Source organism: Lissotriton helveticus, chromosome 3_1 (assembly GCF_964261635.1).
Source record: "Lissotriton helveticus chromosome 3_1, aLisHel1.1, whole genome shotgun sequence".
Lineage (NCBI taxonomy): Eukaryota > Metazoa > Chordata > Amphibia > Caudata > Salamandridae > Lissotriton > Lissotriton helveticus.
In genome coordinates this window covers 869,599,698-869,671,786 of record NC_136061.1, presented here as the reverse complement: position 1 = coordinate 869,671,786, position 72,089 = coordinate 869,599,698, and the positions used below count along the sequence as shown (strand labels likewise).

At 43.4% G+C, this 72,089-nt stretch overlaps 1 protein-coding gene across 1 annotated transcript; it reads right to left on the bottom strand.

Moving 5' to 3' along the window:
* Positions 1-35,933: 35,933 nt before the first annotated feature.
* On the bottom strand, positions 35,934-37,455 carry LOC144823051 (acidic leucine-rich nuclear phosphoprotein 32 family member D-like). The gene has a single exon (XM_078681210.1). The coding sequence runs from the start codon at positions 37,380-37,382 to the stop codon at positions 36,627-36,629; it is 756 nt and encodes a 251-aa protein (XP_078537336.1). The 5' UTR covers positions 37,383-37,455; the 3' UTR covers positions 35,934-36,626.
* Between the last annotated feature and the right edge of the window lie 34,634 nt (positions 37,456-72,089).

The following is a 72,089-nucleotide window of genomic DNA, read 5'->3' as shown; positions in this document are numbered from 1 at the left end:
GGGCATGGGCATAGGCCTGGACTTGGACAACAGAGGACAAGGAAGAGGTGGGTAGGAGTAGCAATCTTAAAACAGAAGGCAAGCAGGAGGGGCAGTGGCAGCACAAAAGACGATGCAGAACAGGAGGGAGGGTAAATGGCACAGGGTAGAGACTTGGAAAAAGGAGGGTAGGGAGGATATGAGTAAGGGCAGCAAGTTGGCCACAGATGACATATCCGCATGGGCAGGGACAGCATAATGGACCATGGAAGGGAGGAGGGAGGGGTCAGGGGCAAACACACAGAGAACAAAGTTCAGGAGGCAGGCAGGAGCAAGGTCAGGAAGTTGACCACATTGGGCAGGTCAGTATGGGCAGTAAGTTGACCACAGAGGGTTGGCAGGATTTGGCTGGGGCACACAGATGGTGAATAGAAGGCAAGCAGAAGGGGCCAAGTGCAGTGATATGACCACAGTGAACAGGCTGGCAGGAGCAGGATCAGTACAATGGATCAAAAAAAGGGCGAAAGAAGGGAGGGGCAGAGCCATGCACATGGAGAATAGAGGGCAGGGGTAGAAAGTTGACCACAGAGGGCAGGCTGGCTTGGGCAGGGGCAGCTAAGTCGACCACAGAGAGCAGACGAGAGGGGGCAGGGGCATGCACATGTAGAACAGAGCACAGGGTGCAGTGAGGCAGAAACAGCAAGCTGACCATAAAGGGTAAGCAGAAGGTGCCGGCGAACACAGACAGAGAACAGAGGGAAAGCAGGCGGGGCAATAGCAGCAAGCTGACCACACAGAGCAGGAAGTGAAAACGGAGAAACACTGATGTACTAAATACCTTACCGTGTGAATATCAAACTCTTGCAATCGTTGGATGATGTAGTCAGTGATGTAATCAGTGATGTCATCAATGTCATTTGAGATGTCATCAGTGACATCATTGAACATATAATGAGTGATGCAACATGTGAGTTCATAAGCAGTGTATGGTGCGGTCACAAATTATAGTTAGCCTGCAAAACTATAGTTGGGTAATTTCGTTTTTTTGTTTTAACAGCCCTACTGCAAAGGGAATTACACTAAATTTGGCAGAAAGCTAGATCTTGGTTCAGAAAGTTTGCTTTTTGTCATTTGGTTTAAATCTGTTCAGAAGGTTTAGAGAAAATAGGGTTCAAAATAGATAAGATCTAATTGGCTGCCACCACACCAACAGCAGCCATTTTAGGACTCAGAAACTCATGCTACTGTCCTTTAAAAAGGTTAAAAAAAAACAGATAGGAGGCAGGATTGGGATACCATGCCCAATAGGCCTAGTGGTTGTGTGGGCCAGGGTCTGGGGGTGCTTTTTTTTTACTATAGAGGGAGGCATGTGTCCCACTCATTGGGCCTTTTCTAGGCCCTGGGGACCCCATCTTAAGTGACCAATTCAATGTTTTAGGGGAAGGGGGTGATTGGCTCTCCCCTCCAAGGCATAGATGCATCAAGCTTAAAACCGGTCGCAAAGGGGCAGATTCTCAGATTCTGCCCCTTTGCGACCGGTATTTTTGCATTTGGGATGCATCATCCCAAATGCAAAAATCGCAATTTAAGAAATCGCAAAATTGCGATTCCTTAAATTGCGATTGCATTTAAGGAATCTTAAATTGAGATTCCTTAAATGCAATGCATTAAAGTAAAAACAATAGTGATTTCGCTAATAGAGGGAGCAAATTACCATGAAGTTGAACTTCATGGTAATTTGCAAAAACTTTGAAAAATGCACTAAAGTGCATTTTTCAAAGTTTCATTTTACACACAAACATGCCCTTAGGGCATGTGTGTGCAATATGTACCCATATGCAGATTTCAGGGGTGCAACAGGGTGTACTTTTAACACCCTGGCACCCTTGAAATTGCAATTTCAATTTGTGATTCTCTAATTGAGAATCGCAAATTAAGAAAGTCTTCCCATTCATTCCTATGGGCCTCTAGGCCCATAGGAATGAATGGGGATCTATTCCTTAGTTTGCGGGTCGCAATTAAGGAATTTTAAGAAATCGCTATTTTTTTAGCGAGTTCTTCATGCATAGCCTTTTTCTATTCCTTATTAGCGAATCCTTATTTTTTGCTAATAAGGAATCGCCAAATGGATGCTTGATGAATCTATAGGCAAGCCTTTTACAGGCCCTGGGGACCTCAGCCCATGGGGCTGCTTTCCTCCCTAAGGGGAGAGGGCACAAGGGCCAAAGCAACAGTTTCTGTCGATGCCCTGATGCTCACCAGGACCACCCACCACAATCGGCGGCCATGGGGCAGTGAGGGGGCCAGCTTACACCATTTGCAGGGCAGTGGGATCCAGCTCCATCTGTTTGCTACCTCCCAATGGGAGCAGCTTTTCTTTGCTCCCACTGGGCAGTAGCATACATTAATTCCCTGCCTGTAATAGCACTCTTGGAGATTGGGAAATGTAGTGTCCCAGGTCCTGGGGTCCCCAGGTCAGTGGTGCCATCAGTCCCAAGGAAATGGGTCCCAAGGACCAGTGGATGTCAAAGGCAGGGGCGCCTCATGCCCCAAAAAAAACATAGCCCATGAGTGATGGGGTCCTGGGGCCCTCACGTGGCTCAGGGAAGGAGCCCACACAGACCCTTCCCAAAAACATAAAAATGGTCCTGGGAGATGGTCCCCAAGAGGCTCAGAGAAGGAGACACACACCCCCTCACAAAAAAATACAAAACATAATAGAATACAGTATAATAGACAGCCATTCAACTCATTTGGCCAGACGAGGCACTACGTATAAGTGACTAACCTCTAACTACCTTCTCCTTACAGCCACATCAAAAAGTGCCTTTCACTTGGAAAGAGGAGGAACATCCACTATCCTATGAGGAGCAAGATACCTGTTCAGGTGTTGATGCTACTCACAGATTCCGAAATGCAACAAAATTGAGAAGGAGAATTTCTGTCGGAAAGCTCTAACCTTGCACTCTGAATCCAGTGGGATTAATGCACTCTCCCCCCACTCATCACAATCACAAGAGATAACACACAGCATGATATGTAAGACAAATAGAAAAAACTGTGAAAAAGGAATGGGGTAAGAGAGAAACCAGGGAAACTGGATATCAACCTTTTCCTTGTTACTCTTCGAGTATGAGCTATTGTAGACTGGAATGGATATAAACATGTAAATAAGGAAGTGATTAGTAATTTGTCACACATGGAGCATCTAACTTCAACGGTTAAACGATATAGCTTTATAAGTTCTATGAGTAAGTAACTCTTTGTCTCGGAATGGATCAGACATTTGTTCCTGATATTGAAATACAAGGTACAAGTAACCAAGGAAATGTTCAATCAATTTCTATGTTAGGAAAATAGCTACTTCTTATTTCATACAAATGCACTTCTGGAATTAATTGATTCTTTTTAGCGTTTGTTAGTGCTATTATTTCTGTCCTAATGACACCCACTTAGCTTTCTTAACATCTCATATACTTCAGTGTAGCTTATATAAACATTGCAACATCAATGTTGCTTTCATGATAGAATGCCTCATTTACCTTCGCAAAAGAACTCAGGTAACAAGACTGTAATAAATAGCCTTTGGCTTTTAATTTTTAATCAAGAACAGTGCAAATTCTGTTTTCCATAAACGCTGAGTTCCAAGTTTGTTTTATCTGTAAATGTCTTCAGTAAACACTTTAGAATGTAATGGTCTACAAGTCTCTGAAGAAAAAATGTTATCTGCAAGAACATAGCAACTCAATTGCCTAGCAAGGACACTTTTAAACACGAAGATGGTTATACATGGTTATCCAAGTTGGCTACTGCCATCTACAAACAACTTGTGATTTCAGGATTACTGTAATTTGTAGTTCATGGATGAGACACTATAATGTAGACAACATCAATGTTGCTTTCATAATAGAATGCCTCATTTACCTTTGCAAAATATCTCCGTTAACTAGACTGTTATAAATACTCAAAGCCTTAGGCTTTTAATTTTTAATCAAGAACAGTGCAAATTCTGTTTTCCATAAACACTGAGTTCCACATTTGTTTTATCTGTAAATGTCTTCAGTAAACACTTTAGAATGTAATGCTCCACAAGTCTCTGAAGAAAAAATGTTATCTGCAACAATATAGCAACTCAATTGCCTAGCAAGGACACTTTTAAACACGAAGATGGTTATACATGGTTATCCAAGTTGGCTACTGCCATCTACAAACAACTTGAGATTTCAGTATGACTGTAATTTGTAGTTCATGGATGAGACACTATAATGTAGTGCACTCTCCACAAACATGAAGCCTTCTGCCAAGCAGCAATATTCTGAAAATACTCCCAAACTTTCCTTATTTGCAATAAGCTTGGCGCAGGTGAGTTTTGAGCACTGTGCGCCAGTGCCTGCTAAAACATTAATGGCAAGTCCTGCATCCCAATCTGTATTCCTGACACTTTCCAGGACCATTCTGTGTTGCTGGACTGGAGGATCAAGAAGAAATGCAGGGGCATATTTACAATAGAAGTGACGGAGTGCGGCATCAGCCTCCTTGGCTTTACGTTGCATTCAGCCACTTCTGAAACGCAGGGCTGCACCATATTTACAACAGTATGGTGCAACCCTGCATTTCCCCCTTTGCTGGAGCTAAATTTAGCTGCCTAGAGTCAACACAGGCACCCTTGCACAATAGTGCAAGGGTGTCTGCATTGCAAGAGGAGATTGTTTATGTGCAGGAAGGTGCCCATTCCTGCAAAAAAACCATTTTTTAAATGGCGTTTTGTAACTGCTATGTGTGCTGCAAAACGCAACACATGCGGAAATAGCAAAAATGAGGAGAAATAGGCTATAGGTAAAGGTAAATGGAACAGAATTTCACCAGGGTACATCCGTTTAAAAAATAAGATTGAAAGTGACCATTTGCTAAAACAGCTGTTGAAGAAAAAAGCTTAAACACTACTAACTATTAAAAAAACCTCCCAAAATGATGGTACGTTTGGGAACCAACAACATAATGAAAGAAACAACTTATCTCTATTAAGAATTAGGTTCTGCATGGCTGTTTATGGCGGATTGTGTGCAGGGTTTAGTCAATCTCCAAGGCCTGAGCGTGAACTCCTGGCTACTGGGGACACTCAGACTACTTGTGTTGCTCCTAAGAACTGTTTCGTTTTGGCTAGGACTTAGCTCACCTGAGGCGGAAAGCCGGGTGATAGTTTGCTCGCTATTTTAAAAATGTATTTACACTTAGAAATTTCTTTGCGCCTGTTTTAATGTTTTTAATAATTTCACAAACCTTCTCTCCCATTGTCCGCACTATCCTCCCGTGTTGACACACCCGAATTGGGGTCTGTGGCCGGAGACGCCCCTTGTCTCTGCTGTTGCACGGTAACCGGACTCATTTTCTAAAAACTACAAGTCCCAGCGCCTGTGTGCTGCACACGGGACTACAAAGTGAGGGTGAGCGTCCGCTCGCGAGAACTCCTGGCTACTGGGGGCACTCAGTCTGCTTGTGTTGCTCCTAAGAACTGTTTCGTTTTGGCTAGGACTTAGATCACCTGAGGCGGAAAGCCGGGTGATAGTTTGCTCGTTATTTTAAACATTTATTTACACTTAGAAATTTCTTTGTGCCTGTTTTACTGTTTTTAATAATTTCACAAACCTTCTCTCCCATTGTCCGCACTATCCTCCCGTGTTGACACACCCGAATTGGGGTCTGTGGCCGGAGACGCCCCTTGTCTCTTCTGTTGCACAGTAACCGGACTCTTTTTCTAAAAACTACAAGTCCCAGTGCCTGTGCGCTGCACACGGGACTACAAAGTAAGATGGCCACTTCTCCGCGCAGCGGACGCGATCAGCGGGCGCGCCTCTGTCGCACCGAACTAGAGCCTAAGTCCTGCCCGTCTGCGCCCGTCTGCGCCCGTCCGTGCCAGGCTGGGCCAGGGGGCCACACACTCTGCTATTGCGGACATGTCTACTGCCCCTCCAGGTACGTCCATAATGTATATGGCTGGCGATCTGCTTTCCCATAGACATGTGCCTAATATGTATTGTTCTACCTGCACATTCCCCATTCAGGGATTTAACTGTAATAATTGCGGATTTACCCTGGGTAGGATGAGCAGATGTAAAAGGAGGAAACGCCCATATACACAGGGTAAACTGTCTGTAATCAATCCTCCCTCCACTCAATCCAAATTGCATTTTTGGAGCATCAATTGTAGATCCCTTCCTAAACATCAAAATCACATTTACGACTTTCTTGTTGATGAAAAACCAGATGCCATCTTCCTAACGGAAACATGGCTCCAGGCGAGCTCGGGACCGGATATTGCCTTTGCAATTCCCTCTGGATATGCCATGGTAAACAGAGACAGAGATATTGGTAGGGGTGGCGGCATTGCCATAATATTTAAATCCAACTACAATTGCAAATTTGAAGTGTTTCCGCTACAAGGATGTGAGGCTGCCCTTTTCAAATTAGCTATTACTGCCCAGACGACCTTATCCGGTCTACTGATATATCGCCCCCCCGGGAATTCCAACTCATGGGTGACGTGACGTCCTTTTCGGAAACCATTGCCCCATTGATCCTAAAAGCCGCAAATTTCACTATCTTATGGGACCTAAATTTACATCTGGAAGATCCCCTATGCTCAATCAGCAAAACATTTTTAGCGGACTTAGAAGCACTCAATATCTTACTATGCAATTCGGGATCTACACACTCGGCGGGGCACCTGTTGGGCCCTGTTCTGTCGAATCTTGCTTATGACTGTGAACCGGCCGCTGTTCCCTTGGATTGGTCGGATCATATGCCAGTTCAATTTTCTCTCCTGTGCACTACGAACATAGCAGTTGATGCTATTGACTCAGGTTAAAAATTACGCTGCTGGGGTAAACTTAACATCACTGAGTTCAACCGGTACCTACCTAGCACGTCACCAAATGCCACTTCGTCTCTTTTGGTATCGGAAGCAGCAGTCTCCGATTGGTTGACTACTGCTGTAAATAAACTCGTTCCTCTTACACCCTTACAAGTCTTGCCCCATCGTTATCCTGCAGCATGGTTTTCGGAAAATTTAAAAACTACGAAATCCAAATGTAAGGTACTTGAGAGACTATGGAGGCGCTCATATTCCTCCTCCTGTAAGATGGCATACAAGGTAGCTCTTAGAGATTATCACAAACAATATAAGACCGCAAGAGCCACTCACATTGCCAATACATCACACATGCCCAGAATTGCCCGCGCACACTATTTTCTGTGGTGAAAAAACTTACAAGAGCAGACTCCATCCCTGCCCCCCCAGTTTTGAATGCAGTACAGTGCAACTCAATCGCTGAGTTTTTCATTGCCAAGGTAGAACGGATCTACGACTCATTAGGCCTCCAACCTTTGAGCGCAGATTTATCCTCTACTCCTGTGCCAGCTCATGACTGTCAACTCCCCACGATAACTAAACTCTCTGAGTGGTTACTCTTCGATGATGTCTCCTTCGCCGGCTACCTTAAAAGCATCAAATCTGGCTCTCCTTGTGATCCTGTTCCGGCAAAAAATTTAAAACAGCTTGATTTAAACTCCCGTCGCGTAGTGATGAAACTTCTTAATGCTTCACTGATGGGATCATGTGTTCCACAGAAGTGGAAGCACGCGATGGTGGTTCCCTTGCTTAAAAAGGCCGGAGCGGATGTGTTAAACTTATCTAATTATAGGCCCATCTCGTTGTTGCCTATCTTCTCTAAAATCTTGGAAAGGCACATAAACTCTCAACTATCTCATCTGGTAGAGAGTTCGGGCTTTCTGCATCCATCACAATCTGGATTCAGAGCTCATCACTCCACGGAAACTACTCTCTTGGGGGTCACTGAGAATTTACGGCACGGTATAGATCGCGGGGAGACATCGGCGCTTATCCTGCTGGATCTAAGCGCAGCGTTCGATACTGTGTCCCATTCCATTCTTCTCACATCCCTCCAATCCTTGGGAGTTGAAGGTGCAGCCCTAACTTGGATAGCCTCCTTTCTGAGTGAGCGCACCTTCCAGGTTTTTTCGGCCAAAGCATCTTCCATAATTTGTGCATCGGTGTACAGCGTTCCCCAGGGGTCTATTCTCAGTCCATTACTTTTTAACATCTACGTTAGACCCCTGGCCACTATTGTGGAGGAAGCTGGCTTAACCTTGTTTTTGTACGTCGATGAGACACAAATTATCTTCTCCCTGTCTAATAGGGAGGGTAATGATGTTTCGGCTCTTAAACAAGGATTGTCCCAAGTGGCAAAATGGATGCAGGTAAATTTCCTTAAATTAAATGGCGATAAGACCGAGATTGTGATCCTGGGCAAGGACAAAGATCTCTGGGGCCCCCAACATTGGCCCGAGAGCATGGGTCCTATCCCGAAGCCCATGACCCAGGTTCGCAATCTCGGAGTCTTAATCGATGAAAAGCTCACAATGCGACAACAGGTCGTCAAGGTGGCTTCCATTTGCTTTTCCACATTAAAATGGCTCCAAAAAATCTTGTGGATGCTTCCTATCTCCACACAAAGGACGGTGGTCCAGGCTTTGATAACATCTCGCCTGGACTACGGGAATGTCCTATATCTTGGTGCTGATTTGACAACTTTGAACAAACTTCAGGTTGTTCAAAATGCGGCCGCACGGCTGCTACGCAATGTTCCTCGGAAGATATCTGCCTCCCCAGCCCTCTATGATTTGCACTGGCTAAAAATTAAGAACAGAATTAAATTCAAGACCCTATGTTATATCTTTAAGATAAAACAGTGCTCTGCCCCTAGGTATCTTCATAACCTCATTCATGTTTACAGGCCTAGTCGCAGTCTGAGATTCGCAGGAAAAGGAGATTTTGTTGTTCCTAGATTTAGGCTGGTGAAGATGGGCGGCCGTCTTTTTCCCATTTAGGCGCCAAATCTTGGAATGCTCTGCCTGTGACGTTGAAGTTGGAAACTGATCTTTTTCGGTTTCGCAAGGGTTTGAAAACTTGGCTTTTCCAGCAAAAACTTTGAACAGTCTTTGGGTAGCTTCGCTTATTGATGCCCGGCAGTTCTTTCTTCTTCAGTCTATCCCTTGGCGCCGGGAAACCCACTGCGGGTAGCTGTGCGCCTTATAAGTTTAAATAAATAAATAAATAAATAAAATCCCTGCTGCATATGGCTAAAGGCCATATGGACTAGAGGTTGGTTGCCACGGCAGGTTGGGAGCCAATGGCCATACACAGTAGGAGTTGGCTATCTGCGGTGATCTGGGCACTGGGCATAGCCATAGGCAGAGCCTTGTGCCAGTCCCTGCTGTTAATGTATTTTGGTCAGGAGCAGCAGGAGATGGTTCTCTGCATCTGATATGGAGCAGGGCATGGCTACGTGCCAGGGCCTGCGATCAACCCCTGCTGCTCACATTCAAATGGCATGTGCAGCAGGGGCTGATAGCACAGGGTGAGTTAGGCACAAATAACTTTTACATGTGATAAATGATAAAAATATATTGAAAATATGAAAGGTTTGAGTGACAGCTGTCTTATTGGAGTGGTCAGGAGGGCAATTTGAAAAAATAAAAACGCCAATTGTAAACATATAGCAAGCATGGCTGGCCTGGTTAGCATTACGTCTCCACCACAAAAGGTAAAGTGCCAGATGTTTATATGCTTTCATTTGTTTACAAACTTTCTTGGGGAAGATTCAAATTATTGGGCACACCATGAACTTGTGCAAATATTGTATGACTCACCCCTTGGAGCTGCATGTAGAACCATTGATATTCAGCCAAGGTATTTGGCAGTTGTACCTCAAAATGAATACTTCGTATCAATGTTTTACTTTTCTCAGAGGGAGAATTCTGCACAACTTTCTTTTGGGAGGTCACACACTGGCTCTACAATGGTTCTCTTTGACACCTCATTGAAATATTGTCGACTTATATACGTACTATCACTGAAACTCATTTGCCACCACGTTTATACAAACGTGTTATTGATTTAAATTGAATATAAAGTAAGAAAATACAATTTTACTTTAATGATCAATCTTTTTAATTAAATTCTAGGTGCAATTTAAAGTCTCATCTAGCATCTTATCAAAATTCAAGCAAGGTTTACTGAGGTTCACGTATCTGTATCTCTCCATCCACAAGGAACTGACAAAATGTCAATATTACCATAAAACCATAAACCCCCGTCTCTCATCCAGTCTCCTACCCTACTGTCGTGATATAGATTGAGAATCATGTATGCCAACTCAATTACTTAATTTACATAACAGAATTTCCCTAATTGACAGTGATGTTTAGATAGCCAAACAGTGCAAACTGTATTGTATCAGGTGTGATAATAGGACCCTCAAGTACCTAGATCAGGACATTTCCCTGAATTATGAGTACATATACCTCAGAAAAGGCAACCACTCTGTATCAAAGGAATCAGGCTACCCTGCCAAACATTCTATAATATTTTCCATCTGAAGCAAACCTCACAATCTGCGTCTTCAAACACACAGGTCAGGAACCCTGGCTTTCCCACACTGGCATGATCAGTTGTTTTGCTGCTCATAGTGCAAGTGCGATCTGTTGCCCCTAAGTGAGTTCATGAGGAGACAGAGTAAGGTGTATATTGTAATATAAATATAACATTTTCAAACATGGAAACATTGTATCTAACATTTTGGACCAGACTGAGCATAATTTGGGTGCACCAGCAAAAGAGATTGATTAGCATCCCTGTTTTCACCACAACCTCATCAACATGTCATATCTGTGAGCATTCCGTTTATTAATTTTCAACAGTGTGTATCGTCAGTGCAACATAAGGGCCTTAGTGTATGATCTGGTATACCTAAATCTCAGTTTCAGGGAGGCAGTACATTGCTTTAAATATCTCAAAGGATCTGATGTCTTCATTATGAAATAGCTCCCAAGTATGATGCAACCTCAAAGTGTCTTAGTTTCTTAGCAGCTGAAAAGTTGAAGTTCCAAAGTATTGGGCAACAATGGCGATGAGAAATTGGATAATCAGTTTATTGAAACCCAATACCAAATCACCATAGTTGCACTAGGGATGGGAGAGGAGTATAGCCCAGCCGTCATGTGGCCGATGTGACTAACCAAAAAGTTTTCCAGATTAGTGGTCTACCTAACTTCCTGGTAAGAAAGGACCACTATTTCTCAGATTTTTTACTTTTCCCAAACCCTCATGCCTAGCCAGCATCCGTGAGTTTTCTTAAGATGCATGGACATTTAACAGCCCAAACACAGTTAGTGGCAACTGTTTAAGAAAGAAGCTTGGCTCAGAAAGTGGCATAATCTGAAAAAGCATGGAAGCTTGAGAAAACGTGAAAATGTTATCATGGCCAACTGACCAAGCCAAGAAAGTCCTTTTGTGATGCAGGTGTGGAGAACTCCTTAGGAGGATGGGGTAATGTGTTTCAATTATTTCTTCCACCTTTAGAGTTAGTGGAGAAGTGTGGCTCACCGGTTAGAGGAGGCAGTCCCTGATGCAGAGGCCAGACGCGGGACCAGGGTTCAATCCCCGATGCGGCAGGGTCTTGAGCTCAAAATGTCTATGGACATGAAAATTCTCGACTCGGTGCCTACTCGAATTGTGGGTTCACACTCTGAAACTCTGGGCAATAGCTTGCTTAATCTCCACTACAGCCCCACCGCGATGTGATGCCTGGTCTTCACCTTGGGGATGCCTAGTAGGGGTAATCTTGCAGGGAAAGGCCAGGACGGGTTCCCAAAGCAAGCGCCTTGAGACCTTAAGGTGAAAGGTGCTATGTAAGATTTACGATTTATTTATTTATTTTACAATCTACACACATTGGCACGGTGTCAAGTCTTTTGCCCATTTGAATTAGAAATGTTATGGAGACATAGATACATTCTGTGGCTGTGACTTACGTAAATGTACTTTAAATCCGAAGACCTCTCCAGATCTTTTCATCTCTCCCAGAAGTGTTGTGACAGAGTGTTGCGGGTCACTCAATTAAGAGGGATATTGCCCATATAGATTGTCAGTTTAAGAGCCTTTTATTTCCAAACACACCCCTTTCATGTTAATATTCCTGAAAAACCTTCCCACCAAAGGCCTTGTCACAAGATCAATGAAGAGTGGCAAGAGATTACAACTCTGTCTCTTTTCCCTCATCCTTTGGAATGGGTGACAGTCCTGGTTTGATCTTATACAGTGCTGTCAGAATTCAGTAACATATTAATAGCCACCTAGGACACAGATTGGTCTCTTTCACCTACCCCAGGGAGTTACAACCTCTGAATGGCCATGACTCTCAGCACATTAGTAAATATGTTCTCATTGTAGTTGAGGAGTGTGAGATGCCTATGCAAGTTACACAGTAAAGGATCGTTTACAGTTGGGGGATAACCAAGATCACCACCTCAGACATGGAGGTGGAAACCGAGCCTCCCTCCTAGAAAAGTTGAATAGTCATGTCAATATGGAGCCGGGATGCAGAGATGCTTTTATGAAATAGTGAGATGCAACCATCATAGTTAGGGACTTTGCCTGATGTCTGGCGAGCTTTACTAGAAATTGCCTGCCCCAGAAAGATAGTGTCTAAAACTGGCTCCCTGGTTTAGTGTAAGCTTCTGTACATGTAAGTGGGATTCTGTGAAATCCGCTCTGGATTTATATTGGTTACAAAGTGTGTGTATATCATGTAGAAGATGCTAACATCTGTATCCCATGCATTATTCTCCCCAGTGCACCCTTGACTCTTTCTCTCCCCTCACTCATTGTCTTCACTCTTAGCTTACAGGCTAGTATTTGACATGCACTCCTTCTCCCCCGCCCCACACAAACCTAATCTATTTTAGGAGCGTTGTATGATATGAAGCAGTGTGTATTTAGAGTCTAGACCTGTGCCTATTATGCAATTTCAAGTGCATATCCTGCATCTCTCTCTGTTGAGATGCAGGTGTGCGCAGAAATATGCCCTCACCTTATTTTGTCTGGGGAGGGTAAAATAGGGTTCAAAATGGCTATGTGCCCTAGTCCAACCCAAGTTGCTCACTGTATTAGGTGACCAATAGCTAGAAAATAGACTAAATTGGGTTTGGTTGAGTGAAAGGTTTAATAAATCTCCTCTAGGTGATGGTAATACAATGTGTCCACCAATCTCATCTTGGGGGAACATTTTTTGGTATCATCACTCACTGGTGCCTCCAGACCGTATCTTAATGATGACCGATTTTTCAAATGGACCATGACTAAAAACTCTCGGGATAATCACGCTCCCTCCTGCCATTAAGATGATAGCTCCTCTATTGGGTTTAAACCATTTGTTCTGACAGGATTTCAATCGTAGATGCTGGATATAGTTTGTGTGTCCAGGCTCACCTTGAGAACTAATGTGAGAGACCTCTGATTGTCATGAGCCACCACTTTCACTATTTAGTATTGACTTGATTTGACAATCGTAATGGCAAAAACCTTGATCCTAGCTGAGCCTTTATCAAATAAGTCGTGAGATAATTCCTTTGCTCTAAAACGAAACCAGTGCTTCTCAACAAACGAGTTTCCTCTGGACGTCAGATTTTAGTTCCTGATTCATATAACAGATTCAGAACTGCCTTGTGTTTCACCTTGGCATTTAGACCTTTCACATTAAGACTGGTGTAGTGCAGCATGCCAGAGATGGTGAAAGAGAGCAGCAGGTGAGCAGTATGGGATAGACATTCTCTGGGAAGTGCATGTATCTAATTATAGGCACTGAATCATGGGTTCTCTAACACTGAACAGGAAACATGTGAACCGCTGAACATAACAAAAACAATAACCATCCAAACTCTCACAAATCAAGCCCGACCCAAATTAGTGCAGACGAAAACAGAGCCAGGATTAATCAACTATAGAACCCCCAAACTCGCTGAGGTATTGAGTCTGATGTTAATACAGGTCCAAGTCACGGACCTCATGGATCCACCACTCCCTCTCCAGTACACCTCATTACTTGTGCCAGTGATGTAACAAATAACACCAGCCCTGAGAACTCAGTGCAAATCCATCTGAGTGAAATTTGAATGCCAGCCCCTCTGCTGCCATAGGGACCTTCTTTTGCGGCCTTGTCATATTATTGTTCTGCAGTAGGCTCAGGAGTTATGCCATCATCAACGAGTTATTTATCTTCCTATAGTGATTTAGTAATCATTTTCTTTCCCTTTTAGGAACACAGCAAGGGTAGTAGGTGACCCCACTTGATACGGCACCAAATGCGTAACCAACAAGTCTCAGACAGGCCTAAATTCTCTCATATGTTGCATTGTGGTAAAGCTGCAGATTATATCTATGGAAGACAACTTTGACCTTCTCCCTCACTTTGGAGATGATCTTTTCTTCCATGCCCTCTAGTAACATTAGAAGGGATGGCTTCCTGTCTACATTTCCCTACTTGTACTTATTGTGTAAAGTCTAATTGTATGATCTGTTTCTCAGGTGTGTTTGTGACATGGTGCAGCAGGTCTTGGATAAGGTCTCTAGGATTACAACCTCAGCTTGATGCAGCAGGCCCCAGGTGTGTATATTACATATTTGTAAACTCTTCTCTCGGTTTTGCAGCTTCCTATGGGTTTCAACATTCTGGTTCCGGAGATCATGTATGAACCCCACACATTGCTACTTAGATCACTCATCAACCATTTCCTCTAAATCATCTACTGTAGTACTCAAAAAGGTCAAGTCCCAATTCAGCACCATGAAACACTGTTCGAAGTCTGTTCACAGACTGCCCACTCAAAATTAATGTCTGCTAAGAAATGGTACAAGAGGTCCTTTGTAACAGCAGCTTCATCCGTTGGCTGCTGTGGTGTATTTGGTGAGAGCTGAGGATGGCTGGATTTTGGACATGTATATTTCACTCTTGGTCTTTGTCTGCTCACATTTCCTTCATCCAGGGTTTCAATATGTCCCTGCTGATCGCCATCTCAGCGCTCTGTACGGCAACGACATAGGGCTCCTCTCTCTCTGCTGGGGTGTCAACCATTTTTGGATGTAACAGTTGGGCAGGTTATCTAGCTTTCCTCGATCAATTCAGGCCTACTGCACTAGGGTTCACTCCAGCCCACTCTTACAGCCTTCCTGGAGTCCTAAGTCCACCCATACTAAATCTCAGAATCTGTCAAATGTGCTCAACTTCTACTGTCCAAGAGGGCCTCCAACTTAAGGGCCAATCAGAACCAGTGTTGGCAGCACCAAACTACCACCTAGGGTCTGGCAAGTGACAATTATTCCCATTCACTGCATTGCTGACTCCGATCAGCACTGGCTGAGCGGGCACTATTGGGTGCCACCAATTGAAGCCGGTCAGTTGATTCACCGGCTCTGTCTGTCCCCTCCTCAATGTAACTGTTGCCATGCACCTCTCCTTATTTGGATATCCTCAGACTAGTGACAGCACTTTGGACCTCAACTCTATCCTGGTGGTGTTTCTCACTTCCTCTTGGCTGTGTGTCGGTTGTGCAAGTCTTCCTTCTTGTGCGGTTACTCCTACCCGGTACTATAATGCATGTGCTTCTCCTTCCCCTCCTGTGTCTGCTGGCAGTATTCTGGTGCAGACCTTTCAGCCTGCATGGCTGGGTTTTTGCTTCCCCTCCCAGCTGATCACACATACAATTTCTGCCAAGTTCGCTGCCCCAGCATGCCTCACTGTGCATGCCAGGAGACCACCACAGACCATTCCCCAGCTCCACTGCCTGTTCAACCAACTCACTGAGACCCCCCTATGCCGTTCAGAAGCCCAGCTTTGCTATGAACCCAACTCAACCAGGTCACTTCACCGAACCAGGAGCCTCTGAGGCATTAGTAAGCACCTTAACAAGGGATTAGTGGAGAAGCGCCAACGAGACACACTTCCATGCCCTGGACGTCAAAACCCACAAATTAAGCTTTTGAATGTATGAAATGTTCAGGGGATCTCTAGTCTGATATAAAAATGCTTGATGGGAATCGTTTTTGGGCATCTAAGCATATATATAGTGAGCAGGACAATTAGGAGTCGACTGAGAAATCGATAATTTCCTTTTGTAGTCAGTTTACCCTTAGTGAAGATGAAAAAGATTCCATTTTAGAGCTGCTAGAGAAATAATGGACAGCCAAAATTATATCAAAAATTTTAAATTGTTTGAGCAGTTCTTAGTGGTCGACTACAATTTCAGATCACTATTTAGGAAAAAAATTTAGCTGCTGCTGTACACTGAAATTTCAAATGCGCTGTTTCCCCTTAAACAGTAGCACATACTGCAGATATTACAATACAGAATAAGAATAAACAACCACAGAATCGTGACCTAACGGAGCCCATAAATCCCGCACATGATACATTTTTACTTCAGAACAAGCCAATATATTTTTTTAGGCTGCGCATGCCTGGATGAGTGCTCTGGCATTGTAACCCTGCCGCCTGCGGGAGCGTTCAGCATGGTCAGTAGTGAAATGCAGCCATTCACAATTAATGGAGCTGGCTTAAAGACTATGGATTTTTCTGCTGGACGGGGCATGCCATTGATGAACAATGGAGCCTGATCTATATTGCTCCACTTCATGGATAATTCCAGGCTCCGTGAGACAAAATCAGGTTCATTGACGGGTCTATTATAAATTCAACACAATGAGAAGAATGCCTCCTCAGGACTAATGGTCCCTTTTCAAATTGCCTCTTATTTCGAGATTGGGCAGAGATGGTAAGATTACTTTTAAAGCAAAAGAAAAGTTGATTTGAAGAATATACCTCCCTCAGAACTTCCTTTGGTAACCCTTTCGTATCTGCTGACACAAATCTGAGCTTTATCCTAATAATGCTCGCACTTATGTTTTATATGGATTCTGACATGCATCTTTTACAGATGACTGCCAAGTTAAAATACTTCTTTCCGGAACATACGTATGTATGTTGCATTTCTATAGAACACACCTAGCCTTATGCAGCAGAGCACTTTATAGGGTCCAGGGCAGCCATAAAGTCAACGAGTGATAAAAAAAGGTAGCTAGTTTCGGGTCAATTAATGCATTGTGACATGGTGTTCTTAAAAAACTTGCTGTAATACAAAGGTGACTCTATTCATGTCCACGCTGACAGATTTAACAGGTATCAATCCATAATTGTTACGAATACACCGAGAATAAACTCAGTTTGGTCATGTGACTGTCATATTTATTGTCAATTCTAGACCAGTATTGGACAAAAACACCCATGCTCAATTGTTCTCTGGCCTATAGTTGGAGGTTATTGGACACAGGCCTTCTCAGGAAGCAGCCGAGTGGAAGAAATGGATTCCTTGTGAAGGACTTGTCTAACGAATGAGTGACAATCTGCGACTACCAAATCTTCCCTAAATGCCAAATGTGTTATTTGTATACCACATATATGGCCGTCACACACACGAAAACTAATGTTGTGTTAACAATGGCAACCGGAGATCTATGTTGTAGGTATAGTATGGCTTCCGAGAGGGGCTAGGCATGATGGAGCAATGTCTGAACCTACAGCAAGTATTCAGTCATCAAGCAGGGCTCCATCTGCGGATGTAGGACGTTACAATGCTCACTTTTACAACACATACCTTTACAACGCATTTTTTACAACGCAACATCCATTACAACGCATTCCCTTACAACGCATGCCATTACAACGAAATTTTAAAAACTACATTTACAACGCATTCCATTACAACGCATACTACCTTTACAACGCATACCATTACAACGCATTACATTACATTGCAAATTTGGTAAGTATTGGATAGTGTAGGGGTAAAATTTACTATTCTAACTCCAGGGGGTGCAACAGTAGGGTAAGTGTTGGATAGTGTAGGGGTCAAAATTACTATTCTAACTCCAGGGGGTGCAACAGTAGGGTAAGTGTTGGATAGTGTAGGGGTAAAAATTACTATTCTAACTCCAGGGGGTGCAACAGTAGGGTAAGTGTTGGATGGTAATGTTATGCGTTGTAATGGTATGCGTTGTCATGACTGAGTTGTAATGCCATGTGTTGTAGTGGTGTGCGTTGTAGTGTCATGCATTGTAATGGTTGCGTTGTAAATGCATGCGTTGTAATGGATGTTGCGTTGTAAAAGTTTCGTTGTAATGGTAGTGAGTTGTAAAAGTTGCGTTGTAAAGGTTGTTTCCCCCCTGATTGTATTCCTTCTATACATAATTGTTCTAGGCTCTGCCCTCACTAGGAAATCTTACTATTGTTGCCTGTGGATGATGCTGTTTCACTTACTAGAATATGCTTCAACACCTTGTTTCAGGGTTTTGTTCATTTTATGGGGCCACTTGGCCTTGCCACAAATCGGGTTAAACGTTTATTATGGTCTATGGTCGCAAACACCGTAGGGTGCTAAGGGAAAGATCTACAAGAAAGAGCCGCAGCTCTGCACCACAAGCCCGTTGGCTGCACCACGCTGCAGCACTTTCAGAGCACAGAAATGCAACATATTTACAATGATATGTTGCATTCTTGTGCTCTCCCCTGTGCTGGCACACAAACAGCTGCCATGCGCTGGCGCAGGCACCCTTGAACATTGGTGCAATGATGCCTGCGCCATGGGGAGATTGTTTTTGTGCAGGAAAGAGCAACTTCCTGCACAAAAACAATCACTATGGGCATTTTCCTCTTGCAAATCATGCTGTAGAGTGCAGCATGCATTGAAAGAGGAAAAAAATGAGGAGAAATGAAAACAGTTCTCCTCGTTGCACCTCGCTACGCCACCCCTAGGTTGGTGTAGCATACTGACACATTTCCAGGTTTACAATTTCTGATTAATCTGGAAATGTGTCTCGTTCCATGGGTGTTGCGTGGGAACACCCACTGTAACACTTGTGGAACGCCCCTTTCACTCAAAGTGTTGCATGTAAAGGGGCCATATTTACAAGGACAGGAAAAGCCACGCAGGGTGGCTTTTGTGTTTAGCTCAATATTGCTCTATTACTTACCGGTAATCTTCATTACTCCGGATCTGTTTGTCCTCGTCCCATTCATTACAAAGTGGAGATGACCATCTCCCGCCAGAAAAAAACAAGATGGATTCTGGGACACTAATACTGCCCCTCTCCCCGGGAGTACATAAGCAGTACTTACCTAGCAGCCCTCCTGTACTAACAAGCCCAGACAGGAAGGCCGGCCGTCCGGGAGGGAAGGAGGGGCGTATGAATGGGACGAGGACAACGGTACCCGGAGTAATGAAGATTACCGGTAAGTAATAGAGCATTACCCCCCGGTCCCTTATTTCCTCGTCCCATTCATTACAAAGTGGAGAAATACCAAAGCAGAAATCCGGCCTTCTGCGCGCACAAGCACACCCAGGAAACCACAACAAAAGCAGCAACGCAAGGGCGCACCGAGAAGGAGGAAAGGAAGACCGCAGGAAACAACCGGCCCGCAACCCAGCACAGGACAGCAGGGAAAGCACCGGAGACAAAGAAAAAGGCCAGGGCTCCAAAAGGAAAAGTAGGCCGCCAACCTGAGAAACCGGAAACCAGGACCAGGACCAGGACACAAAGGACCCGCCAAAACAACCCACCGGAGAAGGTCGCCAAGCCCAGAACCAGCAGAAAGGCCCCTAGGACCCGGCAGACTTACAAGGAAACCGAGACATCTCAGAAGAAAGCCAAAGAAAGGAACAGCCAACAGAGCGCAGGCAAAAGCACCCAGACCAAAAAGGAAAGAGAAAGCACAGGTCACAAAACCAGCCAACCCCCCAAAACCAAAGGACTCGACCCCAAGAGACCGGAGGTGGAAACCCGGCTGAGGCGGCCCAGGAAGCAACAAGAACCGAGGAGCCGAACAGGAACGAGAACCCGCCCGAAGGACAGGGAGGAGGAAAGAATCCCAAAAACCCCAGAATCCAGCCGAAAGCCCACCAAGCATGGAGAGGCCAACAAGACCGGAACAAACCTAAGAAACCACGACGGTCACAGAGACAACGACTACAACCCCAGAAAAACCCCATCCCCAAAGGGAGGGAACACAAGGCAGGAGGGGAGCACAGAGCAACCGGGAAACCCCAACAGCCGCCCAACGAGCAGAGAGGACAGCATAAAGAAGTCGCCCACATGGCACAGGACCGCCCAGGAACCCCAAACCCAGGCCAGACAAGCAGCAAGGGCAGGAGCAGCGGAAAAGAAAAGCCCAGGGAGCAGAGCACCCAGACCTCAACCACAAGGCCCGATCCCAGCAACACCGGAGAGGAGCCAAGCAAACAGCAAAAAAATAGGGCAACAACGCCAACAGAACCAGGAAGCCAGGACCAGAGCCAAGCAACCCGACCACACAGGCGGAACAGCAGGCCCAAGCAATCCACAGAAGAAGCCCACACAGCGCCCAGATGAAAACAAAGGGCTGGCGGAAACGGGACCCCCAGCAAAAAAAAACGCCAGACCTCACAGAAGGCCAAAGCGGAAACAGAAGGAGAAAAGCAGAGGACCAAGCAGCAGGAAACCACAGACAACCCGCAGGCAGGAGGGAGGGACCTGCACACGCCTGAGCACCACAGAACCGCACCCCAACCAGAGAGGGCGGGGGGCGGGGGGCGGGGAACCCAAACAGCCCCACACGGGAACAAAACCCAGGGAAGCAAGGGACGAAGAAGGGAGCCAGGACCCCAGAACCGGGAAAGAAACATGAGACGTCCGGCAACAAACTCCCGGAGCAGGCCAAAAGGCCAGCACAGCCCTAAAACCCAGGAGGCAGAGCCCGAGGCCACACAGAACCAGCAAGAAGGCCGTAGAGCCAGAGCCACAGAACCCCACATAGGCCCACAACACCGGGGAATCAAGTCCAGGAAGAAAACCAACAGCAGGAGAAGGCCCAGAAGGAACCACCAGGAAGCGGCCCCAACAGCAGAACACCTCGCCAGGACTCAAACAGAGACCAGCAAGGAAGCCGAGCACAAAAGGGAGCTCCACATGCAGGAGCGGCAAGCCCCAGCCGAAACTCAGACCGGCACCCACCAAGGGAACCAGACGAGACCAGAACAACCCAGGGAGCAAACACCCCCAACAGCAGACGGGCCAGGAAGCCAACAGCACCCAGCAGCCACAGAAGGCCAGGCAGGGACAACCCGTCCCGACCAAGCACAACACCGAGCAGACAGCAGAGCACGGGGACAACACACCAACCCAGCTGCAGCCTGGAGGCCCCAGCCAGGAACAAACCAGGCAGGCACCACGGCAGAAAAAGGAGAGGCGGACAGAAAACACCAGAAGCAAGCCAAAGTCCAGCACAGGGGGAGCCAGTGCAGAAGCAGCCAGGCCAAGCACACAGAAAGGCCCCCGGACAACACCAGAAGCCCCAGGCTGGAGCAAAGGAAAGCCCCCACCAACAGGATGAACCCCGGCAGGCACCCAAGCAGGCACCATGCAGGGAACAGCTGGGAACAGGTGCAGGCAGGGTTGAACAGAACAGAACAGCAGCACCCAAGCCAGCACAAGGCACCCAAGCGCAGGCAGAGGGGGCAGAGCACCCCAAAGAGCCCCTGGCATGACACTGGTAAGCACCCACGAGAGGAACCAGGTGCAGCCCAAGGGTCGGGAGGAACAGGGCCAGGAACCAGGAGCCCCAAACGGCGACCAACCATACAGAAGCCAGGAAGCGAACAACCAGGACATCCAAGCGGAGCAGAGGCCACAACAGCCAGCCCGCAGCGGAGGTAAGGCCACTGAGGGAGAACAGCACGGCAGTCCAACTGGAACCAGGGGAGCCCACAGGACCCCCTCCCACCCCCGCAGCGGCCTGAGGAGCAGGAAAACCGACCCACCACCAGGCGGGGCAGGGAGCCCGAAGGAGGAACAGAATGCACCCCCCACAGGCCGCCACCACAGAAGAGAGGAACGCCACCGAAACAAGAGCAGCAGAGGGCAAGGCGCAAGCAAGCACGCAGGAAAAACCCAACAACACAGGGAACCACAGGAGCAAGCAAAGGTAGAGCCAGCAAAAAAAAGGAACCAGCCACAACCAAAGGCGACCGGAACCTACGCCAACCCGAGGCAAGCCACAAACAGAAAGAGGGAACGCCCACAGAGCCAAGAGCAGGGGCACCCCCAGAAGAAGAGAACCAAAGGGAGCAGACCCTCGGAACGCCCACCATTCGAGAACAGCAAGATCCGGGGCGGACCGGCGGCAAGGCCGTAGACCAGGAACAAGCCAAACAGGAGGCAAGCAGCGTGGACTCCAGAGAAAGCAGCAGGACATCCCAAAAACAATAGGGACGTAGCACAGCGCGGAATGCAAGCCCCCTACAAACCCCAGCATCCCCAGGAGGCACCTACCCAGGGACAAGACACACACCAGAAGGCACGCCTGTCAACACCCCAGGACCGACACCAGCAGGCGAACAGAGGACCCGCCAACATCGGACCTCAGGACAGCAGCGGCCGGACTCGATCCCACGGTCCATGAGCGCCAGCGACACCAGAGGCACAAGAATGACCATGGAGCCCAGCGCCTCGCAGCACCTAGAATAAAAAAGGGGGGCGAAAACAGCCAGAGCGGGGGCCAACAACACAACAAGGCCCCCACCGCAAATGTGACAAAAACATATACACATGCAGCAAAGGAACAAGACACCCCAGCGCCCCATGCCACATAAGCACACCAGAAAACGAAGGCATCCCAGGGTCGCAAATCCCCGAATACCCTCCCCCCTGGCCGAGCGCAGAAAGCCCAGGGCACATACAAACGCTGGAGGCCACTGGAGAACTGTCTTTGCAACAAAACAGCATTTGTCCGAAAAATGGATGAGCCAGGCAAAGGCGGGGGCATGTGAGGAGACCAGAAGGCTCAGCTACACTGAAGGACAAGCCCACTGGAGTCTGGCGCCTTAGACAACTCGGCCCGCCAAGGACACCAAACCGAGCGAACAGAAATTAGTAGCACACGCCCAAACCCACTGAGCTACAGAGCAGTTTAAAACACAAGCACCTCAAAATCGAAACTGATACGTCTTAGGCTAAATACCCAGAATGACCAAGGCTGCAGACAGCGCGAGTACACAGAGACTGGAACGGCGGAGAAGAAGCACACATTCCAACATGGTCGAGCAACCCCTAGATGTCCACTGACAGGAAAAATTCAAGGCGGGGCAATGTGCAGTCAACAAAGGGCAGGGAACGGGAACAAAGGGATGTCCCACACACAGCGCCCTCAACTTCACATGTACAGGAGAAAACACAGCCCTGGACACCCCGGCACAAACCCCTGCGCAGGCTGCCATGCTCCGTAAGCTGTGCAAACGGAAAGAAAACGGGCAGGAACCACCCACAGGCCGACAGCAGCACCAAAACAGCCCTTCAAGTGCGCAAGTCAGAATAAAAAAGATCCCGAAATCGGGACTCACCCGGAGCGGGGGCCAACCCCAGGAACAAGGCCCCCACTCCACCGGCATTCCAAAATCCAGCAGGAGTCCATCCAGCAAGGCACGGCTCCCCAGCCAGGCTCGGGAAGGCGAGCCTGTGACCCGGAAGCAACCGGGAACTCCAGTACCAGCCAGAAAGGGCCGGGAGGTGCATGCAGCACACAGCAAAGCCGGGAACTCCTCAATTCCAACACCGGCTCCAAATAGAGATTGACTCCCAGCAAGCCCAGCAGGCCAGGAGGCAGTCCAGGGAACCCCGCGCCCTTACAGCCAGGCATCCGGCGGGGAAAGAAGAGAAGCACCGCCACTCAAGCCTGGCAGGAGCAGCACCAGCCCACCATCCATACTGTCGACAGACAGAAAAAAAGAACAGGAGGGCTGCTGGGTAAGTACTGCTTATGTACTCCCGGGAGGAGGGGCAGTATTAGTGTCCCAGCATTTCTCTTGTTTTTTTCTGTCAGGAGATGGTCATCTACACTTTGTAATGAATGGGACGAGGACATAAGGGACCTGGGGGTAATGATCCTGTGCACTCGCACTCGCATTAATCCTTTTTGAGTGTTGAGTTTGAGGATTATATGTCCGGAATTAAGGTCACCCTACATGATTTATGCATGTATTTTTACTGGAAATTAGATTTTAAAATATTTCTGATAATTTATATATTAGATGTATTGTTTTTTTTAAGATGCACATAAAAAATTTGACTGTTTTGTACATCGCTTTGATATTGTGTGGTATGCTTTTAGTTACTTCTGTAACAGAAATAAAGGTTTGATACGAAATGATCTATGGTTCCTTATTTCCATTGTTTTCTAAACCTGCAGGTTTATGTTTTGCAGCATTCTAGTGGGAAAGGGTTTGTTTAAAGAAAGAGCAGCCTCGGGGAACATTTATGCCAGTGTAAAGCCCGCTGCCATGAAGAACCACTCATGTCATTTACCAGCCATTCAAGCCATCACTTGCACAGTGCCCTTTGTCTAAAGATCCCCAAGAAGTCCTACCATTATGTACTCTGCTTCCTCTATCAATGATACTTGCTTACTTACCTGACCTTGCATGGACCAGGCTGCCCTCAACCCCTGCCGCATCCTCCTCTCACTGAGGATCACGGAAGGGTGCAGCTGCAATCCCACCATGAGCCACCTATATGTTGCTCAGTGAAATGAAAGGCTTAAATTTCCCGATTTTACCTATGTGGTATCAGTAAAAAATGACCGATCCCTAATGATAAGCTCTCTCATTTAAGACACATGCATTTTTATTGTTTAGATTTCTTTCATTAAAACGCATTAAAGAGAAGACTGTCTAATATAGACACATCCTACAGGCATACTTGGCTAACACTATGATCACAACAGTATACATCTCAAACCACATGGCATGCATCTTACACAAAGTATGCAACAGCATATTAGACAGATCAGTGCGTGCACACTCAATACAGCACAGAGATGACATACAGTTAGGTATCACTTTGCTCATAATATCACATCTTTAAGCACTTCCCACATACACACAACATTCATACCTCACCCAGAGCATTGTACATACATCTAACACAGCATAAAGATTACACAAAGCTCATTAGCACCAGGCTCAGAACACCACAGTCCTCCAAGACACACTATACACTACAGTAAAGCAGAACATTGTCACAGAGCGTTGATCACTAATATGCATTTCACTAGGTAAAGAGCACCATTTGGCAATGGACTTGCCTACTGTGCACCCAATTCACTAAAGTTATCGTAGACGTTTGGTCTAACCTTAAACAAAACGTCTAGGTTTATGACTTTGGAAATTCACAAAGGGCATTTAGGAATACTATCTTTATGTCTGCTCTCAGGGCAGTGAACGAGGTTTCACTCATGCATTGCTTATGACCTCACATATTACATCACTCATAACATGGCCAGTGACATCACTGATGACATCACTGATGATATCTCAAATGACATCACTGACACAAGACAACCATCCATCCCTCTGTGATGTACTGTTCCTAAATTGCATTTTTGTTGAGTTCCACTGTGCTCTCAGTGTGGACAGCTGCCCTCCTTGTCAGTGACAGAACCGGGACGCCCCTTGGCTGGGGCAGCTGAGCGCTATACAAAACCATTTAACATAACATAATATAACAAATGCCAGTGAGGGGGCCTTCGGCATTCCTTTAAAGAGATGTAGAAACTTTGGGCCTGATTTAGAGTTCAGCTGAAGTGATACTTTGTCGCAAACAAGACGGATATCCCGCCCGCCATACTACAAGTGCCATAGGATATAATGCACTTTCAGTACAGTGGACAAGATATCTGTCACTTTTGTGATGAAGTATTCTGTCTGCGAAAGTTTAAATCAGGGCCTTTATCTGTATTGTCTGCAATCTCATGTTAATAACTGTTTATTCTTTTAATTTGTATAACTACTATGTGTTATCAGCTATGTTTGTTTTATAATAGTGCTCCTATTCAAGGACTTATGACTTGTTATCAATTAAGTGACATTATACCTGCACTTACTGTGGATAATTCTACTAGTCTATCTGGCCTTTTCGACTATCCTGCATTTTAAGAACATGTTGGGCCAGGTTTTGATACCTGAGCACAACTGTCCAAAACATTAACATCGGCGCATACCAAATGAAAACACATACATTCTTTGTAAAAAGAATTCCCATAAAAAAACATAGTGAAAACTTTTCAAATGACATGTGGGGGTGGTGATTCCCTTGCACCCAAAATCCTCTTCTTCTTTAAAGTAAATGAAACTAAAACAAAAACGGCCCAAAATGTATTTAAAAAAAATAAAACAAATATTGAATCCTTCATAAAAGCTATACAAAATGCAACTCATCTCCCCATTTTGCAGTCCTCTAGTTCTCACAAAATTATTTTCTAACCCCAAACAGTTAAATTTTGAAAACAATCAATAACCGTAACCTTAGAAAAATACCCTGAATTGCTCTAACAACTCCATATACAATTACCAGTAAAGAGATAAACAATAAATAATATACTTTTATAACCATTACCTTATATTAAATATTCCAAAAAGTCTTCTCACCATCTTATCCTATTCCCATTACAGTTGCACTTTCAAAAACATTAACTTCATGAAGTTTAGTAAGTGTAAAGTCTTAACTTGCTCTGCAGACTGTTTCATCTACTTTCAGTGGTGACTGTGACCTGGAAAATGGATGCCACATAACGGCATGTGAGGTAAAGCTACTTCAAAAGAAAGAAGAACCTAAAATAAACAAAGGACTGTAAAAAATGGGTTATTACTTGAGAGGGGTGAGAAAACACCTCAAATAATAATCATATTGTTTGTCAGGGTGAACCACAAAAGTCACTATCTAAGCCTGTTCTTAATCCTCTGGTGGACTGGCACACAGTCAGGCTAAACTTAAAGGCAATGTGTAAAGTATTTATTCGGTACTCAAACAATAATACATTGATAACCCAACACATTGGCAATCCCGAACCAATTTAGAAAATAGAGTAAAGTTTAATAAATAAAATGACACCAAAAATTCCAATCAATAGAACAGCAGATAAGAGTTTTTAAAGTTGTAGGTAAAAATGGTGTGCAGTCATAATATCGAGTTTTTTATTTCGACTGGACAGAATATCGAGTAAAAAATATAGAATGGACATAATATCGACGAGACATAATATAGACAGCAAAAATATCGAAATTAAGGTAAGTTAATATTATTTTTTATTTTTTGTGTAATATAAATCTGTAGCGTGTTGTGGGTTTATAGGGGAATAGGTTGGGAAGTAATTTAATTATAAATAATTACATTTGTTAATTTATTTATTGATATTTATTTAGAATTAATTGTTAATTAATTATTAATTGGTAATTAATTAAAATATAATTGGTAATTAATTATAATTGATTAATTGATAAATATGTTAATTTTATTAAATTATTTTCTGTACCGGTTTGTGGATTTATAGGGGAATAGGGCAGGAAGTAATTTAATTATAATTAATTAAATATGTTAATTTATTTATTGTTAATTATTTTGAATTAACTGTTAATTAAATAACTACTAATTAATTAAAATATAATTGGTAAATAATTTTAATTGATTAATTGATAAATATGTTAATTTCATTAATTTATTTTCTGTAGCGGGTTGTGGGTTTATAGGGGAATAGGGTGGTAAGTAATATAATTATAATTAATTAAATATGTCATTTAATTTATTGGTATTTATTTAGAATTAATTGTTAATTTTTAAAAGGTAATTAATTAAAATATAATTGGTAATTAAAATTAATTGATTAATTTTTAAATTGTGAATTAATTTATTGTTAATAGGTAATTAATTAGTATTAGTAGGTAATTTTTATAATTAAATAATTTTAATTTGTATTTTTAAATAATTATTTAATATATTTTATACAATTGTAAAATATTTTTATTATTTTGTAATTGGTATTACTATTTATGTTATTTATATTTATATATGAAGTATTTACTTTCCCTAATATGGCACTCACTGGAGTTGGAATAGTAATTTTTACCCCTACTCTATCCAACAATTTCCCTACTGTTGCACTCTCTGGAGTTGGAATAGTAATTTTAACCCCTTCGCTATCCAACTCTTTCCCTACTGTTGCACTCTCTGGAGTTGAAATAGTAATTTTAACCCCTACGCTATCCAACTCTCTCTTTCCCTACTGTTGCACTCTCTGGAGTTGGAAGAGTAATTTTAACCCCTACGCTATCCAACGCTTTACCTACTGTTGCACTCTCTGGAGTGGGAATAGTAATTTTTACCCCTACGGTATCCAACGCTTTCCCTACTGTTGCACTCTCTGGAGTGGGAATAGTAATTTTTACCCCTACACTATTCAACGCTTTCCCTACTGTTGCACTCTCTGGAGTGGGAATAGTAATTTTTCCCCCTACGCTATCCAACGCTTTCCCTACTGCTGCACTCTCTGGAGTGGGAATAGTAATTTTTACCCCTACGCTATCCAATGCTTTCCCTAATGTTGCACTCTCTGGAGTCTGAGTAGTAACTTTAACACCTACGCTATCCAACGCTTTCCCTTCTGTTGCACTCTCTGGAGTGTGAATAGTAATTTTAACCCCTACGCTATCCAACGCTTTCCCTACTGTTGCACTCTCTGGAGTGGGAATAGTAATTTTTACCTCTACGCTATCCTAGGCTTCCCCTACTGTTGCACTCTCTCGAGTGGGAATAGTCATTTTTACCCCTACGCTATCCAACGTTTTCCCTACTGTTGCACTCTCTGGAGTGGGAATAGTCATTTTTACCCCTACACTATTCAACGCTTTCACTTCTGTTGCACTCACTGGAGTCGTTACAGTAAATTTAAACCTCTTGCTATCCTACGGTGAGAATATTGTATATGTTTTGTTAATAATATGTATATATATATATATATATATATATATATACGTATTAAAAATAAATAAGTTATATTAATATTTTTTTTATTTTGTCAGTGATCCGGTAAAAATAGCACTAAATGGCGAGAAGCCCCAACTGAGGGTATCTGATCACACCGGACCGGGACGAAGTCATCCGTTCAGGATGACCACGTTGGAGCGTGAGCTGTATACAGGACTCGATTTGGCCTGCTGGAAATTTTACGTTTTGAATTTGCTGGAATGGCTGTCCTGGGCAACCCTGCAGGCTTTGTGTCACTCTGCGATGGATCTTTAGAGTCTTTCCATGGGTAGCTGCTGGGCACTGCTGGGATCGGCATCACTTGCCACTGGATCTGGTGAAACCCTTGACAAGGAGCTGTGAGGCTTTGCATGGCATTGCACCATTCTGAATCGTTTCAGGTAACACCTTCTGTTCAGAGCTGCACAGCTTTGCGGGCTCTGAGTAAGATCTTGGTAAAACCTTCAGTTCAGACTTTAGGTTCCAGGACATTGGGAACAACACTTGGGGGTCAGGATGCACTCCTACATAGCACAGTAGAGGGGACCAGGTCAGGGACTGTCAGATCTGGTGAGCTGGAAAGGAGAAAAGGCCTCTGGAACCTTGTTGTGTCAATGCAGCTCAAACAGGAGGGCAGTCAACTGAGTCATTAGAGACACTTGGGTGTTCTGGGTTCAAGAGAAGCAGCTCCAAGCTTCCTTCTTCAGACATTAGGGCAGGTCTTCTTCTGAATCTTCTCAGGTCCAGAAGTTTTCTTATTACCAGTTCTGGGGATGCCGCTTTTATACCCAGGGTCAGTCTGTAAGGGGGGAGACCCTTTTGTCTAACCTTAAAACTGGTTCAGGTCAGTTCAATTGCCTCGGGGTTTGACTGCAATCTGTCTAGTGAACCAAGGGGCAGGTGGTTCCAGGTGTGAACTGTGTCTGCCAGTGTCAGAGGAGGCATCTTCTGAAGTAAGGAAGGTGCTGGGTACAGCCCTCAGGCTACCCTTTGAATCTTAGGAAGGGACTAGGTACAACCCTACTGGCCATCCTGCTCAGGAAAAGATCACCCTTCACCACAAGCAGGGCCCTTTGTCTACTGTCTGGAAGGAATCAACATCACACCGCAGGACAGCCATTATCAGTCAGGTGACTCTGGGCACCAGTTGAAAGGAACTTTTGTTTTGGGCAGGAAAATGGCACATTTCTAAATGTGACATTTTCAAAATAGTAATTTAAAATCTGATTTGACTATGAAATTAGATGATGTAACCCAGTGCTTCTCTAAGGGACAGCCAGCTTTGATAAAGTGAAAAGACTTTGGAGGTTTTTCACAGCCAGGGAATGTAAAACAATGTATAAATGTCCTACTTTTTAACTACCACGCACTATGCCCAAAAAAACATTTAGGGCCTTCGGGTGAGTTATAAGTATTAAAAAAGGAAAGTTTACACCTACCAATAGTTTTGTTTTTGCCATGTCAAAATGGCAGTTTTAAATGGCACAGTTAAGTTACAACGGTATGCCTGAGATATGTTTTTCAGTGCTACTTCAGTGGGTGGATAATTGATGCTGCAGCCTATTAGTAGTATCTAATTTACAGTTCCTGACTATTGGCTGTACAATTTAATAAGAACTTATAATTAAATTTAATAACAAATTAGGGTTATACCAATCTTACCATGTTTCGGAGGTAGAGTACAAACAATTTACCACTTGTACCAGGAGTAAAGTGGACAGAATCTTAATGCCAACAAAATGAGTACAGCTACAAAAGGCAAAAATCTGGAGGAATACCACTCATAAATTAAGTCATTTTCAACAAGGATAATCTAACCTATAGGAATGTTTTGAAAAATATGTAATTTTCTTTATTTAAAATGCCTTACTTTATTTTTTAATATTGTTCAAATACATGAAACAACTATAGTTTTTAATATATATTTAAAAAAATATATTCTTTAGTGAACCCAAACACTTTAAATTATATTTCAGCAGTTATCAAATTATGTTCTATATGGTTTGGTGCCTTTTTTAAATAAATGTATTATTAGTACTTACCAAAATCTGAAATAATCCCATCCAAAGTCATTGACCATATATTATCCCAAATTAATTTAATTCTGATGTGGTGGCGCCCAAAAGGAGATAATTCAAAATTAAGTATTGCAATAGTGGTGATATACCTTTCAGACTCATGTTTAATTATCTGCTGAGAATACCATGATGAAATTTCAGAAGATTCACTATTAGTGAGCTTTTTTTTTTTAGTTCAGAAAAAAGGTATTGGGAAAAAGAACGTTATAGGATACAATATATAAGAGCAATGAAAACAATAAAAAGTATACAATCTATATTAGTTGAAGTAAATTTTATACATTAGTAAAAATAAAAAAGCATTATAGTTTGGTAGAACGTTCAGAATGTCAATATCATAGATGGTATACAATAGAGAGAAAGATTCAAAAAAAGAAAGTACAAGTGTATGAAATATAATAACAATGAAGCATAGAAGTCTAACTGTATAATAACATATAGGAAGTCATGGAGGCCTAGCTACTTCTTTTTGCAGAGGAGTTAGAGAGGGGGCACGCCTAGCACTGATGTCAATGAATGATGTAACCGGTTCCCATAGATCTAAATGTTTGGATGCTAAATGTTGGGGATAAACAAATGTGGTATCTAATCTATGATTATACCAGCCTGCATACCACCATGCTTGATATGAAATTTTGGTAAAATCTTTCCAATTTTTGGTTATTTGCTGAAAAGCTACTGCAATTAGTAAATCAATTATGTTTATGCGTGTAGTAACAGATTTCCAAATTGGAGATAAACTGCATAAAAATATATGCAAAACGGAAAAGGGATGATTAGAGTGGAAAATTGAATTTATTTGGGACCATACCTTTATCCAAAAGTGGCAAACAAATTTGCAATTAAAAAGCATGTGTGGTAGATCAGCATGTGGTGACGAGCAGGACCAACAAGTGTGAGAAGTGGTGGAGCAATATGAATGCAGGACAGAAGGAGTAAATAAAAGACTATTATTTATAAAGAAGAGTGTCTGTGTCGTATTAGCAGCTCTAGAAGACTTGCGAAGATGAAGTCATATTTTGAACCACAACTCCACGTTCCAAGAAATATCCAAATCTGTCTCCCAAGACAGTTCCGTCTTAGTCTTGACTCTTGGGTACAAAGGAGAGTGCAAATATTTATACATCACAGAGGCTTTAGAGTTTCGAAGTAGCAGAGCATGCAAATTATCTGCATGAGTAGGGGAAGAGGAAGCATCAGAAGGAGAAGATATATAATGTGAAAAGGCCGATTCAATGGCACATATCAGAAGAGAGTATTTAGCACTGAAAGAATGAGGAAGATCAAAAGCAGCACTTGCTTGCGTAAAGGACATATTATCATCCTGACAATATAATTGGTGAACCCATATTAATCCCCGATGCCGCCAGGATTTCCAAAAGAAGGGTTTGTTATTGGTGAGACTATTTGTGTTGTGCCACATAGGGAAATCAAGAAAGGGTATGTTAGAGAGGGTGAGAAGAAGTTTAGAAGTGTGTCTGAGAAGAGGGGTAGAAATGGATTGTGGTTTACATGTGAAAGATAAATATTCATGAAAGGTAAAAGGCGAGATAAAAGATCGTTCCAGCGTAGTCCATAAAGGACATTTTGTAGAGGGATCTAGGAACCAACGTGAGGATTGGGTAAGGATAAAGGATTTGTGGTAAAGGGGAAAATCAGGGAAGTTGACTTCTCCTTCTAATTTTGGGCAAATTAGTTTAGAAATAGACATACGTGATTTCTTTTTCCCCCACAGAAAGGAAGATAAAATGGAGTTAATTCTCTTAAAATACTTGAGAAGTATTGCTAACGGTATGTTAGAAATGATATATAGGACAATGTGGGAGAGCATCATTTTGATGGTATCTAAGCGACCCCAACAAGACAAATATAGGGGATGCCACTTTCCTGTTAAGGAGGATAGTCTGTCAAAACATTTTTTCATGCATCATGATATTGTTCCCGCAATAATTGGAGTAAAATCTAAGCCTAGATATTTAATGGAGTGGTGGCTCCATGAAAAACCTGAAGCAGTAAAATCAGCACTAAAAGTATATTTTGTCAAGGGCAACATTTTACACTTGTCCTTATTTAATTTGTAGCCAGACACTGACACAAAAGCTTCCACCTCTTCCAGAAAAGCAGGTAGGGAAGTTTGGGGTTGTGATAAGAATAAGAGTACGTCATTGGCATATGCTGCCATTTTAATGTTGGTTTCTTGGAAGGTGAAGCCGTGTATATCTGCGTTTTGTCTAATTCTTAGCAAGAAGGGTTTCAGGGCAATATTAAAGAGGAATGGAGATAGTGGACAGCCTTGTCTAACTCCTCTTGCAAGATGAAAGTAAGAAGAGATCTGTCCATTTGCGGTAACAGCAGTTCTCGGTTTGGAATATAAGATGGAAATTAAAGCAATCATTTTGTGACCTAAACCAAACCATTTAAGTGTATGAAAAAGATAGGGCCATTCAACTCTATCGAATGCTTTCTCTGCATCCAAAGCTATGGAAGCCAGAGGGTGAGAAATGTAAGAAACTTTGGATGTCAAAAAATAAACGGGTGGTATCTGTAATAAGCCTTCCCTTGACAAAACCAGATTGCTCTGTCCCTAATAGTTGAGGCAAATGAGAGTCTAAACGTAGCGCCAAGGCTTTTTAATTTTTTTATAATCGGCGTTGACCAAGGAGATTGGTCTATAATTTTTACAATACTGAGAGTCTTTACCAGCGTTGGGAAAGAGGCAAATGAGAGCATTAGAAAAGGAACCAACGGAATTCCCAGATTGCAAGAAGGTCAATATAAGGGAATGTAATTTGGGAAGCAAAAGAGATGCAAAATGAAGAAAAAATTCCACCGTAAAACCATCTGGTCATGGGGCCTTATCCTTTTTAAGAGTGATTAGAGCATTATGGAGTTCTTGTGGGTAATATCAGATTCTAAAGAAGAAAAATAAGGATGAGAATCGGATGGAAGGTTAAGTTGGGATAGCAAATGAGACATAGTATTGTCAGATGCCGAAGTTTCGGAAGTGTATAGTGTCGTGTAAAACTGAAGGAATTCCTGTAGAATCTCCTCATCTTTGAATTTTAATGAATTATCGGAACTGAAGACAGATGCTATATTGAGTATATTTTGCTTGGCTTTCAAATAATTAGCCAACAGCTTCCCGGCTTTATTTTGACCGCCGTAAAATTTTGCACTCGACTTTAATAGGTAATTGGATGTATTATTAGTGGTATCTCGATTAAACTGAAATTTGATCTTTAAAAGTTCAGATAGGCAATATTTGGACTTAGAGGAGTAATAGGAATGCTCCAAGGTCTTGATTTTGGTGAGCAGAGCTTTAGTTTTTTGTCGTGCTGATTTGCGTTTGCTAGAGACAAAACTGATGATGAAGTCTCTGGCAGATGCTTTAAATGCATCCCAAACTGTGGAAAAAGATACATCATTCGTCTGATTATTTTCAAAATATTCTTTAAAGAAGGAAGTAAAAGAAGAAGTAAAAGCAGTATCCAAGAGGAGAGCATTATTGAAGCGCCATTTACGGGGCAAATTAGGCTACTGCAAAACTTATAGGCATATGGTGACAGGGGCATGATCTGAAATTAAAATAGAACCAATGTCAGCCTTCATTTGTGATTGAGTAATATTGTGGGTGAGAAATATATATTCTGTGTATGATGAGTGGGGGAGTAAAAGGAATATTCTCTTCACTCCGGGTTGCAAAGTCTCCAAGCGTCGATAAGTTTATGTTGTTTGATGGTATGAACAAATGACTTATGAGATTTATGAGGTATAAAGGGGGTTGAGGAGTTACGATCTAAAAAGGGGTCAAAAATGTCATTGCAATCACCTGTGAGAATGAAATTGTCCTCATAACAGTGAGTGATTTGTTTGGACGGTAAAGTCCAAAAGGAGGGGTCTCCGGTTGTAGGGGCGTAGATATTTAGTAAGGAAACTGGTATGTTATCCAACATAAAAGTAACAAAAACCCATCTTCCTACTTGATCATTAGAATGTGACAAAATTTTAATAGATAGAGATTTGCGAAAAAGGATAACAACCCCATTACGTTTACCTTCTCCAGGTGAATTTTTTTTTTCTCCAACCCAACCTTTTTTAAGTTTCAGAGATTCATTCTATGTAAGATGAGATTCTAGTCAGTGTCTAATCTAGCTAAGTGTGACAATACCCTCTGTCTTTTAATGGGAGAATGTAAGCCTCTGACATTCCATGAAACAATTTTTAAAGGCATAGAACATGTTTACAACAAATTGAATGAATCCAATAAAAAGAACAACTTGAGTCAAATTGGAAGCAATGTATAACCATCAATCTGAATAAAGTGTAAAGAAGGAGAACAAGATAGAAAGAGAGATAAGGAAAGGAAAAAAAGCAAGAAAATAGATTCTGAGTTGAGGTAAGAAGAAATGATGGATAAGATAGAAAAGAGGGTAAAACAATCAAGCAAGGAAAGCAGGAGGAGCGGAGAGGAGTGGCAGAGAGAAGAAAAAAAACAATTGAAAAGAGAAACTTACGTAAAATCTAAAACATACGGAAGGTGAAGGGGTGGAAGGCCACACAGAACAACGACAGAGCCGAGGACTACAAAGGAGGTCAGGAGGGAGCACAGGACGAACAAGCCGCATAATGGAGACGTGAACATAACCTGGTAGGAACAAAAAAGGGTAAACAGGATAAATATTGAGCATATTAAACAACCATTCCAAAGATATAAATACAGTTCTCAAAGGAGAAAAAGGATTGGAGAACAAACACTATCATTACACATTACACATGTCGCAGGTAACCATGGCAAAGAATATGGTGGAGCGGTTTACATGATCTCAGCGTGATAGGAGTTGAGAAAACCTTTCAGCTTAAAAGGATCCTTGTAAGTGGTGGTTCTATTCTTTTTTTTTTTTTTTTTTTTTTTTTTAAATTAGAAAGGTTTATTTACACATCATGGGTTGATTGGGGCATTCACCTGTATACCTAGAATTCTGAGGGAAGAAAAACTGATGCATGTGACAGGATCACCTCGTAATAAGATTGAAATAGCCAATTTTAAAACAGGATAAAAACTCCACTTAGATAGACAGCCCTAGTTTCATTTATCCCAGTGGGAAGCACCCATACATTTTAATTTTCATAAAAAGCACGGCGGCTTACAGCACTAGGTGTCCTTGTGGAACACAGGGTAGCTTACAAAATGGCACCGGCGTTTTCCCCCCTCCCAATGATGGCCATGTAAAACTACTGCTCACATGAGGTATTTTGGTATTAAAAGTAGTCACCGTCCCGGATTGTGCCCAGCGGGTGTCTGTTTGGTAACCAAATAATCCTTTCAGCAAATGAATGGCTTGCGCTTCAGCAGTTGCTTTGAGGGCACACCATCATGCTGCTGTAAACACTACCGCTGCTGGGAGCCAGCTGAAAGGGACTCCAAGGGATTGCACAAGTCCAAAGGGGATGCCCCACAAGGTCACAAGCATTTAGTTCTTGAAGTGAAGACTGGTGTTTAGATCTGCCAGCACAAGAGTCCCAGTTTAGCTATCCCAGGTGGAGAGAGATGGTGAAAACTACAGTGGCAAACTTTGGTCAGGATAAAAAATATAACGCATGGAAGGATATAGCCCATCCTTCTCCCCCAAACTAACTCTACATTCCAAATGAAAGGGGCCAAAAAAATAAACCATCTTTACATAGCAGTTACAAGGGGGTGGGGCACGGACACCCGCACACTCCGTTTGAGAAGCAAAGTCACAGTCTGGAAAATTCATAGACTTCTGGGGGGCGCATTATTCATCGTCCTCCTCGTCGTCGTCGTCATCCTCCTCGTCTTCGGGGTCATCTCCTTCGTCCGCAGGCTCCCGTTTCCTCTTCTCACCCTGGGGAGTATCTTCCTCATCATCATCTTCGTCTTCATCCTCGTCCTCTTCCTCCTCCCCGTCCAAGTCATCATCTTCGTCCTCCTCGTCAATAACTTCTTCATCCAACTCGTCTTCATCCTCTTCTTCCTCCTCTTCACCCTCTTCTCCATTCTCGTCCAGGTCATCATCCACGCCATCTCCTTCCGGGTCGGAATCGGGGGCTTCCTGGTCATCGGCATCAAAGCCGTCAAGGAATGTGAGCTCCGGGAGCAGGTCGAACACGCTCTCTCGGTAGCTGTTCAGCATGGTCACTTCACAGTTGAAGAGGTCCAAGCTGTCCAGTCCTGGCAGTTTTTTCAGAGGCTCCAATGTATTGATGTCCTTGATTTTGTTGCCGCTCAGGTTTAAGTGTGTGAGGCTTGGCGTCCGCTCTGCCAAGACTTCCAGACCCCCGGAGATCCTGTTATCGCTTAGCTCCAACTTCCGCAGCTTTGGGAGTTTGGGGAGGTTCGCCACCGACACCAGGTTAATGTTGATCATGCTGAGGAACTCCAAGTTCTCAAACTCCGGGGTGAGCCCTGTGATCTTCCCGTCATCTGACCGGCAGTTGTCCAACACCAACTCTTTAACCTCCCCGGGCTTCCTGTTCCTCAGCTCCAGGTTGAGCCTCTTCTTCATGTCCATCTCGTCTCGGGGCGAGGGCGCGGAGCGAGCCGGCGGTCCGCACGGGTCGAGGGGCGGGCGAAAAAGGGGCAGAAAGTGGTGGTTCTATTCTTGATGGTAACTTTAAACAAGCAGGGGTGAAAAAGACCGTATCGGGCACCAATTGAACGCAAATGTGGTCTCAAAGACAGGAACTCCTTGCGGCGATCAGCAGTTGATTTAGCATAGTCTTGTGAAATGTATAAGGAGTTACCTGACCATACAATGCGAGACATTGCTTTGGCAGCCATCAGAACCTTGAGCAGGTCGGTGTATTCAAGGAAATACAAAATGACTCCTTTCAGTTTGTGTGCCGGTAGAGAAGTGGTAGAACGTGGTGGTGGTCCCAACCGATGTGCTCTTTGAATGTTTAAATTAGTGTCCTCAGGTAACGTAAGCAGATTAAGAAGAAGCGTTTTGAAGAAAAGAGAGGCATCTGACCCTTCCGCAGCTTCAGGAAGGCCATAAATGCGCAGATTATTTCTTCTATTTCTATTTTCTATCTCTCGATCTGCTTATGGAGTACCGAAACTTGTGAAGAGATAGAATCCATTTTGGAGGTTGAAGAAGAAATAAAGTCAAAATGTTGTTCTAGTACAGTTACACTTTGGTCTATGGTGGACCATTTATCAGAAAGAAGTTGAAGTGTAGATTTAGTTTCTTCTATAAACGGTTTTAAGGCTCTGATCTCTTCAAGGATTAAGTCCATTGTCACTGAATTAGATTGCTTGGGAGGGGAGGGAGGATCCTTTTTCAGTCTCTTTGTGGAAGCCTTGGTGACCACTGAACTATAAGTATTGTGAGACGTTGAGGCATCTTTAGAAGAAATAGCATCTGAGTTCTCCATGCTTAAACACTCGCATCGAGAGCTAGTCCGTATCTGAAAACTGCGGTGCGCAGGCAGAGGTGCTGCAGAGGGTTTAGACAATCTGCCCATTGGCCTAAAATAGATATTCCAACAAAATATAACTTCGGGAATCAAGTATTAAAATACTCTAAATTTATATCATAAGCATATAGATATAATGAGTTAGGTATCTAAGTAAACAATACACCATGAAGATACACAATGAGTTAGCAAAATAGGAATAATCTGCGACCAATGACATGAGCAATGCATTCAAATATGAAAAAAAAACAGCTAAATGATGGATGATGAAAACCCCTACATTCATGAAGTCTAATAGCATGAGAGGAAAGTCCAGAGAAATCCAAGAGCAAAAGTCTCATGTGGCAAATAACAGCGTCAGGTAGGGGTTAAAGATGGTATATCAACCAAGGGCCACAGAAGAAAAATGCTGCGCAGTATTTGAAACATCAAGAGTTTATATTCCAGGAGAAAAACGAAATATGAAGGCTGCCATGAAGATAGAGAGTCTGTGGTAACCAGATCACAAAATGGCGGATGTGTGAGGAAACAGCATACCTCAAAATGCAGGCATAACATAAAAAAAACAACCATCCAGATAAAGAGCAAGTCGATACCTGCTGCGATGAGGGGGCCGCTGGGGGTCTTATTGTAAAGGAGCTGGGTGAGGCAAAGTAGCGTTGCTAGGAGAAAATCTCCGTCTGCGACTCAAATTGAAAACAAAATGGTGGCCGCAACTTGTCAGAGCTGAGCCGCGGGTGAAAAAGCCTCAAACGTCGTGGTCCAGCCAGGAGAATTCACCAAAAGGATACCAAGTGAGGCTCCATAAGTTTAAACAGCTTGTCCCTCTGTCTGGGATCCGAGTGAGGGCATGTGAGCAGCTTTCGTTGGCTCCCGGGTCCCGCCGCCACCGGATAGTCAGCAGGGAGCTGCCATCCCCGTTGGCGCAAGCCACGCCCTCTATTAGTGAGCTTTTTATGCGGAGCAGTTTTTATCTCTTTCAGTACATGTGATTGTGTATATCATGGCATAGCTTCATATGTTTTTATTCCATTTTCTGTAAAATCTGAAAGGCCGATTTATATGTTGGCTGAAAGAATAGTCTGTCGAAATGGTAACGGAGCATTGTTTCTGCCAACAGAATGTTCCGCCTGTTCGAGTTAAATGCTGGAGGATCTTTGATATAATGATGCCAGAGACTACTCTGTCTCTGCCATCAATACACCCACTCCGATAGCCTAACGGAGTAAGGACCATCGGAGATTAACCTGTATCTCAGCCCACAGTTAAGCGGACATAAGGTTCAGTTTCCGCTGCTTGGTGCACTGAAAACTGTAACATGCCCTCCTGTCCGTGGGAGATAACTCTTGTGGTGGGGGCGGGCATTGTATTTTTATATTTTTTATTTTCAAAAACAAAATCACACCTTGAGGTTTTGATTCTCAAAATAAAATAAAAAATTGTAACTGTGCTTTATGGCTTTATCATGTTTGAAGAAGCTGTATGGCAAAGTTACAATACATTGGCAAGAACTGCCTTGACAGCTTTCCCTGTAATTGTTTGAAATGTCCTCTTACCCAATGGACATTTCATATTTTGGTCACTGGGACCTCACAAGGGCAAAGGAGTAATTTACTCCATTGCCCTGGGCAGGATGGCAAAATGATTTACCAGGCCCCAAGTTGTGAGTGCACTGTAAATTGTTGTTGGAATGATGATACACATATGCTAACTCACAAATACTTGAAGTCAATGCCTAACTCTCCATCATAAATGTGCCCTGACCCTGATGTCAGGAAGCTGACATGCCCCTGTCTTATCTCTGATGGACTCCCCTCTGGTAAGTAAATTTGCAGAACCCTATCAACAAATCAAATGATGGCCCTAATCCTACAATCTCAATGTAGGCATAGGGGTCTGAATCCCCTCTTTAGCATTGCTAAAATTGAGGAAAAAAATACCAAAACAATGACTAAAAGTTAGTTAAATCAATGACATAAGTGAGAAATCAAAAAGCAAATATATAGGCTCTATAGCAGAAATGAAGCATGCAAGCAATTCTCTGATCTGAAAATTACTTCAGAATGAGAACCACACCATATCATGTAAAGCGCCCCATTTATTGCTGGATCATACTGTGATTGGTGCTGAAATGACTAGACCTGCGAACTGGGGGAAACTCCTGCCTCAGGAGAGTGGCCACATGGTTCTAAACAAGTTTCCAATCTGCAGTCCAGAAGGGCAAACGTCCTAAATCTGTGCATAACCTAGTACATTCCAATTGTACACTGTTTGCCTTGAACATTGGTTTCCCTTATTTGAACAAGAAGAAAGTTGCTTGAAGCAAATCCAAGCCCATGAGCAGGTCCAGCACCACCTGCTCCAAATATGAATGCAGGACGATACCCAGCTCAAAAAGATGAACCATTACTTTGGTAGTGACTTGCAGCCCAAAATCAGAACAATGAACTGGAAGTGCTGATAAAGACTGGACACCTCAGAAACCTCTTATAACAGTCCACAACTGGTATATTGATGTATTCATCTTGGAAGTCAGTGGTCACCATTAATGCTCCTGCTTGATTTGAAGGAGATCCATTGCAGTCTGCCATCATTAACTGAACAGTCTTCAGCCAATCTCATCATTTTCAGAAATAAAGCCGGAAAGGAAAACCTGAATGATCTTCTCCACATGAAGCCAGGTGCAATGACTCCATAATCGCGGCTCCTCCAAGGACACAAAAAACATTGCCTGCTTCTAGAGGAAAGCAGACAGCCCTTCTCGCAAGATAGTTGCATGGATATGGCAGTAGGGGATAAGAGTAGGGATTATTCCCAAGTACGATAGCATAGAGTCAAAGTCTATTCTGGTCCTGGTAGTGTTCAGGACTCATTGGGTGATACACCCACTTTCCAATGCCAAAACACATATTCAGATGTGACCTATAACCGTGAACTATAACTGTCCCCAGAAACTCCACAGCACCACAGCAGTCAGAATCATGGGTACTTCTGGCTTGTGAATAGGGATGAAGGAGCTAACTTCTTCTCTGTATGATGAGGTTGAAAGTGCGTCTTTTTTGTAGACCTGGAATCCTAATATGAACATCTGCCAGAATCCTGCCACATGTTAATGAATAAGTGTAACCATTTACCCTTCTATAGAACGACAGGCTTCCAGATGCTGAAGAACAGAACATCTGGCACCTGGTGAATGAAAACAAACAGCCCACTAACAGGTCCCTGTGAAAAGAGCTCAACTGAGCCCTCAGAAATCCCACCATCTAACAGAGTGGCACTATGCTTCCAAAAAGGAACTCACTGACTGTCTAGAATATGCATGACAGTATGCTTTCCATAACTAGTCAATAATAAGCCCCATGAAACCGCTTGGACCTAAAGTTCAATAAATGTTTATATTTCCAGGTTTGTTTACCTAATGTATGGGTATAGGTATATTTCTGTCATGCACTGGCATTATCAGTTAAAAACCATCATGGCAGAGGTAGCAAAGGTGGCATAGGCATTCCACTGTCGAATAATGATGACATATACTTGACCTAATATTCCACTATTAACATCTCCTAGGACTACAGTGTGCTGATAACAGGCTAGGGAGAGGGTTACCAGTGGGATCCTCACTCAGTATCTTTAGAGTCTTTTTTACCCTTTTTCCTGCTATTGCGTTCATAACCGGTGAGACTTTGAGCAGTCAGGTTATTACTAGGGGTTCGAAAAGAAAACTTAGTAACTGCTACTGCTAATTAACATCCATGAATACCAAAACTATGTAAATCTTTTCAATATGCTTCCTCAGTCGAGATTCAGGGACGGATGATTTTAGGCTAATTTATTTTAAAGATTTGCGCCACCCCCTCATGGCTCAATTCACAAACTTTTTTCTGTGAATACATGTGCATTTCCCTTGACTTATTCCTGACTTTATTCTAACTCACTCACGAATAGGCCACACCTACCCTAAAATGGCTGTCTTTTACAACCTAATCAGAGGCAGTCAGGAAGTCATTTTCTTACATGCATTAGGGCACATGACATCAATGCTCCACCACTGAGTATGCTAAGCAGTCTAAGCTTATGTGTTGTATGCAAAGCAATTCAGCCGGCAACACTGACCTGCTCAAGATTGGTTTATGTTCTATAAATGCAGCCAGGATTTAGTTCTCCTAAAGTAGTACATTGATCAGATTAGCTCAATAAACAATGTGCTAAATGATAGGGGTGGTTGCATTTCGAGTACCAGACACTTGCTCAAAAATAATAAACAGAACCATTTCCTTTAACTGAGCTGCATTAATTAGTTAAATCTTCAACAAATGAGGGCATTGATTTTATGTCACAAGGTATTTCCTAGCCATCGGGCATTTCAGCCTATAGGAAATAATCATCTACTCATTCTTAAAGGCTGTGCTGAAAAATAAAATAGAAGTTAAAGACCACTGATTCCTTTTGTTGATGTCGGAAATTAAAAAGACCAAGTTACTATTGGAAGTAAATTCATAACTGTATTGCTTATCTTTTCGTTTCGACTGAACGTTGGGCAGAACCTCAAAGTTAACCTTATTATGTAGTTGAAATGGATTAAAGTTGGATTTAGTCCAAGCGTTCGTGTTATTATGCATACACCAATAGACATACTTAAATACTAATTAACGTTATGGATTGCTACAGAGCTAAGGCTACAATAATGCCTTAGTTCAAGTTGCATTCAAGGTAATTAGATAGAAGAAAACATAGCACGAAAAAACACAAGTAATTGGGAAATGTACATCAGAAGGCATGAATGTGAATTAAAGATGGGTATGAAACAGGGACACGAGAATAAAATAAAATTAGAAAGAAAAGAGAGGAAGATGAAAAGATGGTATTAAGGGGAATACAAGTAAATGTGTGAGCAATTGTGTAATTGTTACCCAGAACTTTTGCAAACATTTTGGAAAATGTAGTAGAATTATGTGTACATTTTTTAAAAAGTATCTTGGGGTGACTAGCGAAAAATGTGAAAATTGAGTGCAAAAGTAATTCGTAATATAGGCGAGTGAACAGACTCCAGAAGAAACTGTCTCCTGAGAAACACTCATCTTGTGCAACACACATTCTGAACGAGCCAGTGACCTGTTGTATGACATTTCTTCTAATCGTTTAAAAAAATATATTTTATTGTTTTGCAAAATAACACAAGAAAGAAATATGCTAATCCCACAGCCCACCCACAGTTCCACTTCAGTATATATAGTGGACGAATCACAGCTGTCCCAGTACATAGTACTGTAGCGAGCATTCTAGGCCACAGCCCAGGATGCAACAGCGAGGGTCCCACCACCGGGGCATCCCCAAAGCCCTCCGTCAGGCTCTTGTATGCCCTTCACCACCCAAAGCACTTTAGGTTTAACTGGGTAAATCAGAATTAATTTAATATTCAATCCCTCAGTGTTTGTTTCACGGACTCAAAGGTCTTCTGCCGCTGCTGAACCAGTTGTGTAAAATCTGAAAAATATCAAAATCCGTGTTGATTCGTACTTGTCCGGACCCAAGTCTTTGACTGGCGGAAGCCCATTGTGTCTGCCCCTATAATTCAGGAATGATGCTATCATCGGGTGCGGTGTTGCATCAGACATCGGCTTCTGCACCAGAACCCTGTGTGCCCTATCGATGAGAAAGCATTGGATAACTGGTCCATCAGGAGGAAGGGCTGCAACCACTCATTTAGGAACTACTCCAGTCGCTGACCCTACACCTCTTCCAGGAACACCAGGAATGGCTAAATGTTACACCTGGAGTGTTCCCGCAGAACCCCAGAGTGGATCTGAAGTTTTTGAACAGCATGGGTCAGGTCCCACACCATACCTTCAATTGTTGCAATTTGCACTTCTGCATCAGTCAACCGTCCTGTGGTCTTCTTCAAGTGTTGCCAAAGTAGGGCCAAGTCAGCCCCCAGCACCCATATCTTGGTCTCCAGCGTGTGGCGCAAGGACTCAGTTGCCTGTAAAATAGCTTCCGTACTTGGAAGGGGGCGCCCCCCTCCATCTCTGAGACAACTTCAATGGGCCGCGCGGCACCACCTCATTGTGCTGGAGGTGCCAAAGCCCTAGTGAACTGGCACAGTTTGCCCGTTTGGGCGGAGGCGTCTCCCTCACCATGCTGGCCAACTTCATGGTAAACTCTGAGGAACAATGTGCTGAAGAGCAGCCCGTCAAACCCCAGTACAACCGGAAAGGGGGATGGCAAGCAGCCGAGTTCCGGCCTCTGGGAACCAACCCTCAGGCCACCAGCAGCAGGACAATGAGGAAGGTCCCCCTTGGTTGCAGGTGCGGATGACTGGTGCACCAGTCTCAGTTACTGCACCAACAGAGATACAGGTAACGAGGCTTGAAGGGCACCGCAAGGCTACCATGAGGACGGCATGACCCCACCCCCATGGGGCGCCATCACGAGCAGCTTCTGTATCCTTATTGCCAAGGGGAGGCCACCAGTGCATACTGTCACCCCTCCCATAAAAGAGAACGGTGGGATCTCACCAGGTGCTTATCCCAATGTCTTATCTGCAAATAGTGTTGGTACTTTGGCTCTGAAAGTGCATATTCTGTATGCAGCCAATGAAAAGGTAAAATGCCCTCTTCATCAAAGAGATGACCCACTGAGCTGCACCCGGTGCTCTTCCATGACTGAATTCCCTTTGGTCAAGCACTGGTGTGAAGTCAATGTTACCCAAGATCAGTGTTAATGGGGAAGGGAATGTCGTGAGACCCCTACATTCTGCCACCTGGTCTCACACCTTGAGTGCAGCTCTAGTGATTGGTGAGGACTATACACCCCAAGGGCACTGCATCCTTCGGAGAAACTGAGCTTTCCATAGATAAATCCCAGTGACTGCCCTATTCATAGACAACCAATGCTTTTTAGATTCTTCGATAGTCCATGGTAGCAGAGCTAGGATACTTGGTAATAGCGGAACACCCAGTCCTCCCTCCCCAAGTTGTCTGTAGCACTGTTCATGCCACATACTTTAGAGACCTCCTATGGCCACCTGACTTGCCTTGTCCCAATTCTATGGGTGGCCCAGCTAAGAACCTTGGGGTCTGGTTTGGGAGTGATCTGAAGTTTGAGGACCATATCAAAAAACTTACCGGCGTGTGTTTTGGCACTCTCAAAGCCTTATGCAGGTTTTTTCCACTTCTCCCGAGAGAGGCAAAAGAGACTGTGTCACGTGCTCTAATTCTTTCCAGGCTCGATTATGCTAATGCCTTGTTTAGTGGTTTATCTGCTTATTTGATCCAACGGCTTCAGGTAATTCAAAATGCGGCTGCGCGCCTCTTGTTCAAATTGCCAAGGTGGTCTAGCGTTCGTTCTCATCTAGCAGCCTCCATTGGCTTCCGGTGGCCCACCGGATCATGTTTAAAACACTAGTTCTCTCCTTCTGAGCTATCCATCAGCTCGGACCTGTGTACCTGAGGAAACGGTTTGCTCTCTATGTCCCGAATCGTTGCCTTCGATCGGCCAATCAATGTAAAATGATTATGCCTAGATTTCAGTACTCCAGATTAGGAGCCCAGTCTATCTCTGTCAGGGCCGCTAGGGCATGCAATGCTCTTCCTTTGTGTCTTAGAGCAGCCCAGTCCATCACCGCCTTCAAGAAGGGACTGAAAACCCATCTGTTTAAAAAAATCATGTAACTACCTACGCTATCTTGACAAACCTGCCATGTATGCCACTTCTCTCTCCGCGCCAGGATACTTGTTATAATAGAGCGCGTTATAAAAGTCTTTATAACATAACATAACATACTAGGCCACCCGTTTGCACCATACTTTACTTTTTTTTCTTTTTTTAAGATTTTTTTTTTTTTGCATGGGAGGCAAAACAAAAGCAAATACATCAACATATTATATTTTCAATACAAATACAGTCTTGTCACCAGAGGAGTAGAGAAAATGATTACATAATAATGCTGCAGAATTTAGCAATCTGTTTTAGCTCATTCCATGCCACACAACGTTAAATCTCTGCATCGAATTTAAGCTTCTAAGGGGTTTTTTCCCTCTCAAAAACCTCCGTAACATTAGCCCATAATTCTACTGCATTACAAGGTCTTGGAGAAATCCAGGCTCTAGAAATAGCTAGCCTAGCAGTAACTATAATTATAGATAATAATGCACGACGTGCCTGATTATCTTCCCCCTTGTAACCCAGCATAATCTAATCATTAGAAAAAGTCAGAGCTAATCTAAGGCAATTTTTACAGACCAGTATAACCTCCTGCCAAAAAGCCCTTAACTGTGGGCATGTGACAAACATACGAACAATATTAGCCCCATATTCTCCACACTTAGGAAAGTTCATCCTATTACTTGTGCAATGAGAATCTTGATGGCCTCCACCCAGCTATCTTATTGGGTGTATAATACAACAAACATACAGTTATAAATTGTTGTAATCACAAATTAGTAAACCAAACAGCATCTTTTATCATAAAAGGTGCCTCATCCAGTATTGTAGGAGTTATTTCAATCACAAGGGTTGAGCTCCATTTTTAAGCTAGCTGTAAACAAGGATCAGGTCTATCCTGGCAAAGAAGCTTATATGCCGCACATATTGTCTTCTACCAAGGAAATTTGTGTAAACATATCAAGAAATCCTGAGTATCTATAGATTTAAGACTCTGTGAATTAAAAAACAAAAATCTATAAGTTGTAAATATTTATAATGATGTTGTCGTGGTATCAGAAAAGTATCCTGCATACTTTGAAAAATTCAAAAGCCATCACAATCATGGAGATCTTCCAGCTTATCCACATATCTGGGAGGAGTGGATTATCCCACAGAGGGAATTTATTAAAGTATTTTGGTAAAGAATACCTAGCAACATTTTCTCGCCAGATAGAAACTAGCCCCCTTGATGGTCTTGAAACGTGCCCTCTTAAAGTAGTTGGTTTCATGGATCCGGTTAAGAAACCTACAGCTAACCTGGCCTAGTAAAATGTTATGGTTGAAATCCTTGTGCCTGTTATTCATAAAAGAGGCCCAATAATATGATTTGAAATCAGGGAGTAAAAGGCTGCCTTGATTAAATGGATACTTTAAAATTTTAATTGCACAACAAGCACACTTATGCCCCCATATAAAGTTGCTCACTGCCCCATTTAGCTTTTTACAAAAAAAATTAGAAACTCTCAATAGAATTGAACGAAATAAGTACAGACATTTTGGAAGAATCGTCATCTTTATAATATTACACCTACCTATTATACTTATGGGTAGTTTATGCCAATTCCTATTTTTTTTTATGAAGTTGCCCAGTAAAACGTCATAGTTTAGTTTTATTATAATTTCAATCTGGGACGTAATACGAATGCCAAGATAAGTAGCTTCAGAGCATTTTCCCATAACAGGATTATCCGGTTTAAAATTCAATAAGACCTGAGTGTTGTTGGTATTCAATTTATATCCAGAAAACCCCTTATTTATACAGAAAGGCCTAGACTGTGAGCCAGCATAGCTTAATGTAGCCTGTGGTGTACGATAGAGCACCTTTACTCCCTGCAAAAATCAGCCTGAGATTCCAAATGCATTAAGAGTGGACCAGAGACAGCCCCATGCCACACGGTTGAAAGTTTTCTCCGCATTCAATAATATCCTACCCAAATTAACACCAGATTGTTTAGCTATATCAAATGCCATTATATCAGTGTTAGTATGTGCCGAAGTATCTTGACCGGCTATAAAGCCATGCTATTGGCTAGAAACCAGTTTAGACATCAATGGAGTGAGGCGATTAGCCAAAACATTAGCCAATATTTTAGCATCAGCATTGATAAGTGATATCGGGCGATAGGATCCACAATCTTCAGGTGGCTTTCTCTTCTTCTTAAAAAAAACTCTATTGGTAGTATTCTAGGTTGGTGGTACAATGCCGGATTCACCTATTTCTATAATAACCTTAATGAAGAGTGGAGTTATTATATTCTTAAAAATTTTAAAGAATTCAACAGGTACCTGAACTTCACCCAAAGCTTTCCCAGAAGGAAGTGAAGACAAAGCCATCCAGATGTCTTCTGACGATATCTCTGAGAAGAGTTTTGTAACATCCTCAGCTAATAATAAAGGAAGTTCATCCCTAGCTAGATAACTAGAAACCTCCTTTAATATAATTGGATCTGATGAGGCATAAAGATCTTCATAAAAAGATACAATCTGTGGGAGTATCATTTGAGTTTCTGTATGAAGAACATTATCTGCACCTTTAATTGTAGTTATTAAACTCTTAGCCTTATTATCAGCTATTTTATAAGCTAATATCCTGCCCACCTGTTCACTCTATTCATATTGACCAGATCAAAATGTATTATAAGCAACAGCCACTCTTTCCTTAAGTATCCCTTCTGCTGACCCTCTTACTTCTGTCAGTTTAATATAGGCCTGAGACTAATCACCGTCCTGGTGCCTAATAGCCATCGTATGGTAATGTTAACATTATACAAGCCACTTTAATTAAAGCCTCTCTGGTTTTATTTTTTACTAATATGAATTGTTTTGTCATGCCCCTTATGAATGCCTTCATAGAATCCCAAACCATACAGGTTGAAGTGCTATTCATATTAAAATGTACAAATTCCGCCAACAGTTTCCCCATATATAAATTGTTTGTCAAATATAATCATCAACCGCCAACAAGTGGCATGGAAAAGAGAAAGAGCACTTTATATTAGTAGCCGGTAACAGTTGAATAGATAACAAAATAGGATTATGATCTGATGTGATTTTAGGACATACATCCATCTTAGCTGTACTCAATATGGCATCTTTAACCCAGGCCATATCTATCCTTGAGTACTGTCTATGTGGATATGAATAATATGTAAACCCCGGGGGGATTTGGATATAAATCCCTCCCGAATGTTAGGTAGACCTGCTAACTCCAAAATGTATGCCCATACTTTCAGCATTCTTAAGATTGGACGCCGGGAAGTAGAATCAATAGTTTGATTCATAATATAATTAAAATCACCCATGACTATCAAAACCCCTTGTCATTCCAGTAGAGTTAGCATGAGTGAATTAAAGACCTGAGGTCCATCCACATTAGGCCCATAGACAGCAACTAGAACGTATTTAATTCCAAAAATCTCAAGTTGAGCAATAACCAATCTCCCCCTGGAGTCTGCTAAGACTTGATGAATTTTATATACATCAGTCTTACTAACTGAAATAGAAATTCCCCTATTCGAGACAACCTGGGATGAACACACAACTATATTGAATCCAAGCTGTTTAAGCAATGCCCGGTCTTTATATGCTTAATGAGTTTACAAAAGAAATGTTAGATGGGGTCGATATATTTCTAGTTCCTCACATACAAGTTGACGTTTACGTCCGACATATAGCCCAGATAAATTCCAACATAAATATTTAACTATCCCCATGGTATAACTAAAAATACCTCATAATCGCTATATTGTCCAACAGTACCACTAATTAACAACTCTCCCCGAACCCTAAAAATATCAATTCAATGCCCCCCTTCATTTTACCGTGCACCTACACCCCCACCACCACCCCCTCACTCCACCTCCCCTCCCAATACCCACCCCGTATTAACAGAAAAGAATCAACCCCCTCATTGCTGTCGAAAATAGATGGCCTTGAAGGAAGGTCGCACACAGAGTGCCACTGAGCCGTTCATCTAGCCAAATAAGCAAAAAACAAAAAAAGTATATATCATCTAAAAGTTCACTACAAATGAGGAGACCACCAAAAAGGAAAAAAAAAGTCTACACATAGAGAGAAAAAAAAACAAAGGGAAAGAAAAAGAAAGAAGGAAGAAGTTATCAGGTATCAGTTCTGATTATTTGGAAGTCCCCTATTGTCATCTATTCAGAGCTTCTCAAGCCTCCTGTTCTGTGTACACCAGTTGCGTTTGGCCATCTCTAATAAGTTTTAAGCATCCAGGTTCCTGCAGGAAAACCTGTGCTCCTTCTGCTTTTAAAAGATCGATGAACTGATGATGTTTCCATCGCCTGTCCATTGTGGCCTTACAGAAATACGATCTAACGAACACTGAGAAGGAATCCAGCCGAATAGGAGAGGTAGGCCGAGCCTTGGTGGAGACCCCTTGCCTTAATAAAACATTTACAAAGTGAATAAGCAAAGGCCTGGGAAAGCGTCCTGCAGGTTTATTAGAGACCAGTGGCAGTTTATGTGCTCGTTGAATTTGGCTCCCCCTCACCCCCCATGGATTAATAACTTCTGAGGCTTTCGCTGGCTGGAATATCTTCATTATAGGGGGGCCAACTCTAGAAGTGGACCTATGTCGGATTACCTTTAATCGAAGAAGAGTATGAATCTCCCTCATCTCCGGATATGCCAGCCGTTTCTTTAGTCACTGCCAATCAGTCCCCTTCTCTGAATGTTCGCTTTTGGCAGCCCCATCGCACACAAATGTGCCGAATTAGATGTCGCGAAGGTCAAATGGCCCCAGGTGAACCAGCAAAGTGATGAGCGTCGAGAATCTGTCAAGGCTCGTCGGGCAGAAAGCCAAACCCGCTGCGGCATCCGGATAATTGTCAGGATAATGCAGGTAGGCTCCCGGTGTTTCTTCTTTCTTTTTAATTTTTTTTCTCTCTTTCCTCCTTCCCCAGTACTTCTTGAACTCCTTCTCTGTCCCTACATTGTTTTTCACAATTCGTAATGCCGCTATTCACAAATCCATCACCTGTATAGTGCCTTGGCACATGAGCAGGTCTGTGTGCGAGCTTCACAGTTGTGGCTTCAATCCGTCATCTTCCTTTCCCCTGCCGCACCTTACCTTCCAGTGTTGCAATTTGCATAACTGCCTCAGTCACCCATCCTGTGGTCTTCTTCAAGTGTTGCCGAAGTAGGGCCATGTCAGCGCCCAGCACCCTAATCAAGGTCTCCAGAGCATTGCACAAGGACTTAGTCGCCTGGAAGATAGCTTTCGTACTCACATGGGGGCACCCCCTCCATTTCAGCGACCACCTCCATGTGCCCAGCAGCACCACCTCCTTGCGATGGAGGTGCCAAAGGCCATGTGAACTTGTCCAGTATCCCCTTTTGGGTGGAGCCATCTCCCTCACCATGCTGGTCAACTACATTGCCACCTCTGGGAAACAACACACTGAAGAGCAGCCTGCCAACCAAGCCCCTATACCTCTGGAAAGCGGAGTGGTACAATCAGCTGAGTTCTGGCCTCTGGGCACCAACCCTCAGGCCACCGGCAGTAGGACAACAAGGAAGGTCCCCCTTGGTTTCAGGTGTGGATGACTGGTGCATCAGTTGCACTTCCTACACAAAATGGCACTGGACGGCTACCAGGAGGACTGCCAGACACCAACCACATGGGGCACCAGCATGAGCATCTTCTGTCTCATTGCCATGGGGGGTGCCACCAGTGCATACTGTCACCCCTCCCGTAAAAGAGAAAGGGGGTATCTCACCAGGTGCTTATCTGAGGTTCTTGTGACTAACCGATTCTGAAGAGGGGTAAGAAACAATGTGCTCCAGGGTGCATGGTGGGATGCATGACCCAAGTCTTATCCGCAAATAGTGTAGGTGCTTGTCCACTGAGAGTGCATATTCCGTATGTAGCAGATCAAATGGTAGAAAGATGATGCACTGAGTGGCACCCAGTGCTCTGTCATGATTGGAATTCCCTTTGGTCAAGCACTGGTGTGAAGTCACTGTTACCTGAGATTGGTGTTAGTGGGGAAGGGAAAATCGTGAGACCTCTACGCTCTGCCACTCAGACCCACACATCAAGTGTAGCTCTAGAGATTGGAGAGGAGTATAGACCCCCGGGGCACTGCGTCCTTTGGAGAAACTGAGCTTTCCATAGATGAACCCCAGCTATGCCCTATCCATAAACAAACATTGCTTTTCAGATTCTTCTCTAGTCCTTTCAACCACGTAGCAGATCTGGGCTGCCTGGTAATAGCAGAACACGGAGTCCTCCCTCCCCATGTGGTTTGTAGCTTTGTTCATGCCACATACTGGGATGCCCGCCTGCCCATTCAAAGCAATTAATCTTCCCATGTAGAGTGGACCAGGAGATTTTTAACAGTCTGGGTTAGGTCCCGCACCATACCCGCCAGTGCTGCATTTCGCATTTTTGCCTCAGTCAGCCATCCTGTGGTCTTTTTTAAGTGTTGCCGAAGTAGTGCCACATCAACCCCCAGCATTCCAATCTATCTCTCCAGCGTGTGGCGCGAGGACTGAGGGCCATATGTATCAAGCAAATTCACATTGGCAAAGGCCGAAATTCGCAGAATTTCGGCCTTAGCGAATGCTAATTTGCTAAATGGTATGTATGAAACATTTTGGCTGCAAAATAAGGAATCGCAAAATTTGCCATTCCTTATTTTGCGATTGCACTTAAGGAATCGCAAATATTCCAATTCCTTAAATGCAATGTATCAAAGAAAAATTAATTAAAAAATGCCCATAAGGATTCGCAAATTACCATCAACTTCTGGTTGGTGGTAAGTTGCGAATTCTGTTAAAACATCAATTTTTTTTAAATCCAAAGGTGCCATATGACGCTCATACATGCCCTTAGGGCATGTATGTGCGCCATATGCCCACACATGTCATTTTCAGGGGTGCAGCAGGGTGTTCTTGAGACACCCCTGCACCCTTGAAAATATTCACAATTTGCGATTAGCAAATTGCTAATCGCAAATTTCCCCTTCATTCGTATGGGCCTCCTGGTCTGGTTCTTTCAGCCAAAGCATAAGGGGTCTAAGTCGTGTGACAAAAACACTAGTGAAACATTTAAGGCCTGATTCTGATATGGGTTGGAAAGCTCTCCCACCTAGGGCCTGATTCTGATGCGGTTAGGAAGGCAGCCTAATGGCATTTGGTAGAAAAGGGAGTCAAAGTGTGTCTATTTACCCAGACCACCGCTCTCAGTTGGCCATAATTACTGAGTACCCAGGTACTGAATTGTGCACCAAAGCCAAACTAAGTTAGTATCACCTCTAAGTTTGGCCAATGCACACAGTCAAATGCTTTCTCAGTGTCAACAGCCAAGAGCATGACCTCCCTCTTAAAGAATGTCACTTTGACTATCAGGTGCAAAATACATTTAGTATTATCAATATTGCCTATGTGGGACCAAGCCCACATGGTCTGGTTCTTTCATCCAAAGCATAAGGGGTCTAAGTCGTGTGACAAAAACACTAGTGAAACATTTAAGGCCTGATTCTGATTTGGGTTGGAAACTCTCCCACCTAGGGCCTGATTCTGATGCGGTTAGGAAGGCCTCCTAATGGCATTTGCTCCTTAGAAATTGGATCTGGAATGACTCAGGGCCAATTATGATGCGGTTAGGAACATATGCTCCCATTTAAGTCAATGGGAGTCCACAGAATCAGCATCAGAATCAGCGGGTTGGAAATGCTTCCCGACTGAATCGGGTTGGAAATGGTTTCCAACCCACTCGGATCGGGACAGTCCAACCGACGGAGTACAAAGCATAAGGATGCTTCCGGATACGATTTGGTTGGACTCCCATTGACTTCAATGGGAGCATATGTTCCTAACCACATCAAAATTGGGCCCTGAGTCGTTCTCGATCCGATTTGGAAGGAGCAAATGCCATTAGGAGGCCTTCTTAACCGCATCGGAATCAGGCCCTAGGTGGGAAAGCTTTCCAACCTGCATCAGAATCAGGCCCTATACGTCTACATTAGGGAGAGATGTAGATGGTATGAGCTGCATTGATTTTGTCCTTCCCTGGTTTATGGATGACCACAATGGCCGCATTTATCATTGAGGCGGGTAGCACTTTGGGACCTGTAATGGAGTTGAAAAGTCAAGACAGAATCGGGGCAAAAAGAGTGCAGAACTTTTTGTAGAACAAAGATGGGAAACCATCAGGCCCCGGTGACTTAAGAGTATTCTGGCAGGCTGTGGCAGAGACTATCTGGAAAGTCAACACTATCAGCCTGTTCCAATGTCAATGGTGGTGTAAGTGCCGTGCAAGGTACACAATGCTACCAACTAACAATCTGGAGAGAACCGAGAGTACAGAGTCTTGAAGATTGAAAAAGACTCGCATAATAAATCAAGACATACATAAAGAAGTCCCCAGACGCAGTACATCACAAAGACTGAGAACGGACTGAGCTCTGGTGAATCAAACCATCAAAAAGCCCCCTTCGGGGAGGCCTCCTCACCTACACTACAAGCAAAAAAGAATGTGTGCCAGTATCCAGGATAACGCAGACTGCATGAGAATTGAGAACTATTTCAGGTCCTGAAGAGAGTCCCTTCATTAGGAACTCGAAACGCGTCGACCATCTCTCTTCGTTAGGCCAATCAAGGAAAATTACCCAAAACATATGTGAATGTTACTATATGTATAGATGGCCTACTGTAGAAATTTGTACATGCTTTGTTAAAGTGTGTTCCAAACGGGACAATTGATTGACACTTTGTAAATTGTATTTATTAAGAGACTTTAGACATTCCTTTAGTTAGTTGTTTTTTTCTTTGGGTGTGTGAAAGTGTTGGTATGAATGAGCAAGTTTGAGTAAGTTTGCAAGAGCGCACGACATGGTGTAAGAGTGTTTGACATCTCAAACGTTGTTAGAAATATAAACTTTTGATAGGTTTCTCTCCCTTTCCCTTATTTTATTGTTAGTTAGGACGATGTATCTAAAAAGGTCGTGAAAATAATATGACTTCATTCAATGTTGGAAATAAATTGATTAATTCAAACCGAAAAGGTGGTTCGAAGAACTAGTTTTATTCTGTCCTTCGTGGTCCAGTCATTGTGAGATAAAATTGCAGTAGTGGCAATTTGTTGTTATTCTTTCGTATTGAGGCTTGGCCTTACTGCACATTAGCCAAACCTTTCTTTTTGTTTACGCGTGCAAGGTAAAGGTCTGGACCTTCCGGAATTATATTATGTTTGGTATAGAGGTCTTTATGGGCTAAGCAGATATGGCCCGTCAAGAATCCCCGGGTAGCCGGTTGTCTAGGCAGGCCGGTGTGTATTCAGACTGTGTGTTGCGGTGCCCTCCAGGACCCTGCACTGCAGGAGCTGCCATGCCAGAGAGCTCGGAGACACTTGGGTCAGTCCACGTGTCTGATAACTCGACCCACGGTGCTATGACTGGAGCAAGCTGCACCTATGGTGCGTAGTGATCTCCGGTGTCAACGCAGCCCCCTCAGACTATCGCCAGTCTTTCAATGAAGATGAGTGAGAAGGCCAGATGGTGTCGGGACGGAGGGACAGGGAAACACATCCCACCCACCATCTTGACCATGCCCAAAAAGAATGTAATTACACCCATAATCAATGTCATTTTCTATAGGGGGTTTACCTCTCTAATCATTGTAGTACAGAAAATGTGTTGATATATTGTTAGTGTGATATTAGTGGTGTGTTAAACCAATGTTGCTAAGCTGTTTTGCAACCTTGCACTTTTTAATACATTGTTGGTTGTTTTTGGTACTGCTCCCAGTTCCTGCTAAGTGCTCGGGTAGGTTCGGGGTTCCAGAGCCCTTTTGGGCGTGTCTTTGCTAAGATCTCTTTTCTTTTTTGACTCACCATATTGGGGGTGATTTGGGCTGGGAACTCGGTCTAGTGGTGTGACCACAAACATATTTAACAAGCATTTGCAATGCAATAGGTCTCACAGCATTAAAGTTTGAGTTACTGGCATTGTAAATGACAATGCTTTGCATTATTTTTTTGCCTTTAATTTGCAATTGGTATATAAACATTGTTTGCACAAAGGCATTCACACGATACCCCCCCGATTGACGAAACCAGTTTGAGTGTACCCATATTTAAATGTACTTTTTAAGACTAACACTCTAACCATGGTTTACAATGTGACCAAAAATCGATGTGGGCAAACCATTCCATCAACTGATACCCCCAATTTGTAAATATGTGTAATGTGCTCTGTTTGGTACTGTTCCATCTACATGTGCCTCATCATCAATGATTTTTAACCTGGTTTTAACTGAACCACACAATATAGTTCTTATACATAGCACCTCGATCTGCCTGTGGAGGCATACACTCACAAGAGTATTATATGGAAACAGACGAATACAGGAAAGGGTCTGCAGAAAACAGGGGGACACACAGAGAGGCTGCTACCTGTAAAATACAGAACCACACTGTACAGAAAAATTACGGGGCGTTGTACTATGTGGGAATGCGCGCACTTACAAAATTACACCTGCAATAATATCACATGGAACACTTCCTGCCTGTCTGCCCCTGTACCTGCGTCTCCTCGTGCAGTGCATGTATCGCCTGTACATAACACATCAGTACTGGGAAGAGGCACACGCAAGCAGGGCAAAGACAAGTGTTTACACGAAATGACATATAGGGACAGACTGTGGTCCGATGCCCGGCAGTCAATAAAAACAGAGACAAAAACACACATGAATGCGAATTATACGTGGAAACGACAAATACAATGAACAGTCACCAAGAACGAGTTATGAAACGTGGAAAAACTTCAAATACAGGAGAACATACAACACGGGCGCGACGGGCTGTGGATGACATTTTCAACATGGACACAGATCGTCACCACCCCTCCTCCAACACCACACAAACCCACACACACATTTATCCGATTACGGGTGCCGATTTCAGTCTCCAGACGAGGGCAGCCTCCCAATGTAATTGGGGGTCTCTGGTTGGCACAAGTATTCACTTATGACAAACAGGGACCCTCTCCTCTATGTCAGGGTGAAAGATTACCCTCTAAAAAATAACCCCTGCTTACCCTCTAGGTAGTGTGGCGCAAGCAGTCAAGGCTAATCTCCAGAGTACATGTAGTCAAACATTTGCAGTATCACACACAGTAACCACCAACCCACCACACAATGACACCAAACTGTATTTCTGTGAAAATATATCTCCTTTATATATATATACTTTAAGCAGGCTTTCAATACAGGCTTACGACTTTGCAGGATTCCAGTTACTTATAAATATGCCACAGTTCTTAATGAGCTCGTTTCAATCTTTGAACGAATGTCACTGGGTCTCAAAATGACCTTTCACAGTTTATTCTTAGTCCCACAATGGTCCAGGCACCGTGTGCCGCGTGTGGACCCCTTTCGCTAACGCTGGTACACTTCGCAACGCTTCAGTTCGTCTCGTACGGTAAATCTAGAGCGGCCCTGCTAAACCGCACGCGTCTCGCGTATGAAGCGTACAGTGCTGAGGAAGGGGGCGAGGCGTACTGGGCGCTGGAGCTGTGCGGTTCGTACCAAGGCTGGGAGACAGGATGGTGACGTTTCCCAGGTACGGCCACACAGTGTACGATCGTTCAGGAGGCTCGAGGGGGTGCGCGCCTCACGGACTTCGGGTCCGGAGCGCAGTGCACGTCGCACACAATAACAGTACCTTCTGGTGGGGGATGGGAAGTGCACAGCAGCGGGGGTCAGTCCTCTTCAAGTCGTGATGCTTCTTGGGGGCAATGCTAGCTACTGCGGGGGGTTTGTGCGCTTGTGTGTGTGTGTGTATGCTTGTGTGTGTGTATGTGTGCGATGGCGGGGGTGGGTGTCTCTGTATGTGTGCATGCGTGTATGTGCGCTTGTGTGTGTGTCTCTGTATGTGTGCGTGTGTGTATTTGCGCTCGTGTGTGTGTCTCTGTGTGTGCGCATGCGTGCAGGGGGTGATGTGGCTGTGTGTGTGGGAGCTTCCCAGAAGACAGGAGATGGCCAAGGCGTGCGCGTTCTCTCAAGCGCGGCCCGCTCCGATCGCCTTTTGGAAGATGCGCGTGGCCAGCTCTTGTCTCCTGGAAAGCTGAGTCGCTCACTATAGGTCTCTGGCGAGAATGCCAATAGTCACCAGGACCACTGGTAATTTGGGTTCAGACAAGGAAAATATTATCACCTACTTATGCGCTTTATTTCTGTTACTAGTATATTAACTGCAGCATATGGAGAATTGCTGTAGGAGCACACCTGCGGAAACAGTAGGACTATTTTCCTCTGGTAGTTGAAGGTGGTCATGCCTACCTGATTCTGAGGATTTCTTGGAGCCCAATCGCCCCCTTCGTATTCCTCATGACGGCATTATGGTAGCAAAACACCTGAATATTGCCTAATTCAGACTGGTTGCGATTGCTCAATATTGCATTTACTTTAATACAAGATTGCTACCTAGATATTATGCTGAGGTTTGGGATACAATTTATAGTCTAAAACCTGATTTATCTTTCATTACCGAAACATGGTTGAATGACTCCACCAATTCGGAATTAGCTAAGCATAGGCTAAAACATAGTGAAAAGTGACTTGATTAACAGAATGGCGGGCAGAGTAGCAATTTTTCAATAACACTTTATAGTTCTTGAAGTGCTGGATTCTACTGAGACAGATTTTCGGGAAAATATGTAATTTCACGTCCTGTTAAACTCCACATGTAAGAAAGGCAGTGTGTTTATTACAGAGGTCCCAGCCTCAACTCTCAGATCAGTCGCAAACTATAAGCTTTGTTGATCCTTGTTAAGAGATATCATCACTTCCTCCTTATTGGTAATTTTTATCTTCACTTTGAGGGTTGATTTGATACTACAAACATTAGACTCCAGAACCAGCTAAAGACCCTACCGTAATCACAAAAAATAATTGGTCAGTCTCATGCTCTCTGGGTCACACCCTTAGATTTGTTGTCTTCCGATATAGTCGGTCAACCCCATACTTGGTCAGAACACTTATAAAGTTTTCTGCACCTCTGGCCATTTGTTATCCTCATGGCCAGAGGACACCCACTGTGAAGCTTAGAACTTGGAAAAGCATTAATGATAGTAAATTTGGTAATAATTTCTGGTTGCCAGATTGTGAAAGGTCTACTCTATTCGCCCGGCAGCCAGCAGAGGCCCATGTAGGTAAAAGCTGTGGGGCGGCCAGGCCGGGTGAGGGGGATTCGACAGACGATGAGGGTAAACGAAAGAAATAATTAATTTTCCATCGTCGTCTGAACAGGCCACTCCAGCTGGCAGCTACCAATTTTTCCATCGCAGTGTCTAAGGCTATTAATGTTTGTGCCCCATTGAAGACATGCAATTCTTCCAATCTCTTGGCTTTGGCTAAGTGTATTCTTTAAAGTTGAGAGACTGCAAAAGGAAGTGCAAGTAGTTGGAACAATCCAGGCACTCCAGCAAAACTCAGGAATATGGAGATTGTTTTAAAGGCACACTTAAGGATTATGAACAACAAGTTAGGCTGGCGAGATGACAGTATTTTGCATGGAGAATTATGAAAAACATTTGCTCCTTAAAGGAACTGTTTAAAACCGTAAAGAACTGGCATACCCTTCTGTGACTGATCAGTTGATTCCATCCTCCGCATCACTCTGTGTGGATCTGGCATTATTTTCTAGAGACAAAACTGCCAAAATCTATTTGGGATACACATCCCCGCCATGTTCTGAGCAGGTCCTTCCCAATATGGAAGCCCCCAATTTTTCATCCACAGTAGCTGGGGCTTGTTTGACCAATTTTCCACTTTGGTGGTAGAAGAGAAAATGACAAAAGTTAAATCTGGTTTACATTTAGATCATTCTTTGCATTTTATTTTTTCCCATCTTGCCTCCATTCTTATGCCATTTTTTTACAGAATTTTTCATTAGACTCTGAGGAATGCTGAATATCTTTTTGACTAGAAATATACTTTGGTATTGCCTTTCTTGAAAAACAAATGGTGCTGATCCAGCAAGTATTGCGAACTATTGTTCCAGCTAATCCTTTCCTATCCTGCTAAGTTTCTGGAAAAACTAATCAATACCTAGCTCACACAATACTTGGAGGATAACAATCTGCTAAACTTCTTTCAAATATGATTTAGAGCAAACCACAGCACAGAGTGAATGCTGTTGGCGGTGACAGACAATATAAGGCTGCTGGCGGAAGGGGCCAAACGTGTGACCCTCATTCTCTTGGATCTGTCTGCACCTTTTGATACAGAGTCTCATTAATTACTGCTGCAAAGACTACAATAGATTGGACTGCATTTTTCAAGTCATTTCAAATTTTAGCCTGTGGTGGTCAAATGCGGCATCCCCAGGGCTTCTTCATTGACTCCTATGCTCTTTAATGTCTTAATAACTCATTGAGCTAGTATTGTCAGAGTGTACTTCTTATGCAAATGTCACCCAGTTAATTGTCTCCATTGATGAGAACTGTAAAGCAACAAGAGGGAATCTTGTTGGATGTTGTGTGGCAGTAGGTGACTGGATGCAGCCTCAGTGCCTAAACCTCAATGGGGAGAAAACTGAGATCTTATTATTTTGGGAAGGTCAACAGTATTTTGAACAACTATTGGTGACCTATTTCTTTAACCCGTTAAGTGCTGCCGTCGGCCGTTGAACGTTCGGAGCACTACCTGGCTGGTGCTGAGCACGTTCAACGGCCGACGCAGCCCTGCCCGTTCTTTAAAACCGCACTGCCGCGAAAAAAACAGGCGCGGTCAACGGATTAAACCCAACCCTGAAGCCCAACAAAAAAACAGCTAAGATGAGGAGTTTCTGATTGATGATTCTATTTCACAAAGGACAGATGAATGCTGTGTGTGGGAGTTATTTTAGCATCATGGGGCTATTCTACTGACATTTCAATTGGATACAGACTCACTGGCAAAATATTATAATACAGGCTTTTCTCAGCAGTTGGCTCGATTAAGGTAATGCTTTATATGTAGGTATGATCATCAGGAAGTTAACTCTGAGATCGTATGGCTCTAAGAAATAGAGTTTGTTTCTATAAGCCTTCCAAAACACTCAGGTCAGCCAATCAGACCATCATCTTCCGGAAACACATAACTAGGGGCTCCTCTCAGCTGATGCTCCTTTACTTATCTGGCGGCCACTCAGTGGAACGGTTTCCCTTTCAATTTGTGCCTAACCACGAGATAACTGCATTTCAGAAATTACTAAAAAGGCTTTAGCTTACCTTAATTTATTTCTGAAACACTTTTGAAAATACTTAAAAATAGACACCTAGCACATAATTACTCTGTGATTGCCTCTTTCTATACAATATTGCCTGAAAACACGGATTTCAAAATTACTTTTAAATAGTAATTTGTTTTATTATTTTGTATTGTGTGTTCTGTCACGTTTTTGATATTTTAAGTCACTATAAATACTAAATGGGTCATGTCGCCAGGTGATTTTGCACTTTCGCATACTCATAGTCATTTAAAGGGAGAACCATTGACTCTGCTCATATCAAGGGAGGCCAAGAAAGAACCGACTTGTCACAGTCACTACAGATTGCGCTCTGATAGATCAGAAATGCATTCACATTCACCAAGGATTTCAGATTGTTATTCAATGTGGAATTGCCGTGAAAACACACTTGCTTTGCCTTTGCCAAGCCCAGGAAGTAAAGATAATTTGTCCTTTACAGAAGTGGAGCTTCAACTGGGGCCCCTGCTATGCTTATATTTGTAAGTATCTCCTGTTGAGGTTTCATTTCTGTGAAATGAGCATCAGGGCCAGACCGGCCCAGCCAAAACTTAATGGGGGGGCATGCGGTCCCCCTCCCCAGACTGATTTCGGCACAGGGGACCCCATCTCTCAGGCCCAGCCAAAATTTAATTGGGATAGGGGCTGCTAGAACCCCCTCCCCAGGACGATTTCAGCTCCAGGGACTCCACCCCCTGGGCCCAGCCTCTTTATGCTGGGTGACCAGGAGCCCAACCAGGACACGCAGTGTGCAACATTGGTGACCACGAGGGGAGCCTCAGGGCCCTCATGGCCCCTGCTGCTCCCCGCATCCAATGGGAGTCAGCATTGCACCCACCCCTAGGGAGCAGCAAGAAATGCCTCTCCCTGTGCATAGGAGCAATCCTTTCATCTGTTTTCCTGCCCGCTGTCAAGTCTGCTCCCAGCTGGTGGGAGCAGTTTGTCTGTTCCCGCCCGCTGCGAGATCTCACTTGGCAGCAGCTTTCAATGCTCCGAACAAGCAAAAGCAAACTGCTATCTCCTGAGGTCAGGAGGCAGCCCTGAGGGTGGTGGTCGCCAGGAACAATAGAGGCTCCAGGAGGGGGGTCGCGCAGTCATCTCAATTTATTTTTAAGGTCCTAATTGGTGGTTTCCGGTGCCATGAACAGCTCAGGATGGGGCCATGCTACCATCTCCTTCCCAAAAAATAAGAAAGCCCCTGAAAGGTGGTGGCCCTTGGGGCCATAAATGGCCCGGGAGGGGGGCCACACGTATCCCCTCCCTCTGTTATTTGAATTTGTAGCCCCAGGGAGGTGGTGGTCCCAGGGGCTCATAAGTGGCAATGGAGGGGGGTCTGCGTGACGCCCCCTCCGATATATTTATAAAGCCCCAGGGAGATGGTGCTCCTCATTGCTATTAGGAGCGATAGGAGGGGGCCAGTGCGGTCCCCCTCCAATATAATAATAAAGCCCTTGGGAGATTGTGGTTCCTGGGTTCTTAGGAGCTGCAGAAGGGGGGCCATGTGTGCCCCTTCCCTATTTTTAAGCATGGCCCTGGCCCATCCAGGGGCTAAAGTATAAACAAGCGCAAGTGACCACGCTTGTCTTTTTTAAACATTTTTGCAGCTAATTCATTTTTTACTGCAAAAAGTGTTTAAAAACGCTTTTATTTTTGCCCTGGGAGGGTCCAGGGCTAAAAGGCACCCAAAGTTGGTCTGCTGTATTGTGTGAGAGGTAGAAATCAGGTAACCGGCATATATGTAGAGATATGCACTTTCCTCATCATGCTACGTAGCAGCACGCACACACTTTTGCACCAGTGCAAAGATGTCTGTGTGAGTCTAGCATAGGCTTGTACTGGAAGGCTACCATTCCAGTAGAAAATACTAACTTTCAAACTATTCCCACTTCAAATGTGTACTGTACAGTGCATCACACAAGATGAGTGAGAAACGTTAGGAGAAATTAAAGCATTTCTTCTTTTTAACACCTGCTTTCAAGTGGCGCTGATTTTGGTGCAAAAACCTGTCCACTATTGTTGGTAGATAGGGTTTTGCATCAAAAACCATGAATGGTTGCACAGAAACGCCCATGTGCCATATATAGAAATCCCCTTTGATTCAAAGTAACGCAATGCAGTGCTTTCCATTGGTCTGAGTAATTTTTTGTTCCAAACCAACCCAAATACCAATTTACATTAGTTTATAAATCCCCAAAATAGTTTTCCATCTGGTTTGTGTTAAAAATGTAACGCAAACCGGTGCAAAACGTTTGAAAATCTTGGCCAAAGTTTTCTACCACAGTCTAAGTCATTTAATTTAACATTACCCAAAATGGACTATTACTAAGCAATATATTTAAAACAATTTTACTAATGGAACACAAGCAAGCACCACTAACCCTTCACAACTGATCGATGGGCCTTCCAGAAACATATGAAAAAGTTAAGAAAGTGTTTTGGTGCCACAATAATGATTAAAGCTTCTATACAAATTCTGATAGCCTAACAATAGAAATGTCTAGATACACATATAAGTAAGTTATGCCTAGTAATTTGTGTACAGGGGAAATCCACATTTTGCTCTCTAAGTTGTGGCAGTCAGTAACATCGTAGTTGTCCAGGGCCATTTTCTGAGGAGAAGATTCACAAGTCTAACATGACGACAAGTGTATTTTCCTGCTGCGGGTGCCCTGTGGGTACGACCACCTGCAACAGGATATCAAACTGGTTGTAAGTCAGTCTCCTCCCTGTTGTAGTGACCCGCTGGTCACTGTTCTAGTTGTTCTTATGTACCAGCCACTCCCAGAGGGCTGGCTTACACCCCACCCCACACCCAATCACCACAGGCGTCACTGGACATGTGACCCTGCTAATAAAACGGGCCGGGCGCACGTGCTCTGGGCCAGTTCCACTATCTAACTATCTGTGATTGTGTCATCTTTATGGCTGCATGAGGGGCTAGTTCCCTGCACCATTACACCATTAACTGTACTGCAGGCATGAGGTGCAAGTAATTCGGGGCACAGTGCAGGGGGTATGGAGCGCCTGATTCTCTAAGGGATCTGGGTGGAATGCAATGTGTAGAGTGGGTGCATGTTGTGGCGTAGGGAAGGGTCTCACAAAGATTCAGGAGCTTTGCTGAGAGATTGGGTGCCAGTTCACCTTTTCAAACCCTGATACTCAGACCAGCAGATCAAACACAGAAACAAGCTAAGCCTCCTGTACTTGCCCTTGTCTTGCAGATTGTGGAGGACGCCACTTCATTTCCAACTCTTTTAAATGCAGTAGCATCACCTACAAATGAAGCAGCTTCTTTGATATTTATTATTTAACACCTCTAAAGGTCATGTCCACTTTGAGATCAGATGTAGTTTAAGCTTTGCATTTCAAACTGGTGCTTTATATGACATTGCAATGTACAAAATGAAACAAGAATTCATAAGGTCACCTCTAAAATGACTTTTTATCTGCTTCAAAGAGAAAAGTATAATCATGCTTTCTTCCCCGGCATTTTATGATTTTATGATCCTGTGCCTTGCGGAGAAATTTGGAATTTCGACACCTAGGTCCTGATAATGAGCGACCTGGACTTGGATGGTTATTTTCCACGTCTGATACAGAACGATACCCTGTGAATCCTTATTTATTATTTGCGATAAATTTCTCGGAATGTGAGTTTAATGCACAAAAATGAGGCACACCATGTACATTTTGGTTCTTACTGCACTAAAATCTGCATACTGTGGTATTTTCTAGGCCCTTTTCACTGGTAAATAGAAGCAGGGTTGACCCTCCAATATTACCTGGAGCAATTTGCAGAGTGCAGTGTTTGCCACTAAATTCCTTTTTTTTTAATATATATTTTGTATTTTTCAGTTTGCACAGAGTATACACATCATAACACACTTGTCGTCCTACTTTGTCAGCAGTTAATAAACAGTATCATTTTGGTTGCAATTACATTTCCTTACAACTTTGTTCAGCCATGGCATCGCCTCTTGGCTAAAGTAAAACAACATAAAAGAAAAGTAACCAACATATAAAAAGAGAGACCCCTAGGACAAAGAGTAAAGAAATCGAAAGAAAGAGAGAACCTATCACATCTAGTTCCAATATTGTTCCATGTCCTCAAGGTATCACCATAGCCTCCTTCCATCTGTTAATGGGCTCCCATATTCTTAGGCCCAGCTGTCTCCCTTTCCTGCCTTTCCGTGCATAGATATGCTTTTCCAAGTTATATGCTGCCAGAAGATTAGCCAACCATATTTGCATTACTGGGGGTTTTTTGTCCAGCCAAGCCCTAGCTATACTTAATCTATACACTGCTATAGCGATAAACATAAATTCTCTCTGTGGTGTATTGGCCTCTGGGCCTATCCCTAATAGTATTCTTATAGGATTGAATTGAACAGTCAAATAATGATCCTAAGGAGATTTTTTCCATCGTTAATAAGCTCTCGAATCCCAGTAGAACCCAGTTCACGCCTGCTGCCAACCAAGAGTTCTGTAACACTTTAAACCAATATTTCCTGGATAAAGTTGCCACAATTAAATCTAGTATTCCCGCTACTAACCCCGTCCTGTCTGCCCCTGATCACATCACCAACACCCTATCTTTGAATCACTTTCCCCCTCTGGACGCTCCAGCCCTAATTGCCCTACTAAATAGGGTAAAATCAGGCTCTCCCTGTGACTGCTGTCCTCCTTATATACTAAGACTGTATTTGCTACTTTCCCTGATCTGGCCTTAACACTCCTTAATACCTCTTTACTTCAAGGGACAGTACCTAAGTCTTTTAAGGAAGCTGTCGTGTTGCCCCTCCTCAAGAAACCTGGAGCGGAGCCCACCACTCTTTCAAACTTAGACTCCTCTCAAGCCGGTTTCCGCCCAGCCCATTCGACGGAGTCAGTCATCATAGCGGTCCTAGATTCCCTGCGTCTTAATGCAGACTCGGGAACCCCTCAGGCCTTGGTCTTACTTGATTTGTCAGCTGCGTTTGACACGGTCGACCATAACATTCTTCTCGACCGTGTCAGACTAGCTGGCATCTGCGGGTCGGCTCATGACTGGATTAGATCTTTCCTCAGTGACCGTACCCAGGCAGTCGGCTTACCTCCTTTCTCATCCCATAAACTTCGTACCACCTGTGGAGTCCCTCAGGGCTCCTCATTGTCACCCATTTTGTTTAATATTTACATGCTCCCTCTGCTTCAGTCTCTTAAATCCTTTAAAGTTACCACCTTTAATTATGCAGATGATCTGCAACTCACTTTCACAATTGATAACTCCCCAGATTCGATTGATCAATTCCAAAACACCATGCTCCACATCTGTCAGTGGATGGACGAGAACCAACTAAAGTTAAATCCGGACAAGATGGAACTGCTTCTCTTTGACAAAAGTCAATTGTTCTGGGGCCCTCACTATTGGCCATCTAAAATGGGCTCCCCTCCTGTTCCGTCTAAATCAGTTAAAAGTCTGGGGGTGCTCATCGATTGTGAACTTTCATTAAAACCTCAGGTCAATTCAGTAGTATCCACTTGCTTTTTCCAATTACGGAAAATAAAAAAGATCAGTCAGATGCTTACTCGATCTGCTCTGACTCAGGTGGTAATGGCATTGGTGTTGTCACGTTTAGACTATGCTAACGCCATTTACGTATGCCTTCCCGTCACAATCAGTAAACGCCTGCAGATGGTACAAAACCAGGCGGCCCGACTTATTTATCGCCTTCCCCGTTGGCAGTCAGCCAGACCTCTTTTGAGGCAACTCCACTGGCTTCCGATCACGCACCGTGTCACTTTTAAATCGGCTTGTATAATCTTCAAGTCTCTACATGCACGTAGTCCCAAGTTTATCCAGAAACTCTTGCTTAGATATACCCCGTCCCGCAGCCTTCGGTCTGCATCTCAAATTCTCTTGAGTGTCCCCCGTTTCAAGTTCTCACGCAAGGGAGGCCGCAGATTTGCCACTCTTGCCCCTAATCTGTGGAACTCTCTTTCCCTGGAAATCCGCTCCTGCACAACCCTTCTTCCGTTTAGGAAGCTCTTGAAAACTAGGTTGTTCCTCCAGGCTTTGGCTTAATGCTGGATGGTCCCCACTGCAGATTTAGTGTCCTGTCGGTTAGCGCCATGAAACCCTTGGGTGTCCGAGAGCTTTATAAAATCTTGTTAAGCTAAGATAAGATAGGATTAAGCGTTGATGGTATATCTAAGGATACATGCAGGAACTTTTCTATATCTCTAATTAGAGTATGTAATTGGGGACAGGTAGCAAATATATGTATCATATCTGCCTCTAAAGAATTACAGCCTGGACACGATATATCCGTGGTGCCACCCCACTTTGCTATTCTGGCTGGTGTAAAATACAGTGAGTATAAGGTTTTATAATGCTGTGATTGCAGGGGGGCAGAACAAAGAATTGTGCGCCCCAAGTCCAGGGACTCCTCGAACCAGCCTACTTCCCCATCCAATTTCTCTGCCCAGTTCCTGCTGTATTTCTCTTTATCATCAGGTTTTCCTTCTGTGAGGCTTGCGTAGAAGCTACGGATAGTACAATCCCCCCCTAGCCTAATTTTCTCTAGTATTTCAATTTTGGCGAAGCCCACCGGTCCTCCCTGTTTAGTGCATAAAAAGCTCCTCACTTGCAGGTATCTGAAGAAGTCCCGCCTATCTAAGCCAAATTTGTTTACTAAATCTGAAAACTGCACGAGGCCCTCCGAATCCATCACATCCCCAATCTGGACAATTCCATTCTCCATCCACCCTGCGATTACCGTATCTGCAAAGACTGCTAGTGGAAAGGACCTGTTTTTATACATCCTGGTGTACCAATTGAATCTCCCCAGACCAACCTTCTTTAGAAAAGCATTCCAGATTTTGATAGCTGCCCCTACTGTGTTAAACCTTGTCCTCTTATAGTATCCAAAATCAGTACAATTTAAAAAACAGTTTTCCGCCTCCGCCCCTAGAACCGCAGTATAGATTTTGGTGGAATAGCTTGTGATTCTTTGATCGATACCACCCCCTGCATATATTGTATGGCAGCTGCCCAATAATATAGTCTAAAATCTGGTGCGCCCCACTCGCCCCTCTCTCTCGGGAGGGATATGAACCTATAGCCCTCCGCGTCTTGCCCTGTACCCATATGAATCTATTAAGAATTATCTCGAGTGCATTGAACAAACTACCTTAAAAAAATAACGGGATCGACCTAAAAAATATAAAAATGTTGGCAATATCAGCATCTTAATGACGTTGGTGCAGCCCACTAAGGATAAATGCAAATTGTTTATTCTTTCCAGATCTGTCTTTACCATATCCATTAGGGGGGCCATATTACTCTGTACCACTGTATCTAGATTCGCTGAGATTTCCACTCCCAGATATATAGCCGATTTTACCACCCTTTGATCCTTACAAGCTACAAACCTATTGCCTACTATCTGGGTCTTGGTTCTGTTCAAGCTATATTGTAGTGTAGGTCCTATTATCCCAATAGGCTCTGCGCATTGGAATAATATCTTCAATAGTATAGACGTAGGACAGAGGTTAACTAGGTCTTCTACTGTCGATATTAGACTTAAGTTTTGTGTGCCAGCTAGCTCAGAGTTCACTAGAAACTTTCTCGAATAGGCGAGGAGGAGTTTAACCTCCCTGGATAGACAAGATGGGATTTAGTTTCTGACAACCATAGAACATGACAACTTTGCTCTCCCTAATCAAGAGTATATCTCTAGAGTCGTGTGAAAACAAAAGACAACTATTTTACTCAGTCAGTACGTGCATACTTAGTTTCACCAGATTGTAGAGAAAGAAGAGATGGGTGAGTTCAATATAAGGTGTTATTTATTGATCAGTCTCTTTTTCTCATACAAGAGAAATGAATCTCTACAGTTGCAATACTTAAGGTTAAGTAAAGTGCATACAGTAAAAGCAGGATTATAAAATAATACTGTAAAAGCATTGATATGGTTTCTTAGCTATATGATACTTTGAAATGGATAAAAGATATACATACATATATACATTGACTAATCGTACTCAACTGGTGCTTCTAACTACGCCTACCCCGGTGTACCTGACCTAAGCCTAATATGTGGGAGGGAGTATGTAAGTAGCAGTTTAAGTTAAGTTTGTTTTGCCAAGAATCTGACCCAAGAATTCTCTGTAAGGGGTTAGTCAGTTCAGTACCTGGGATTTAGAAGGTAGGAGGGCTGGTATCTTTGTCTCAGGACTCGATATCCCAGTCACCCGCGAAGGTGGGCTGGAAACGCTGGAGGCTGGATTTCTCGGCAAGAGAAAAGACAACGTCTTTCCCCAGCGCGTCAAAGAGGGAGGGGCAGCGTCCGTGGGCTTCTCGCATCAGCTGGGCTCTCCGGCAAGTAGTCGCTGCTCCAAGCTCATCACAACCGTGTCTTTACTTAGGGCAGTGTCGGTATATTTATACCTGAGAGGTGCCGGGTTTAATGTAAGGATGGACATAAGACGTCAATTAAGAACTGGTCGTTCTTACATTCTTAACAGGAGTTCTCGAACGAAATCAAAACAATAGCAGCGGGGATTTCCCAGGTTTGCTGGAGGCTTGGTTTGTTTAGAGAACTCGTGTGCTTTCTAGGGGGCTGGAGGAATAGTGCTTGCTTAATGTGACAGCATGCGCTATGACTAATTTATGAAACTGGTTTCTGTGCCGTTGTATGGATATTAGTGATTTATAACCGGACAAAGGTCAGAAATTGGAGTATTGATACAGGTCCCTATATAAACACACTACACCCACTCCACGAATTCATGTCCATATTTACTAACCTAATCAATAGTAAACATAACTAAAAGTGCATGTGTATACCGAACCACCCCAAAATACATTTTTTGCATTTGAAAATAGGCATATTCAAAATACACGAAAATGAGTATAGGTACTGTATGCATTCAAGCAGTGTAATCATTAAAAAAAAAAGATGCACAATTTAACTCAGCATGAATGATTTGCGAAAATAACACATGAAATGGCTCTTATTACAGAAGAAAAAGTGCGAGACCACTCCATCACATATAAACACACTTACTTGTAAATACGCTAGAGGCTGAGGTAATGTATTGTCTCTAGAGTTCCTAAAAATAGAAGTTCTGTTCTCTAGGAATAGTTTTACTTTAAGCAGAAGATAAGTGCCAAAAGGTAAACATTTTGGGTTTGGGAGAAAGTTTTCGTTTTCAGGGGAAGAAGGAAAAAAATGTCAGTAGCTTTGTTTTTAAAACCAAAGGCCAAATTCAGAGTTCAGGGAACGCTGTGTGCAATCTTGCTTAAAGTCATTCTCTCTGTTCTGGTGAAAACATCATTTCAGACAGACTCTCGAAAAAACAGTCTACCGCTTCTGGTGAAAGTTCGACCAAGTTGGAAATTGTCGCTACCATGCAGTCGTGCGCATGTTTGCTTTCAGTGATGTTTTGATCAGCATTGCTTACAGAAGGCCGTACCTGGTTGATGCTGCTTTCATCCTGTACTACACTACTCTTCAATCGTAGTGGTGAAGTCTCCTCGAATGCCGTCATCAGGATAGGTCGCCGCTGGGGACAGCACAATGCATGAGCCTTTACTGGACCCAACAAAGTATCTGCATCCAATGGTACTTCTGATTGTAGTGTAAGACAGGTGTCCAACACGCATTCTTCGCCGCATAGCATGCATCTCAATACAGGTAAGACACAATTCTGCCATATGGGTCTGAACGAAAGAAACAAGGTCATATTTAGATCTCTTAGCCGGGCTAATCCAAGGACTTTAGTTATGCGGTCCCGGTAGCGTATAGCTAGGATCGTTTCTTCCATTGTTGCTGGAGTCTTGTCTGTGACATGGCTTGCCATAACGAAGCAAGAGTAGCAAAAATAGGATGCCTGCTACGAGTCCCAACAGGAGAGGAAGTCCGCCAAAGATGGAATGGACGACGTTTGGAAAAATACCCAGGTCTGCTTTGAATGGGGTTAACAGTCCCGAAAAAACGGTCTTAAATACACTCGCGATACCATTTGTATCAGAAATGTTTAAGATTTCGTTTAGCATTTCTGCGAAGTGTAGGGGGCAACTTGTTGATAACAATGCATGTATCTCTCCTGTTGTCCTTGCAACTTGGAGATCATACGTTTCTTTTGATGACGTCAAGCGAACTGGCGTCTGTAGGAGCACAGTCTTCATTCTGCTTAAAGTATCAATTCGAATAGAAGAGATTTTCAAACTGGGCCAAATTTTTCCCTCCCTGTCTGGAGTGACATTCGGAAACAATACTCGCTCACAGCAAATGACCATGGAAGTCACGCTTACTAGATAAGGTTTTCCTAGCAGTAAGCCACAACATCTGTGATCTACAATTAGAATGTAACTCCCGTTAGAAAGTCTTCTAAAGAATGGTTCTATTTTTGTTGCAGGTGTGCCGAGCTGGTGACATGAAAGGTTATTTGAAGTCCCCGCGCAGGCCCCATGTAAACTTATACCCTGACACAGAAGTATACCACTTAGTGATTTTTCACAATTATTACCACCAAGAAATACACTTTGTCCTTTATTACTGTAACATGTGTGTGTATAAGGTAAGTTCCATGTTGACTTAATGTATCCTTTACCCAACCTTTCATACTGGCCTGCCTGTATATATTTTTGGCAGTATCGAAACTGGAAAGTCGTTATCGGAATAGTTATAATCCCATGTATTATCCATTCAATGACAGGTCGTTCTGACATTGTCAATGGTAATCTCTCAAGTTTTTCAATGCTCAGAATTGTATACTCTGCACCCTTTTGTGCCAAGCTGATTTGTGTATCAGTAAGGTTAAAGATAGTGAATAGTGACGTTGTGTTGAT

Coding starts and splice junctions, on each gene's coding strand:
- LOC144823051 (XM_078681210.1), bottom strand. CDS start 37,382: ATGGACATGAAGAAGAGGCTCAACCTGGAGCTGAGGAACAGGAAGCCC.